Raw genomic sequence first — 72,089 nt, 5'->3', positions numbered from 1 at the left:
TGCAATAGTGGTAACTACATTGTACTACACACTACTAATGATAATGATAACGGCAGGAATATAGATAATTAAGGTGATGTTGTCTTCCAAATTTCTCATATGTTGAACGAGTGTCAGATGGGGAAGATGTATTACATGATCATATCCACAAATCACTGATTTTTACAACTGGACTGACTGGAAATTTAATTTGACCTGTTTAATGGGAGAAAAATCAAAAGCACGAACACACATCTTCTTACAATATCATTGGAGGGGGAAAAATGCAAGACATAGGGGTGAGAGGGGTATCAGAAAAATGGCAGGACACAGACAAGGACAGGCGCGCGTCTTAGATTATTTTATACCAAAGCAGATCACGTCTCCGAAGTCAAATAGATCTATCCGAAAGGGGAAAAAACACCTGTTTCAATACAGACAACTTTCAGGGAAGAGTGTGAAATAAATAACATAAATGAGTACATGAATCTGTGGTCAACGCTGGATTGAGAAGTACCAGTTTGACAGTTTACAAGTTCAAGTAAATATCAAGGGCTATAGCGGCTGTCATACTGTCCGATCAGTGAGTTGACCGTACCGTACTCGCGAGGAGCTGCGGAGGTACCGCTAAGCAACATGGCGGCGTGTGCACTGAGGCGTCGCATCCGGGGTGCGCGGTGGCGACACCGAGCTCAGCGGGTTGTGAATGGGTATGATTCTTCTATGTGTAAGAGTTCTGTGGGCACGGCTGTCAACTTGGTGAGTAGGGCATGCACTACGTAGCATCTTTTTGCCGGCTCTTTCACGATCGCTTGCAGGAATTATTTTCAAAAATCGCGTACGGAGACAATTTTTGATGTCCAAGCGTATAAATTGGTGAAAGTTTATATTTTTTACTCTTCTTTATTATCAGTACAGTGAAAATCTCAGGACTGCTTCCCTTTAAGGAACACTGAAGAAATTTGAAATTTGTGTGAAGTTGTATTAGGTTTTATTGGCCACACAGCCTACTCTTTCTGTATGATGTATTCACCTTATGAGACTCAAATAGAGCTTTTCAGAAAATGCTGAAAAACCTTTGTTGTGAGTAAACTTCAGTTTAAGACCAACCACAACGGCGCTAAAGGCCAGTTGTATAACACATTTAAGTAAACATTTTCATCAACCGTGCATTAAACATAACTTTAATAAAGTTTATGTCAACAAGTGGGATATGTAGCTTGGATTACTTCTTTTTCTCCTGCTTGATATCCTCTTTTAGATACAAATTCAATTCAACTCAATTCATTTATTTCATTCTCATTTTCTTTCCAACAAAACATAACGCGAGGTAAATCAGAAAATCCATCATAAGCATGTATACAGTACAAAGTGCGAAGGATTAACGATATACAACAAACTAATAGAGATGAATCATGTATACATACGGGAAAATACAAAGTTATATTTTGAGGAGAAAAAAAGAGAACTGAGAGGTCCACTAAAAAGCAGTGCTTGTAGATTGTGGACCACTCAAGAATTTCTTCCAAAAATACAGTACTTCACATACAATTGCAAATACATTACACACAACAACATGGCATAACTAAACTAAGGAGATACAATCGAACGGAATGGGACAAAAACAAAATTAGTGGAAGAAAGGGAAAGGAAGAAAGAGAGAGAGAGAGAGAGAAATGAGAGAGAAGGGGGGGGGAAGGGGGGAGAGGAAAGATAGAGAATGCCTACACGCTGAACAAGAGAAACGGAAGAGAGAATTGATGAGGTGCTTCGAACAGCTGGTGACTGCACGCAGCTGTGTAGAAATTATGCAAATAACATGCCGTATTTCATTGCCTAGTAATGCCGTTTTCACTGCGTAATAATGAATTAAATAACCGATGATGACCCTCATGTTTGCTGTAACCTGTATAGGTAATGAAAATAAATATCTCAGCTAGAATTTAACAAAAAAGATTTCAAATTACGCTTAAAAATGTATAACGATGAAGAATTTTTTATTTCAGGACCTAATGAATTCCAAAATTTAGGGCCGATGTATAAATGTGTTCTGAGCTAATAAGGTTCTCAAAAGGGGTAAGTGAAACTCATTAGACCTCCTAGTAGGATAATCATGAAAAGATTGATTTCGTGGAAACATTGAATTAAAAATATTGGGAAGAGCATTTGTGTTATAATTGAACATAAACTGGCCCAGTTGAAAAAGAAACAAATCTTTAATTCTTAAAATCTTATATTCAATGAACAATGAATCTGAATGAGAACGTGGCGAAACCCCACGAATAATACGAAGTACTTTCTTTTGTAATAATAATAGTTTATCTAATAAAATTTGATGGGCGCTACCCCATGCTAAAATTCCGTAATTAAGATAAGGTAATATCAAAGAAAAATACAACGTTATCAAAGACGACGATGGAATGTGAAACTTAAGTCTGTTGATAATACCAATATTTCGTGAAATTATTTTACTTATGTTAATAATATGAGGCCTCCACGAAAGTTTATCATCCACTGTAATACCAAGGAATTTTATGTGGGATAAACCTTATACACGTTCTAATTGAGTACCATCAAAAATAAGATCTGTGCTTAATGTTTCTATGGATTTACTAAAAAGCATATACTTAGTTTTCTGAAGATTAAGTGATAATTTATTAGCTCTTATCCATTGAGTCACTTTTTTCAATTCAGAGTTGACGGTGTCAATTAAAGTAACTGGGTCTTGATGAGAAAAGAAAACATTTGAGTCATCAGCAAAAAGTATAAATGAGAGTGTATCAGATGACCTGCAAAAATCATTGATGTAAACAATAAAAAGTAAAGGACCTAATATACTACCCTGAGGGACGCCACATTTAATAAATTTGAAACTTGAGTTATTCTCGTTCAGAGATACATATTGTTTTCGGTTTTGCAGGTAACTCCTGAACCACTCCAAGGCCTTCCCCCTTATGCCATAATGTGACAATTTATGAAATAAAATGTCATGATTAATTGTATCGAAGGCCTTGGAGAAGTCCAGGAAGATACCAACAACTTGATTATCTATTGTATGCGCGGCATTATCAATAAACTTCAATAGAGCGTGAATAGTGCTATGTTTCCGACGAAACCCAAACTGAGAGTTTACAAAAACATTATGAGAGTTAAGAAAATTGTTCTTTTAAATATTAATTTTTCTAAAATTTTAGATAAGGATGAAAGTAAAGAAATGGGTCTATAATCGCTTACATCAAGATCATCTCCTTTTTTAAATAAAGGGACAACCTTAGCAATTTTCATTTGATCAGGAAAAACACCATATAACATAGATTTATTGAAAATATGTACAAGTGGGTCCACAATTGAAGATATAATACCCTTTAAAATGAAATTACTTATGTCATCATATCCCATAACCCGCACTGCGTTTGTTATTCATTCTAGTAACAATATCCATTATTTCATGTTTCGTGGTTGGAACGAAATAAATAGAACTAGAATTAGATTCACCTAAAAAATGTGAAAAATGTGTATTAGACGGTGGTACTTCTTTAGCCAAATTCTCTCCAATCATTAAAAAATAAGAATTAAAAACATTTGCCATATCACCAGAATCTTCAAAAATTCTATCATCGAATCGAATTTTTGTAATACTTGATTTCTTTTTTGATACATTCATGGCCTGTTTCAATACCTTCCATGTATTCTTCATATTATGTTTATATTTTTCTAACTGAATCGCATAATATTTCCTCTTTTCAAATCGTATAACTTTAGTTAAAACATTTTTATGCGATGTATATTTCCTTTTTGACTCTTCAGTTTTTTTCATTTTATATCTGTAATATAACCTATTTTTCCTATTTACAGAACGCAAAAGGGATTTAGAAATCCATGGAAGCTTATATAGGGGATGTTTTATAATTAACTAACTTATCTTTTATTTTGGGAATATATTCATCTAAATTTCTATTAATTATCTCTAAAAAAATATCACATGATACATTAACATCATCATTGTCACAAACACCAGACCAGTCAACTCTTTCTAAGCTAGCACCAAGGCTAGCTAAATTTTCTGGTGTGGCTCTTCGTCTAGTTGGAGGAACATGAAACTTATTAACCGCATGCTTAAGATTAAACCAAGCCATAACTGGGAAATGATCAGTCATATCGGATAAAATTATAGAAGAATCTAAAAATTGTAATAAATTACCAAAAATATTATCAAGGAGGGTGGCGGAATGATTTGTAACACGTGTGGGTTTCGAGATTAAAGGCAAAAATGAGGCTGATAAAAGTATTTCCAGAAACTCTTGTGACATGATATCATTTTTTATCAAATCAATATTGAAATCACCCATTACAAAAATATTTTTATTAACAAAAAGGGGACTCTTTAACACATTTGTAATACAATTCAAAAAATCATTAGGATTAGAACTAAGGGGTCTGTAAACAATACCAATTATAATATTCTTACTTTGTGGAACAGATATTTCCACAAATAAAGATTCTATAATATCATTCATTGAATTTAACTCATCGCAAACGTTGTAATCAAATTCATGAGACAGATAAAACGCTACCCCACCACCCGTCCTATTCAATCTATTATTAACAATTAAATTATAACCATTTATTGCATACGGTAAATTAATATCAGATGATAACCATGTCTCAGTTAAACCTATAACTGAAATTTGTTGTTTATTTTGATTATCTAATAATATCTGTAATTCATCAAAATGCTTATTAATACTCCTGACGTTTAAATGTAACATAGAAAAAATATTTCCAGAAAATTTTTTCACAATACCTTTAAACTGATCAACTGTAACATACTTAGAAGAAATTTGGGCCGGATCATATTCAAAATCAAAATCATTATATAAATCTGGATGAAGACGAATTAACATTATTGGCAAAACAATTATCAATAAAAGCAGATGAATGGGAATTATTCCGACTTGATTCTGTAGGGGAGTGTCTAAACAAATCAAAGAGTTCATCATCATCAAGGGAATCAAATGCTATATAGGTTGGGTCTATTAGCCATAATGAAAAGCAGGATCTACATAACGGCATATCAATCGGTGAGGTTGCAAGAGAAAGACATATTCTGGCATAAGTGAAGCACAAATAATTCCGAGTTCATGGAGAGTATACAGCGAGTAGGCAAACACAAATAAACAAAGAATTCTGACGACATAAACAATGAACATAGAACACATAAACAGACTTGAATAAGTGTATGAAAAAACATTAATTTTCAGCACAAAGCATAATATGTCTGCGTTGCAGGTCTCATAAATTAATCTTCTTGTTTTTCTACATGGGACATTGGCTATCCTCTTGACAAAATATAGATGTAATCAAGGTGTCGATAAAAAATTGTTAATGGCAAACAGATATTGCAGAATGTTGGGTTTGTTTTTTTTTAAATAAAAAATCAAGATACACATGAAAATGAGCTATAGCTTATCATGCCAAGTGGATGAGAATTAAACAGATTAAACCTTTCACGCAATAAATCCATTTTGGGAGAAAAATATACAAAGAAAGTGTATATTATTTGTGTTGAACAAAAGGAGCGACAATGTGGAGGCCACAAAAAAAATATAAAATCACACATTATCAACTCAATATCAGAATAAGTTTACACATATTACACAGCACTGTTATTTCCAATAACAATTCAACAGTAAATCTATTCTGATCACTTAAAAAAAAAAAACTTGAACTGCTTGTGAATAATAATCAATATATGTTAAAAAAAAAAACAACATGCAATACCCTCAGAGTACATCGTTAACCGATAAAACCCGTACACCTGTTTTGCAGTCAATCACCTCACAAATGATTGTGCATACTACAGCCACCGTGCAAGTCATGGTGCATGACCGGACGGCCGCGCACAGAGTACAGTCGAAAAGGTATAAGTGTGCCAGCACGGACGGACAGCAGTACAGGTAAGTAGTGAGGTAAATAAGAATTCCTTTCATAATCTGTAAATACTTTTCATGCGTGTTACGTTTGTACTAACTATTATCCTATGCATCAACTTACTATAACCTATCAATCATTTAAAAAAAATACGTTTTAGATATAAATTCATCAATATTCAAACCTATCATATGAAGTGGATGACTGGTAACAACTACAGACAATGTCATTCTCATCGTATTAATATAAGCTACATATTGTATATGCTTAGAAAATACGAGGGAAAAAATGTACAAGTACAGACATCGAATAAAGAAAGCACCGATATAGGAGTCATGAACTCGATTCACGTCGAACTATCACACAGCTGACTCGATCATCATCGGGATATAGGCCAATATACATGTACCGATGGGTCTGTGTATTAAACAGTACCAGCCACCATTTGTAAAAATACCTATTCTTATCAATAAATTCCTAGATTACTTAATACTATCGTAGTCAAAGTAACACCACTCTGAGCCTATTCCCTATTACACAGACGAGCGTAAAAAAAGTACTCATATATACTGCATGCACAGTACATCACCTTTCGCCCGCGCGTAATCATTCTGAAAAATACATGTTGTGTAACAGCAGGGATGGACGGTAACACCACCCTTTAACATGCGCGCACACCCACATAAAGTTACATGAAATGATTACGACTAAAATCTATAAGAGTGCCAAATGAAACAACTGATTTCTTAAAATTCTTCTTGTTAATGTTTATCGGATTCATACATAAGATCCAGATGTAGGGCTATTACTATAAGCCTCGGGCCTTCCTCCCCATATCATGCTATTGCACTAATACTATGTGCAGTGTCGATACGTGAGTCACCGTCTTCATCTATGCATGTGCAAAAGAATTTTAAAATCTAGACAATTTGCGTTGGAAAAAAAAAGCAAATGGTTTTATAACTTGTGGTCTCAGTACAGATTGTTGTGATAAGAATGTAAACCATGATGAGAAAGACGAAGTCTATAAACTGCTCTGGATGTCAATTTCAATCTGCCCAAAAAAAAAAAAAAAAAAAAAAAAATATATATATATATATATATATATATATATATATGTATTCGGCTGTTTTCCTAACAAAAATGTTTATATATACCACAACCCGCGCACAATCGTCTTGCCTTTTACATGCGGATATCTAGACTTATTACTCAAACACAAAAACAAAGACTGAAACGTTCAGAAGAAAAAAAAAACACAAGGAGAATTATCTAACTGATCCATACTCACTCCCACCTCAGTTTGATAACTTTCCCCCAAATTGAGTGAGCTGCAATTACCGGAGAGGGGATTTAGATCATAAAAGTACACGTATTCTTCTTGGGCGACTTATATAATTCATGCTGACAATCTATTCATCTAGTGCTTTATACTTACTGAAAAAAAGTTACCTTAAAACTGAAAATTCGAATATCAAAGGTAAGTCATGGTGCTTGGCTGTATGGCCGCGCACAGACAGTCTGAAAAGGTGAGTATGCCAGCACGGACGGACAATAGCACAGGTAAGTATATATGAAATGAATAAAAATTTTTCTTATAATCTGTATGCCAGCATGGACGAACAATAGCACAGGTAAGTATATATGAAATGAATAAAATTTTATCTTATAATCTGTAAATATCTCTCATACGTGTTACTTTTGTAATAACTGTAATCCTATATACCAGCTTATTATACATCATTAATTAAAAAATATAATTTACGTTTCGGTTATGGATTCATCAATACTCAAAATAAATTGTCCTGTCATATCAGATGGATGACTGGTAGCGACTACAGTGAATGTCATTCCCGTCGTGTATATAAACATATTATTGTATATGCATATAGTAAATACAAAAGAATGTACCAATTCAGACATCGAACAGAGAAAACAGCGATGTAGGAGTCATGAATTCAATTCATGTCGAGCAATCACACAGCTGACGCGATCATCATCGGGACATAGGCCTTATACATGTACCGATGGGTCTGTGTATTAAACAGTACTAGCCACCATTAAATAATAATACCTATTCTTCTCAATATATTCCGAGATTACCTGATACTAACGTAGTCAAAGTAACACCACTCTGAGCCAATACACTAATACACAGTCGAGCGTAAAACAGTACTTGTGTGTACTCATGCTGCATGCACAGTATATACACCACCTTTCGCCCGCGCGTAATAATTCTGAAATTCTGAAAAATACACGTTGTGTACTGTAACAGCACGGACGGACGGTATAGCACCACCCTTTAACATGCGCGCACACCCACAAAGTTACATAAAATGATTACTACTAACAAGTCTCAATCCTAATATAAGATTCCTTTGAAAACCTCAAACTAATAACTTTTTGTGTTTTTGGCTGATTAAAACCACCCTTTGATGTATAAAATAGGCAAGGATTACAGCATCCATGCCAACATTTCCTTTATTTGACTCTAATAAATTCCAAATCAGAATAAACTGCATAACATAAGGAAGGAGCTTAATGGTTTTGGAAATGATATTCATCAATTTTCATACTCAGTAGTGCATGTCACCTCATAGTTTTGGGCAATAGATCTGCATATCTATAATACTAATGAACATGTAATTACGGTGTTCTACATGTATTTCTTCCTTGGAACCTCAAATAACAAGCTTCACAATAGAATGCTAACTTTCTGTAATGGAAATAAACAGGCCAAGAGCATTTACTTTGATCTAGTGTTCTCTTCATCTCTTCAGCGCTTTTATTTTTGGTCATCTTCTTATTTCTGGAGATATATTTTATTTATAATAGTTCCCAGCCCCACACAAATGGTGTCACATACTGCAAAGGCTGCCAATGACCGTGACCAGTACACACCAAGTTGAAAAATAATAGCTCTCTTTTTATATAGCATATAGGCTGAAAGTATTAACTTGGTCTTGTGGTCTCTTTATATCAGCAGTTTTGTCAACTCCTTATTTCTGGAGATACACTGTACTTCATCTTCAGTTCCCCAGCCCCACACAAACAAAACTCAACCTACGGTGTCACACACTGCAAAGAGCGCATCATAGTATATGATTGCCGTTAACCCGGGACATATACACACAACGTGAAACATAAAATTACCAGCTAAATGAAATGTTAGCTTAATTTCTTTTCTTTAACAATAGCATGTACGTTGAAAGCATTTACATGTTGTGTTCTCTTTTATATTAGAATTTTTGTCAACTCCTCATTGAGATACTTTGTCTACCCCCCCCCCCAAAAAAAAAAAAGATAATACTTCCAGGGTGTATACTTCCAGGGTGTCACATACCATATACAGTTACAATGCAGGTCCTAGTTCATATTTATGATTTAGTTGCTATTCAAAACCATGGCAATTACACATCAAACCATGCATCACACTCTATGGAAGACTAAAGCTTACATAAATTACGTATAATGTATATGGCCTACAAGCATTGCACATGTTTCAGTTGCAGTCTTATGATTCCTGAACTGACCAGTATTTGGCATGAATTGATTTCATATAATATAAAACATAATTTCACATTTTAGTCTATCATACAGTATAATGCATGATTTGAGAAACTGAAGTCTACTCACTACAAAGGGTTTATTTCAGCATTTTCCAAATATATATATATGTATATATATTTGTCTTATATGGTGGATACATAATAAAGGGTAAGCAGGTTGTGTGGCCAGTAAAACAGAATACAATTTCACACAAATTTCAAAATCTCTTCAGTGTTCCTGCTTGAAGGTTCACTGATAGTATCGATGTAAAACATTCAAAACTTATGAACATAATAATTATAGGTATGTGCAAGGTATCATGGCTGTATGGAGAAACCACTGGTCATGTTTTGTGTTACGGTATTCTTAGTATACATAGAGTCATGTGTGAATGTGTGTGTGTGTGTGTGTGTGTGTGTGGGTGTGGGTGTGTGTGGTCAATTTGTGCATGCAAACTACCCTGGGTCCCAGGGTATAACTGGTAGTTTGCAGGCACAAACCCTTGTTGGGCGTAAAGAAGTCTGCGCCAAGACTACTACATGCACTAACTGGCACTGTCCGTCAGCCTGTTGGGAGACGCTACAGTACAGGGCCTATGGGACAGTGTAGTCTTGGCGCAGACTCCTTGACCAAAATCAATGTTTTATGCCTGCAAACAAGCGGTCTGGCAACCCCTTTCCCGACCAGATATTTTGTCAGTTTTTATATTTTGATTATGTACACTCATAGGACATTCATATAGGCCAAGTTTGGTCCATGGGCTCTATGGGGCAAATTACACCCGCCGGAGGGCCTTTTCGGGGGGTCCCTGGGGGCCGAACCCGCCCTCAGGGACCAGGCTGACGGGCATTTTTTTAATGAGGAGGGTGGCCCCAGCAACTCTGAGGGGTCAAACCTTATGGGCTTGATGGGGTAAATTGACCAGCAGCCAGCTCTCAGACTATTAGGCGTTTTCACATCAGCCCGATGTTTCAAAATCGCCCGCTATTTTCTGACTTGGGAAATTAACCCGATCACGAAATAGCGCGCTATTTGATAATGTGAGCACAAAGTAGCGCGATATTGTATCGCTCTGGTCCAGAAAATTTCGCGAGTCCAACTCGGTAAATTTCTGAAATAGCGGGATAATTGGCAAACTATATGATATAGCGCGCTACAGGATAATGTGAGCGCGATGCATCCCATCATGCCTACTTTTCTCGGCGTGTGTGACCCGATCGATCGAGGCAAACTGCACACAAAGCATGAGTATATTTTGTGAAAGTGCACACATTACTGATGCTGTTTGCACATGCTCAGCTGCCGAATTAGCTCGAAAAAAAAAATCCGGCTAATTCTCTTCGGGCTGATGTGAATAAGAAATGAAATATCGCGAAAAATATCTCGAGCTTGGATTTTTATCGGGCTGATGTGAAAATTGTTGTTTCGGCGTCAGGTGATGGCGTCAGATCACAACCGCAAACAGAGCCTTCAAGGCTCTGACCGCAAGCTTCAGATGTACACTCTTTAGGTGGGTCTTCATCAGCTCGAGCTTGAAGAATAGCCCGCTATTTCTGATCCAAAGAATTAGCCCGATCAGAAAATAGCCCGCTAATTTTGCAATGAAGACCGAAATAGCGAGCTATTCCGATCGGAAAATAAGCCAAAGAAATCTTGGACTTATTTGCAGAATAGCCGGCAAATTTGCAAAATAGTGCGCTAATCTTAACGCGTCTTCATCAGCTCAAGCTTAAACATCGGCACTGCATTGCGTTGCGCACCAAGCAGGAATGTGGGCAGTCGGGTCGGAGTGTGTTCGTGCCAGCATCGAGCTTATAAACACGACCGTGCCATGCCTGAAGCTCGAGCTGGTGAAGACGCGATTGCACATTTCAGCTGACTTCAGGCTTGCTTCTCTGATCCCCCATAAGCTCGCTATTCTTCAAGCTCGAGCTGATGAAGACCCACCTTCTGATACATCAGTGATTAAATTTTGTGGTTATACGTGTGCATGTAGGGAGTGCATGTTGTTCGGGCATACATTGCTATAGCTCGACAAACGCCCCCCCCCCCCCCCCGTAAAAAAAAAGAAAAAATGCGGTAATAGTGTGTGCTTTTTGACAATAAAATACACGTTAATCGTACAGCATATACCTCCCGTGTGGGTAATGTCAATTTTAATCATTATTTTACTCCAATATAATGACCTAATTACAATTTAGACCAAACTGATATCTCGATCAGTGTGGTCGTTTCTTTTGTTTGTGTGTGTGTGTGTGTGTGTGTGTGTGTGTGTGTGTGTGAACTGTTCAGTAGGAATTATTGGAAGGTCCTTTAACATTTGGATGAGAAATTATAATTTTTTTAAAGTTTTTTTTATTGTAAGACATATCTTGGAAAAATCCTCTTCCTCTTTTTTTTTCTTCACTGTTTTGTTTTTCTCTCTCTATCTTTCTCTTTTATACTAGAGAGGTTGCTTGTGTTTGTTTGTCCGTCTGTTTGTTTGTTTGTATAGGTCTGTATGTGTTGTGCACCTTTTTTATGTCTAGCTAATTACTTTTTAATGTTATTTAGTCTTTTTGTCCACGAGGAGACAGCAAAATACAAGCTTAGCTTTTTAGCATGTCTCCTCCATTTCCTGCAACTTTAGTTTTAATTCAGTTTTCATTTGCTTTTGTAACGCGTATATTATTGTTAACGTCACGTATTTTTCTTTGTTACTACATTGTATTGATGTTGTGTTATTTTGTGTATGAAAATGTTGTTGGAAATGAAATAAATGAAATGAAATGAAAATGAACAATTACGATCAGACTGTGTATGCAGCAGGGGCGGGCCCCTCCCCCATTGTTTTTATTTCTTCTGTTTCGACAAAAAAATAAAAATAAAAGGGGAGGCGTGCGCCCGGTGCGCTCCCCTCTGTATTCACCACGGGTATTATGGTCACCATTTTCAAACTGTATAGGGGAGCAAAGAAGACGCGACAAGCCTTCTTGTAAGAATAATAAAAGACCACTTTTTTATGCCTATCCCTAACATCTCTCAGTTAGACTACAGGCGAAAAAGAGGGCGCATGATTAATGTGTATAAATTTGGCATGGTCATTATCACACTATCAGAGGCCTGATTATGTTTGGCATTATACCTGAGTCAACACTATCAGATGGGAGAACAGGCGTGTTCACTCAAAAAAAGCTTGGAAAAGGCGATAGGCCCTATACTATTGAGAATGTTTGCCATTGCATGTAGAATCGAGTGGTCGATATATAGTCTGGTATAGGAATGGGGTGCATAATAAATATGCACCCTCCGAACACATTTTGTTTAACCTTTGTAACTCATAGGTGTCTAGTAAATTATTATTTTTTTTTTGTTACCAAGTAAAACTCGTGTCCCATGGGGGTCACTGGCAACCATTTTGGACTTTGAACGAAAATCATTAATTTCCCCCACTTTTGAACTATACATCCAGGGACAAAGAAAACATTTCTTCAATGTAAATATAAATGGATACTGACATGATTAAAGCAATTTTGATACAAAAAAAAGTAAAAAAAATATGAAAAATTCAGCGTCGTTTACACCGGAAAGTATACTCAAATAGTTTAACTTCTGAACAATACACAATATGGACAGGGACAAATAAAATATTTTGTGGCACGAGGAATCGATTGAGATGCTTATTGACATACATGAATCAAGTTTAATGCAAGAAATGTCCAAAAATGATACAAAAAAAGTAAAAAAAATATAAAAAATTCAGCGTCGTTTACACCGGAAAGTATACTCAAATAGTTTAACTTCTGAACAATACACAATATGGACAGGGACAAATAAAATATTTTGTGGCACGAGGAATCGATTGAGATGCTTATTGACATACATGAATCAAGTTTAATGCAAGAAATGTCCAAAAATATGAAAAAATCAGTGTCGTTTACACTGTAAAGTACCCAAATAGTCTGTATACCTACATGACAAACTATATACACACCTCACAAAAGTGACTTTGTCTTTAGATTACAATATAGTCTGGTAAGTATGGGGGTCTATTTATAGCACATTGTCCTATTATATACAACATTATTTCCAAGCATTTTGACGCCTATAACTTGGTGAAATCGAATGAAGAATGTAAGCACATGGTAATTCATATAATACCTTAAAATAAAAGATCAAAAGAGGTCAAATATGATACTAATGTTGGTTACAACATGTGAAAGTGACTAATGGACAAAAATAGCATTTGAAATGAAATTGAACACTTTGTTATTCTATTTTGTGTCATTTTGTATTTAAAGATTTGAAGAGTTTGTTTGCAAAAACAGATAAGTCCATGATATTTGCCAAATGGAGAGATTTGCGATTAAAGGTCAAGAACAATAAAGAAAATAATAAAAATTCTGCTTCTTTTGACCATAACTTCAAAAATGTACCTTTATATGTTAGTGACCATTTAAAAGGTATCATAATTTTGTACTTCATGACAGAGACTGTACTTCAAAATCTTTAAAAATGGACTTATCGGTTTTTGCGAACAAATCTGGGGGTATTTTCATGAAAACAATCACTGTGTCAAAATATTCAGTCGATTTCAACAATAGGTGCCCAAAATGTTTTCATTAAAACTTAAGTGGTCCATTCAAGTGTATTTTTTAAACCCTTGTCGGAAAACAAAGAGATGAATTGCACTTGATTGTAGCCAGGAATCCACTCTGCGAATAAAGACTAGTATAATGTGGATTACTGCGACTTTTATTTAAGGATATTAGCATAATAGTTACGAATCGCTTTTGTGCTCACATTTCTGTATGGAATTTCAACAAAAGGAAGTTTAAATTATTGGAATTAAATTTTCTTTCAAATTTTGCTAAAAGTTGTTTGCTACAAGACATAGTCTATGAGCTATGATCAAATAACAAAGTGATTATTTACAAATTGTGTGAGGTGTGTTATTATGTTTTCCATGAAATATAGAATTAACGTATATTGAGAAAAAAAGTGCTCATCATGCTCAAAGTAACAAAGGTATTCTGAATTCCTATCCTGTCTAAATATACAAATATAAATTTGCTTTTCATTTCACACTTCTGTATATAGATAGTCATTATCAAAACGATCATCGTAATCAGTGTCTGGCTCCTCCTCTTCTTCATCCTTCTTCATCTCCTCAGTAATTTCCTGAAGCAAGTCAATGAGGGAAGTGGGAAAGATAGGGCCACTTGACCACACTCACACCTATAGCTGGCTCCATGATGACATATATTGTCCCCTGTCTTCTGCCTTGTCCAGGATCAAAGGGGTTAGGACACCAGAAGACTGGCTGGTCAACTCTCTCGAAGATGGCTAGGTTCACACATTGAAAGTGTGGGATAAGGCTGTTTCTGCAAGATGAGAACATGGAGAAATTCACCGTGGATTTGGTCGTCAGTTGCACGCCCTCTCCCACCATCTACCTCATCAGCGATACTCAAGGGCTCACACCCGTAAATACAATGGAATGTCCGAAACCCCTTCACAAATTCGTACCAAAGATACCAAAATAAATGAAGAAAAAAATTAATTAAAAATCAATGATGCAGTTTGGCAAAAAACTGAATAGCTGTAGATATTGAGTATGAATTCCTCTACAAATTGCATTTTGGTTAGAAGATGAAAGCTTTTCTGGTGGAATTTGAGGGGACTATATTTCATTGGGTACGTGCACGGAAAATGGGTGACTTTTTGAGTGACAAGAACTCGTAGTCTGGCTTTTCGTACCCCTGAACAGAATTTGAACTGAATTATCCACCCTGAGAATTTGATGGATGAAAGGGTACATCTAACTTATCCAGGTTAGTGAAGCTGAAACACCTCATTTCTCCCAGCTATTTTACAGAATTTTTTGAAATTTGATTTTTAACACACGTCCCTATGGGGAAATATTTATGGGTGTGAGCCCTATAGAGGATGCATGCAATGCACACAAGTCTATGGGAAGTATTCATCCCATACAAATTCTGCTGGTTTATGTTGTTGTATTGTGTCAGATCTCTTCCTCCCTCCCCCCTTCCCCTTCCTACCCCCCCCCCCTTCTCCTCTACCCCCCCCCCCCCCCCCCCCAACTCTGTTTGGCTATAATTTGTTTTCTTATTATGTTGTTGTGTTGTTGTGGTATAGATAGACCTTTGTACATAGCAGTCATCAGTATCACACAACTTTGAATGACTGTGTTATTTTAATGTATTTCTTTGTTTGGCTACCACTGGAAGAGGTCAAAATTCATAAAGTTAGTCTGTTTGACAGAACAAAGTCTTTTCAAGTATTTTGTAGGCAATAATGTGATGATGACACCCCCATAATCAAAGATTACTGCCTGCATCTAGGTATTCATCTTATGAAGAACTGATCAACACTACATTTTTATTTCTTTAAAAAACCTCAAAGGGTGTGAGTTTCAAAAGTGTCCCTTTGAGAAGCTTTATAACCCTAGAATGTGTAATTTCCCATAATATGATGTAGGTGCAAATATCATCAAAAACACATTTATGATGTTTAAAAGTCAAATGAGAAATATGACCTTCACTATAGGGCTCACACCCGTAAATACAATGGAATGTCCGAAACCCCTTCACAAATTCGTACCAAAGATACCAAAATAAATGAAGAAAAAAATTAATTAAAAATCAATGATGCAGTTTGGCAAAAAACTGAATAGCTGTAGATATTGAGTATGAATTCCTCTACAAATTGCATTTTGGTTAGAAGATGAAAGCTTTTCTGGTGGAATTTGAGGGGACTATATTTCATTGGGTACGTGCACGGAAAATGGGTGACTTTTTGAGTGACAAGAACTCGTAGTCTGGCTTTTCGTACCCCTGAACAGAATTTGAACTGAATTATCCACCCTGAGAATTTGATGGATGAAAGGGTACATCTAACTTATCCAGGTTAGTGAAGCTGAAACACCTCATTTCTCCCAGCTATTTTACAGAATTTTTTGAAATTTGATTTTTAACACACGTCCCTATGGGGAAATATTTATGGGTGTGAGCCCTCAACATGGAGGTGCTTTGGGTATTAGTGGTGGGGGGGGGGGGGGCATTTCATGAAGCATTTTGGTCGGATATTTTTCTTACAAACTGCTCTGATTGGCTGAGAGCCATTTTGTCCGACAACTTGTCAGACAAAAATGCTTTATGAAATGCCCCCATTATGATTCTTGTTCTGTTGTGGCCGGGGTTTCGCTGTAGCCGTGTTTGTTGTAACAGGAGTGCACTGTAGAGTTAGATAATATAAATTTGTGCAATCAAACAATTAATATTTCAGCAATTATGAAACTTTGGAATAATTTGTTATTCGTAACCCATTTGCATTTGATACCTGATTTTGATTTGATATGTGTTTTGTGCAGTTGGGCAATCAAGCGTTTCAGCAGTTATAATCTTTTGACATTTTTGAAATCACATCACTCAATATATTTGAACAGATAAAGCCTCATTGAGCTCAATACATTTTGTAATCTGATATACTGGTATTTTACCAAGAAATAAATCTCTTCACGTGTACGAGTATACGAGTGTGTGGAGTATATGAGATTGTCTTCACCCTGAAATGGTAATAGGCAGGGGTGGGAAGGAAATCATCCGGGTGAAGTTTTCTTTTCTTTTCTTTCCTTTTTTTTTTTCTTTTGGCAGTTCGGAGTAAAGTTTCAGTATTATGCTTAGGAAGGGTAGGCCTATACTTAGGTCAGCTAAGGAGAATTGTTTTGAGGGTTTGTTTTATTTTGAATCTAGTATACCCCCATTTTTTTCCTTCGGTTTGCTGTACAGTTGTCATTTCTATTTGTTGTATTGAAATGTGAAAATGATTGATCAGTTATTTTTAAAATAATTATTCTCTCTTATTTGAATAATTGAATAGATGTGTTTTTCTATTTGTTATATTGAAATATGAAAAGGTTTAATCAGTTATTCAGGTAATTTTGAAAGAATAATTCTCTTATGTTGAACAGTAATAACAAAGTGAATAGAATTGATGTTTTTCTATCATTGAAATATGAAAATGTTTAATCAGTTATTCAGTTATTTTTTTAAAAAAGATTAATTCTCTAATGTTTACAGCAATACCACTTATACCAGAGTGAAAAGAATTGATTTTTTTTTTCAATCATTCGATTGGAAGTGTATATATTACTCAAAAAACAAAAAAGTCTCGATCACTGATTTCAATATTAATTTTATAGATATCAGTGGTGTCGACAAGCTTTCGGATTCCCCCATAAAAATGTACTCAATAAAACGAGCGGATCACCTCAAAATACAGTCTGTCTCACCTACACAACGTATTGGCGGCGCCCTTCCCCATGTACAAAATTCCATTGATAGCTATCTAGCCAGCTTGCCAGCGCCAGCTAGCTCTAGCTGCACTACTAGCACTGAGTATCCTGCACGCAGCTAGCTCGCAGGTCGTGCGCTTGGCTTTATGGCTGTGCATGTACTTTACTATGTATGTGGGCTTGAGAGATCATACATGTCTCTATGACTGTATACGATACGCATCGCGATGGGTATCGATATCGCATCGACGTACAGTGCATCATGCAGCAGTGAGGAGATCCACCGTTTTTGGTTCGTGGGAGTGAGGTGATCCACCGTTTTTGTTTAGTACAGTAATTTACTTCGATCTTACATTGGAGACTCTCAACATAACAAGAGGTTAGTATGTTTGCATGTGAACCAAATTATATGTGCCAAGTTTATGTCCCCCTGGCCCCTCACACTTCACTTCAGAGGGAAGCTGACACTGATGATGTGGACGTGGACAGGGCTGAGGAGTGGATAGGTGGATGGGTGATTGTAAGCCCATTGGCAGCCGGAGCGCCGGGCCGAGCTTTGTACGATAAAACCGTGGCGGTGTGTAATTGACCGAAAGATCGGTCTGTAAGACTGTATCTGGTCGTCGGGGAATGTTCCGCGGAGACCACGGATCCCGCAGAGGTACGGAGCCCCTAAGGGGACATGAAATTATTATTTTTTTTTTATTTATCTCGGGGCCCCGACTTATTATCACGGGGCCCCGACTTATTATCACGGGGCCCCGTGTTATTATCACGGGGCCCCGACTTATTATCTCGGGGCCCCGACTTATTATCACGGGGCCCCGACTTATTATCACGGGGCCCCGACTTATTATGACGGGGCCCCGACTTATTATCTCGGGGCCCCGACTTATTATCACGGGGCCCCGACTTATTATCACGGGGCCCCGACTTATTATCACGGGGCCCCGACTTATTATCTCGGGGCCCCGACTTATTATCACGGGGCCCCGACTTATTATCACGGGGTCCCGACTTATTATCACGGGGCCCCGACTTATTATCTCGGGGCCCCGTGTTATTATCACGGGGCCCCGACTTATTATCTCGGGGCCCCAACTTATTATCACGGGGCCCCGACTTATTATCACGGGGCCCCGTGTTAATTATCTCTATACGATACCGTATATGCCACGCGTACAACCATACAGCTACACATGTTGCCTATACTATGCTACAAGTACAAGTTTTAGGCCGCGTTCATGCGAATTTCGTAGCCAGAATCACAAACATGAATCATGATTCAAAACGGCGTTTCAAATCACGGTCTCAGCGGAAGAGCGTTCATGCGGGCTTTCGCAACGCTGATTCTGGCTCTGCTCATCCTTTGCCACTGCGCAGCGCACTGCGCAGTTTGACCATGTCTCCGCAACTCGAGCCAGTAGACCTCCTTATGCCAACTGATCAGTCAGTTTATCAACTTCAAGAACTGCAAAATAATTGAGCTGTATTCATTTTCAATTTTATCTCTGTAAAGCTGGAATAGCTTTAATGTTTGCTAACATAAAAAGTGTTATAAACCTTTGAAACCTTCCTGAGGCATGAGATAACGATATGAACAAAACTCTGAGAAAATAACTAATTAATTTTGTAAACGCGCCCCCTCTTTACGGAATTCCTGGATCCGCCCCTGTATTGGGCAACACTAGAAAAGTGAACACCAGCAAATAACACTGTAACCAAGTAAATGTATAGTTTTTTTAAAACACCGCGATATATTTAACACCAAGGATAATCCCTACATCTTCTTTCTTGCATTTAAAGGACAAGTTCACCTTCATAAACATAAGGATTGAGAGAATGTAACAATATTAGTAGAACACATCAGTGAAAGTTTGAGGAAAATCAGACAATCCGTTCAAAAGTTATGGATTTTTGAAGTTTTTGTGCAGTAACCGCTGGATGAAAAGACTACTGCAGTGTGTGAAAAACTTAGATGTCACATGCGTACAACAATATAAGGAAAATATAAAGAGAATTTCACAAAATTTCATCTTATGAAAAAAGTACACATTCCCCCGACTCGTTACCAACAAATGTTATGGGTAATATTATTGCCCCTGCATTTAGAAAGAGGCAAGTCAAGTGCTCTTTTATTATGCGAAAAAAGTGAAAATATGTTGAATTTTCTTTATATTTTCTTTATACTGTTGTACGCATATGACTCACAAGCTGTAGTAGTCTCCTCATCCAGCGGTTCCAAAACAAAAATTTCAAAAATTCATAACTTTTGCATCGATTGTCCAATTTTCCTCAAACTTTCACTGATGTATTCTACTAATATTGTTGCATTCTCTCAATCGTTATGTTTATGAAGGTGAACTTGTCCTTTAATGTGATGTGCCAAACATTTTTCAAACATCCATCGGTAACCATGTAGACGACCCGAACCCTCGACCTGTCTTTGGACAATTCAACAACCTCACCAATGTGACTGTAGTTTTTTCTTCGAGACAGACCAAGCTGTTTGAGGAGCCGTTTTAAATGACGGGTAGAAATGATAATTCCGCACTCTGTTGCAAGAACAGTCACTATATGTCTTTATACAAAAGTCCCATTTCGAAACAAACCTTAATCATAGCATTTCGTACTTCTTCTTGTCCGTCCATTTTTTTTTTTTTACTGTAAGCTATGGTGACTATAACTTGTACTTGCAGCATAGTATAGGCAACATGTGTAGCTGTCTATGGTTGTACGCGTGGCATATACGGTATCGTATGTTGTTCAGCATTCTTTATTATATCAATAAACAATGTCACATGAAAGGCCTAGGTTGTCTCCTGGATTGAACAGGAGGCACAAGGCAAAGACAAAGGACAATACATAAAAATATGTAAATACATCATACATTGTAAAAAAAACACACTCAGTTACAGTTGCGTATACTCACAAACAAATTTACCAAAGATACATTTATACACACACGAATTAAAATATGCAATACATATATTTCATTTCAAAACATACCTTATTATCCAAATAATACAACTTCATCTCATTCTATTATTTTCATTTCTTTACGTTCTACATAAATCGTTCTCATAAAACCTTCTCTCTCTCCCTCCCTCTCTCTCTCTCTTCTCTCTCTCTCTGCCTTCCCCCTGCTTTTCTTATACCTTTCTTTTACTCCATTACCATTAATTCACTTTACACCTTCGTAACTTCTTCTCCAAAAACTCTACTTTAACTTTCTCAATAAGAATAACAACAATTAACAATACCAAATCCTATAACATCACATCTAACATATCATATATACTAACAATGAACTAAATCTCAAATTCTTTTTGCCTTATATAAACCTAAACATGAAATCATAACACTAAAAAAACAACTTTACTAATAATATAAATGAATATACAATCATCCTATCTAAAATCATCAACCGCCATACACGTTTTATACTTATAATAAATCGAACGCCAATACTTGTTTTCAACTTCACAGTGTAAGTAAAGCTTTAACATTCCACGTGACTTCTTTATGTGCATAATAGATGGCATAAGAGGAAACAATAGATATTTTGGACAGGGCCTGGATGTAGGGTTTCATTTTTGCTTGTTCGTCTGCGAATCTTAATATGGAACAGATTTTCTTTTTGTTTTCTTTCGTAACTAGTCCTCGGGAGCCAATACATTGCGAAGCAAATGAGATCACACTTGTAACCATGGGATTCAATGTCTGCTTGAAGGGGCGCATATTTTTCTTCTTTTCTTTTATTTGCATCTGTGATATTGGGCTCAAATGGAACTGTCAACTCTGCAATTACAACTTGCTTATCTCTCTTGTTCACTATCCCAATATCGGGGCGTTCTGCTGTAACCACAACATCAGGGGGTATGGCGCCACCATTCACGCGATGACCATCTAAATCTGCATAAAAATACAGATTTCCAGTACAAGTAATGTTATCGCTGATAACATTCTTCACATAATTCAAAATGCTGTCATGTCTGTAATTATGTCGCTCATGTTCCAACGCTTTTTTACAATTGTTCAATATGTGGAAAAGAGATAATTAAGTCGGGGCCCCGTGATAATAAGTCGGGGCCCCGAGATAATAAGTCGGGGCCCCGTGATAATAACACGGGGCCCCGAGATAATAAGTCGGGGCCCCGTGATAATAACACGGGGCCCCGTGATAATAAGTCGGGGCCCTGTGATAATAAGTCGGGGCCCCGAGATAATAAGTCGGGGCCCCGTGATAATAAGTCGGGGCCCCGAGATAATAAGTCGGGGCCCCGAGATAAATTGGAAAAAAAAAATAATAGTTTCATGTCCCCTTAGGGGCTCCGTACAGAGGAGAGTGATAACGTTAAAAATATAAAAGACTCCTCCGGACAGACGGATCTTTCTGTCTAGAGTCTAGTTGGTATGTGTTATGTTAGTAAATCGTGTAGATTTCTAGTAGTAGATAGAGTGCCAGGGGCGGGCCGGGCAGGGGATGTTTCACCAAGAATTTGGGTCAAGAATGAGATAGAAAGATCCATCTGTCCGGAGCGGAGGAGTCTTATTTTTTTGACGTTATCACTCTCCTCTGAGTAAAAAATACTGTAAGGTCAATAACAGTTCGGGAAACCCACTCACAAGGGGGGCCCCTCCTTATAAGTAACCCTTCCCCCTTATAAGTAACCCCCGGGGCACCCCTTATAAGGAGTCTCCACGCTTTTTTGCAATGCAGCGCGAAAATGAAAGGACTGCGGCAATTCGCTTGATTATGTCCATAAAGCTTCACAAGTTTCCTAGTTACTCACGAAATTTGAGCAAAATCGGTTTGAGGCATCATATCTAAAATCATGGATTTAAAATGCGATGTCAAACGACCCATGCGAATGCTGAAATGCGAGCGATTACTGGCGTGAGTGTCGCCAGGCGCGGCGGCGCGGCAATGCTTGAGTGCAGACGTGGCGACTGACCTGTCGCCACGTCTGCACTCAAGCATTGCCGCGCCGCCGCGCCTGGCGACACTCACGCCAGTAATCGCTCGCATTTCAGCATTCGCATGGGTCGTTTGACATCGCATTTTAAATCCATGATTTTAGATATGATGCCTCAAACCGATTTTGCTCAAATTTCGTGAGTAACTAGGAAACTTGTGAAGCTTTATGGACATAATCAAGCGAATTGCCGCAGTCCTTTCATTTTCGCGTTGCATTGCAAAAAAGCGTGGAGACTCCTTATAAGGGGTGCCCCGGGGGTTACTTATAAGGGGGACGGGGTTACTTATAAGGGGGACGGGTTACTTATAAGGAGGGGCCCCCCTTGTGAGTGGGTTTCCCGAACTGATAAGGAGGGGATCCGTGAAGCCAGACAGACGCAGTCTCCGTGGAACATACAGACCGATCTGTCGGTCAAGGTCAAGAACTACTAGTCTAGTACTTGCACAAGTTGCAGGTTGTTGTGTTATTTTCTAGTTACAGTCGTATCAATGTTTTCAGGAATTTACTGCTAACGTTAGACCTAGCAATGTTCTCAAAATTTTGTGCGACTGATTTTTCGCGCTCGGCGGGATTAGAATAGTTTTGGCTTTGCGTGTTTTTAAATTCCACAGAATCAAGTCATCAACTGCTGGAACGGGTCTAGGGCAATTACCCCCTGGGCAATTACCCCGCACCCTTTCCCTGGCCCTAATCCTAATCCTAATCCTGAACCTAACCCTAACCCTATTCCAAGCTCCTAACCATAAACCTAACCCTAACCCTAATCTTTACTCTAACCTTACCACTAACCAGTATTTGGCCGGGGGGTAATTGCCCTCTGGGGGTAATTGCCCGGATACGGCTGGAACATACCCGGTACAATGTAAGTAAAAGAATGGCGAACTTTAGCCCGACCAGACGCTGTGCACTGAGCGACTGGGCTGTGTAATAGGCGGACTTGGAACTCACTGCCCCCTGACATCATTTAAGAATATTACATAATCAGCCCCATCAGTGTAAGCCTTCCGGCTTAAACTCAAAGCTGATGACAAGCTATGCAGTGTAGACTGACACTGCTAATCAATTTTTACTTGAACCCAGAGATATTAGATCTAATATACACACAAGCACAGCATGCACATCATGAATCATGCCTGTTATTATTTTTAGCTGTAGTTAGGCCTAATAATAACAAGTTGAAGAATGTTGTAAAAAAATTGCCACACGACTAGCATTGCTGAGACGCCTGTGGAAGTACTTAAATAGCCGAAAGTAGCGCTAAAATCCTGGCGAACGCATTAATCCTACCGTATTTTGATTATTGTTCTTGTGCATGGTCAAACTGCTCACATTAAACAACACAAGAAAATGGCCAGAGTGGTAAGGAGAGTGGATCACACAGTGCCAACCAACCAGATGCTTGGAAGGTTACGTTGGATGACGCTTGAAGAGAGGTGGCATTTGAACACTTGTAAAGCAGTCTTTAGACACTTCATGGCAACATGCCCGAATATGTGCAAGAACTCATCACACCCCTTGGTAACATACACTCATATCGTACGCGAAACACATGTTATAATGGTCTCATAATTCCACAAGTTAAAACTCAAGCAGGAAAAAAATCGTTTTCACACTATGCATCATGTATTTGGAATCAGCTCCCCGCTGAAGTCCGAAACGCCACCTCTCTTCAAGCGTTCGTAAGAGCATACATATCTCACTTGGGGTAGAATTCGGGTATTTTTGATATTCCTGTTTAATGTTAAGGTATTATTTTTGCCCGGGATTTTTTTTCCTCAAATAATATGAGTTTGTGTATTATTATCGTCAAGGATTAATTTTGCATTTCTTTATTTATATAGAGTATTGATGTTGTGTTGATGTTATGATGTAAAAAGGAATGTCCTTGATTTGTTATTTTGTGTTTGTTGAACTGTTATATTTTGTCATTCTGTTGCAGGGCCCCCTAGGATAACAGTGTTTAAACCACTGATGGGGCTACCCTGGGTAAAGAAAACTGAATAAATGAATAAATAAATACATTGATGTAAATAATCTTCAAGTATGTAGGATGCAGGACTAGGCCCTACCTGAAGAAGAAGAAGAAGGAACAAAAATATTCACGTGCCTTTATTTTCGCGCTATTTTTGGGTTGTGCGAAATGCGTGAAAATTTCAACACCGTGAAAATTTTCACTTAAATTACAGTAGCGTGACAACGATGTTGCACCAACTCCAGTAGCCGGTAACAACATCAAACAGTGGACACTCAACAGCTTCAAATACCCTTTGCAAGAACCCTACTCTACCAGAAATCATTCTTTCCTGACTCCATAAAGCTTTGGAACTCTCTGCCAGAATTGTCTAGAAGCCCTCATCAAATGTACCTCTGCTGACAGTTAAAGGCACGAGCTACAGAAACTAGTGTACAGCTCCTACTATAGAAGGGGAATGCTGTGTTTTAGCTTCACTTAGTTATCATGTAGATCAGAGTAGATGTACGTAGTACTAGTTATTTTAAGTTTATTTACATGGCACTTTAGTCTTTACATACACCACACCAGACCTGCCAACAGTGCGAAAATACACCAGATGGTTGACTGCACTTGCTTGGATTGGAAGAAGCAAGAAGAGGAAAAAGTGTATGAAAAGTGTTAAAACCATGAATATTCCATAATTTCTATTGGACTTTGGTCTCACGCAGATTTTTATTCGTGCCTCGCCCTGTTGGATATTTAAAGTGAGCTTGTGCATGTTTGGAGATCAATTCACGAAGGGGTGCGAAAATACACTGGAACTAAAAGTTAGAATGTTATTGAAGTCACACACATCCTCCCATGATTTCAAGTTAATCTCAAAATGTAATAACTTAAATTCTGGTGAAACGTGCAATTCACTACATGTAGAGTCTAAACGTAACTGCGTTGGAGTTGGTCGCAGTTCAGGTTGCTTCCTCACTGGACTGTACTGTGTAACCTCTCCCAACATTAGGAGAGGTTACAGTGCCAGTGATGACCATCTCAGGGCTGCCAACCTTGAGTGAGAGTTTGGCGTGAGACACTGCACGAGCGAGGGAGCGGACAACAGCGTAGCCAGGATTTCATGTTAGGGGGGGGGCGGTTAGTCTGCGAGGGAGCGAAGCGACCGAGCCCGAGCGAGCGGAGCGAGCGAGGGGGGGGGGGGGAGGGTATGGGAGGGGGGTGTCGCCCCTCCCACGGTAAGAACTTTTTGCATTTGGATGTTGTAAATGGTGCAATTTGATGCATGTTTTTGCGCGTTTTATCGACGTGAAACAGTCCCACTTGTTTATGGTAGCAGTTTATTTTGATGTAGATTATTATTGAACAATTTGCCTATAAAATGGCATAATTTAGATACACTTCTTGTATTGATTCTTTTCACTGAATATCATGAACGCGACTGAACCCGAGCGAGCGGAGCGAGCGAGGAGGTAGGGGAGGGTGTGGGGGGGGGTGTCCCCCCTCCCACGGTAAGAACTTTTTGCATTTTGATGTTGTAAATGGTGCGATTTGATGCATGTTTTTGCGCGTTTTATCGACGTGAAACAGTCCCACTTGTTTATGGTAGCAGTTATTTTGATGTAGATTATTATTGAACAATTGCCTATAAAATGGTATGATTTAGATACACTTCTTGTATTAATTCTTTTCACTGAATATAATGAACGCGACTGAACCCGAGCGAGCGGAGCGAGCGAGGGGGTAGGGGAGGGTGTGGGAGGGGGGTGTCCCCCTCCCACAGTAAGAACTTTTTGCATTTTGATGTTGCAAATGGTGCAATTTGATGCATGTTTTTGCGCGTTTTATCGACGTGAAACAGTCCCACTTGTTTAAAGGGAAGGTAAACCCAAAAAGCAATGTGGATTGAGTGAAAAAAAGCAACATTAGTAGAACACATCAGTGAAAGTTTGAGGAAAATAGGACAATCGATGCAAAAGTTATGAATTTTTAAAGTTTTGGTGTTGGAACCGCTGGATGAGGAGACTACCAGAGGATATGACGTATGAGTGGACAACAATACAAAGAAAATATAACAGAAATTCAACAAAAATTCACTTTTCTAGAATTATGAAAGAGCAATGGACCAACCTCTTTCAGAAAGCAGGGGGAATAATTGCTACCCTTAACATATGTCAATATCAAGCTGATGGAATTTGTAATTTTCATGAAAAATGGATTTTTGTAGAATTTTCTTTATATTTTCTTGGTATTGTTGTCCACTCATACGTCATAACCTCTAGTAGTCTCCTCGTCCAGCAGTTCCAACACCAAAACTTTAAAAATTCATAACTTTTGCATCGATTGTCCGATTTTCTTCAAACTTTCACTAATGTGTTCTACTAATGTTGCTGCTTTCACTCAATCCACATTGCTCTTAGGGTTTATCTTCCCTTTAAGGTAGCAGTATATTTTAGTGTAGATTATTATTGAACAATTTGCCTATAAAATGGTATTATTCAAATACACTTCTTGTATTAATTCTTTTCACTGAATATTATGAACGCGACTGAACCCGAGCGAGCGGATGCGAGCGAGGGGGAGGGTAGGGTGTGGGAGGGGGTGTTTTGCTTTTGCTTTTGCGTTTTTAGAATTGAAATAAAGCGATCTGGGTATAGCCACAGTCTACTTCTTTGCATGGCCGGGGGGGGGGGGGGGGGGGGGGGGCGAGTGTTATCTCCACCCTTCCCTTCCGATGGAGCTTTTATCTTTTTAAGGTTGAAATTGAGATATCTCGTATACGCATATTTGATGGAATCAACATTTGAGAAATCACCAAAAAAAAAAAAAAAAACCTGATTTTTTTTTTTGGGGGGGGGGGCTGAGGGAGGAAAGGGTCGATTAAAAGGGGAAATTCCCCTGAAGATACATGAGGGAACCTTCAGTTTTCGGAATATAAGTGATAAGTCTTGTGCACTCAGAATTATTCAGAATTTTTTGTGAATCCAAAAAGTGTACTTGGCTAGGGAAAGAGGCACAGAGGGGGAGGGTTTGGGAGGGGGATACCCCCTCCCAAGCACGAGAGATTTTGCATATTTTGAATTGAAATTCAACGATCTGGTGCACACTTTGAGTGAAATATTAAAAAAAAATATCTTATTTGATGAAAGGTTGCAAAGGAGACCCGCTTCATGTGCATGCATACAGTATACACGCATTTTTTTTCCGCCTCCCAAATCCCCGGTCCAAATCTTAGGGGGGGGGGGGGCGACCGCCCCCGTCGCCCCCCCCACCCCCCCCCCCCCCCCCCTGGCTACGCCAGTGGGAGCGGAGCGACCTCCTGGCTAGCGCATGGCTGCCTGCTGTGCGGCCGTACGAACGTACGTACTACTAGTATGTACACAGTACGTCAAGCGATGTAAAGCACACGTCATTGCTATACATACTGTAATTTGCCATAAGTACAAGCTACGCTCACGCGGTATGGTAGAAACCAATCGTAATCCAATAGCTCGTCTTTGCGCGCGAACCGAAAACGATTATTATTGGTTAAGCTTTACACCCGCGCGGGAAAATCTCGAAACTTTGGGCTTGGGCATATCGATATTCGGAATATCAGAGAATTTAGAGATATATTTATTTTTTTTACATTCCATTTTGGGGGTTTAGCGTGAGATTTCGTTTATCAGAGTGAGACAGTCAAAATTGGTTGAATTGCGTGAGTCTCACGCTGATTGCGTGAGAGTTGGCAGCCCTGCCATCTTGGTGCAAACTCTTTTACGACCAGCAAGGGTTTGTGCCTGCAAAATGGGGAAGTTGATACAGCCTGTTACTTGAGAGTGGAGGGGGAGGGGAGATGGGGGGGGGGGCTATTGATGTGGGGTTTTGCAGGAAAATGGCCGCCTGTCTCATTGTCTAATGGCAAGGATACTTCACCACCAGTCTTTAGAAAGGTGTTTTACATCTGACAACGAATTCTTTAGCTGCTTGTTGGTGCATAGCAAGTGAATAGTATACAAGTTTGATTGACATGGAACAAAGCTTAACCCTAAAAAGACGGGGGGGGGGGGGGGGGCTAAAAGGCCCCCCCTCGACATTTCGCGCGATTACTCTGCAACACGCAATGCTCTCGCCGCGATGCTCTATGACTTTTTTCTTTCAAGTTTCCCGCACATTTTGACACCAAATTTGTGACGCCAGGGGGTACGGTTCTGAAGTTACATAACTTTTTGTACATGCACGTGAGGCCGAAAATGGCTCAAAAATGTGATTTTGTGTACAAAGTCAATGCAAATTGAGTTTTTTTCACATGGTTCATATAAATATGCTTATTTTTACTCTCAATGGCTAAAATTAATTTGTTTTAGGAGTATTATGCTTCAAAAAGTGTCTGCCACAAATTTTGTTAAAAAAACAAAAACAAAAAGTCGAAAAAACAAAGAAATGCATAAGAAATTCATAATACAATAAAATAAATAAGAAATTAATTTTGATACCAAATTTTTTTTTCAAGTACATTTGCTAAGAATGCCACAAAGAAAAATTAGACGAAAAATGAGCACTTTTGGAGCTTTATTTACTGATATAGATCAAAGAGTCTGATTTCTTGCATAAATTAGCATAATTAATCAAAATAAAGTAAAGAAGACAATTTTGTAAAATTTAAATATACGATCTTGTAGATTACATCGCACACTACCATTGTGCAAATTTCCGCGGCGATCGCGCGATCCACGGCCGAGATCTTAGGGGGGGCCCTTTAGCCCCCCCCCCCCCCCCCCCCAGTCTTTCAAGCTACCAAAATAGCCCAGTCTTTTTAGGGTTAAAGAATAAGGCTTCGCGTGCTTGCTAGAACTCCCATGCAAATCACAGTTTCCAGGGTACCATGTCTATGGACCGCTCATTGTGATCATTAATATTAAATTACAATCAATTCATTGTTCTAATCATCATTCTAACCTACAGTATTTCTTTCATAATGTAAACCACTCTGTTTCCTCGAAAACTTGTATACAAATATCGACTGCTGCAGAGGGAGATGGTAAAACTATTTGCACCGAGGTGATGTCTCAACAGTGCTATGTCCCGAGACGAAGTCGAGGGACATGGCACTGTTGAGACATCACCGAGGTCAAATAGTTTTACCATGGCCCGAAAGAAAGCAGTCGATATTTGTTTTATATCCCTCTCGAGCATTTTACTAGAGTAATGACGGTTCCCTTTTGGAAAAGTGTGCAGGTTTTGTGAACGATAAATCTAACGTTAGGCCGTAGCAGTGCAGCAGCAGTGCGTGCAGCGCGTAGCGAACGACACCGCTGCGCTGTTGTTGATTCCTACACAGAGCTACACTACAGCGTGCAAAACTCCGAAAGATCGAGGAGGTCCAGGACTACGTTAGAAGTAGGCCTAAAGCGGCTTCGTTACCCAGATCATCTTCAAAATCGGTTTTAGTTTATTCCTAATTCATACCTGATATGGTGTCCTCCTGCGATCATTCTTCCGTTACTTGAAGCAGTCATTGATCACACGTCCACTAACGTTACACACCCACGCCATTGCGCCATCGCACCACAGATTTCTGTAATGCTGTCGCACACCGAGCGCTCCGCGCTCTCTCTTAGCGTTCGCATGCTTACGAGCTAGCTAGCTACAAGCCACAGGACTGTCGCTCAAAAGTATCGCTACTACGCGCACTGCGTACATTCTTAAGTGAGAAATGTAGATATCGATCACACGATCACGATTGGGTGCAAATCATGGATTCCCAAAAGTACTATATCCCTCTGGCTAGTAACCAATTGCACCGCATCCAGCTGCTCGTAGCTAGCTAGTAAAACTACACCATGTTCGTGCTCTGTACAATCATATGGCAAGAAGCTTCACATGAGGGATATAATATCTTATACCCCTTTCATATTTGCCAAAAACACAGCACGTCCTCCGGAGGACGTGCCGTGTTCATCCCAGACCACTGTCAATATGAAAGCTCGACTCAGCCTTAAAACAGCACGAACAGTGGATGAACACAGCGTGAAGTTCGTGCTAGACTGTCTAGCACAAACACGGCACGTCCTCCGGAGGACGTGCCGTGTTTGTGCTAGACGCTGCCCGGACACGGCATACAACCGGAACTGGAAATCTCAGATAAACACAACTGCGAGCGCGCTAGTATGTGAACAGTACACGTGTGTGCTTTGTCAACATACAATGATCGTTTATTTATCGTATATTATATGCCATGGCAAATTGTTTGCCAACTAGCAGAGGTATCAAATTTGTAAGAACAACAAATTATCACATAATACAAAAAATAAAATATGTGTCGACTACAAAATAATTAGTTTATGCTTTATTAATATCTAAACAATTTCTACGCTCATTTCACATGTAAAATTGCAAGGCAATTAGGTGTGCCTGCTTAGAATTAGGTCAGTCTGCGCTAGTAATTAACATGATTACTGACGACTGCCATCAGTGGCTATGCATACACTGTACTGATTGCTCTCAGTTGTAAAATGTATTGCTGTAATGCATTTCGAAAAATTTGTGGATTCGGCATTTTGGTGGACTGCCAGACTGTCGCTTTCATGACAAAAAGCGCGGGAAGCTGGCTGCAAGTTATCACGGAACCGTATCCCAAGCGGGTTGCTATGGGAACGTGTGCCGAGTTCGTGCCGTGTTCGAGATCAATATGAAAGGGTACCGCGGGCTGTACCTCGTGTTTACAAGGATTTGGGAGGGCAGTCACGCCGTGTTCATCCCAGACTCGAGTCTGGCATGACATCCGAGGATGCCAGATATGAAAGGGGTATACAACGTAGGTATAAAACCATGTTCATTTTGATAATTTGCTATAAATTTGAAAGGTCTGCTTTCAGCTTGTCATTATTTTTGTAAATAAAGACAGGTGCGTTTGATAATGTTTTAGGGCAATGTCCAGTGAGGAACTGGATTTCAGACACCATCTTGTTCTGTACCCACAAACAAAGCAGATTAGCCTGCGGGGTCCTGTACAGTGTACATCATGTACATGTACTATTTTTTTGGTGTTAGATGATAATAAAGAAGCTCACAGGCTGCTTCTTTAATACGATTTTACACTAAGTAGATTTGAAGCTGAGATCCGAGGGAAACTGGCAGATGTTCAAACAAGTTATTAAAGTACAAACTTTGTACCAGTGTTGCAATGATGAATTGTTCTTGATCAAACTGAAACTTGTAGTTTACATCATACAGTAGATACTATGTGCCAATGGTATATTGGGTTTGATACATGTGTATACATGTCTCTTTAAATACAATGTTGTAGTACAGCTGTACATTTATTTTTTGTATTTTGTAGGCCATACAGTGTATGAGATCAAACTATGTGCAATTGTATTGTGTATCTACTTGAATGGTCAATTTGGCTTTTGATCACTGCAAGAATGAAATTTGCAATATGATGATCAGGCCATTATTAGTCTTTAATAATTTGCAGGAGTGCCAGCTGATTCAAGGTGCAATGTACAATGTATTTTGATCTGGACAATGAGGTTATTATTATTTTTTTTTTTTCAATGAATGCCAATTCTGTATTAAAGAGGTGAAGTCGTGTAATACTTTGCCATCTATGAAGAAAACCTTAAATCAATGTACATCTGTCTGCAAAGACAAATGTATTCAAGTGTAGGAAATACAATATGGTGCATAATACACAATTCATTTTGATGAAATGGGCTCAGTTCACAGATTCTGTAATGTATTGAATTTATGGATATTTAGTTTACTACAGCCTCGTACAGAGCATTTGATGAATTCTATTCACCAGCTCCCTCCCATGGGAAGGAATTCACTGTTAGTTGTTGCTTGGTACAACAATTACTATAGGACAAGCTTTGTGGTTGGCAAGGACAGCTTTTTAAAACAAATCATGCATACCGGTATAATCTGAATATCATTACAAAACCAGTCTGTTTGTAATAGTTTGATATCCATGCACTGTAACATACTAAAAGAACATTTCCATAAGACCTCACTTTATACATACTTACAATGTGTACACTGTATGTACAGTATGATCAGTGACTTTGAAAGCTGTGCATGTGTAGCTGTAGTTCGTAGGAGCCTTACCTTATAGTTGTTTTTTTTTTCTGGAAAGAACCAAGAGAGAGAGAAAAATACTCATACAGTACACATCAAAAACATGTTTACAATGTTTATCTTCAGGGTGATAGATTTTTTTTTTAACCACTTGCCTGGTTGGGCAAGCAGATTTTCATTTGTTGCAAAACACTTGCCTGAACATGAATTCTACTGGCCCCCAAAAGTCCAAAATGATCAGAAAGTAGTTGATTGTAAGTTGAAGCCTTAATTAATAAAACATGATTATTTGAATAGGCAAGACATTTAACTGTTGTTGTGCAGGTTTTTTTTTTTTTAACGTTGGAATAAAAGACTTGGCATGATTGAATGTTGGTGTTGCCTTGCATTGGGTTTATCCACATAAATTTTTGAAAGTTGCTGAAATGAAATACATGCATTGCATGAGTCTAAAAAGTGGTTTTCACAAGGCTCTTGTATGATTGATTTCCTCGGGTTGTATGAGGGAACTGTAAAAAAAAAATAATGATAAATGAAGAAATGGCTTCAAAACTCTTTACTTGCCCAATTCTGGCATTTTTTTTTTGTCACAATGTTTCACAACACTTGCCCCCTTTAATTTTTACTTGCCCTGGGCAATCAGGCAAGGACTTACTGTATATTGCACCTTGATCTTGAAAAGAAAACTCGTCTACTTATGTACATTAAGTCCAGGAATGTACCAGTGAATTAGTAGACCTATAATGTCCGTGAGATGTAATATGTTTTCCTTACTGTCAGACACTATTCTCATTTTAGATCACCATGGCGACAGAGAGTGGAGGCCATCACCTGCAAGTTGCTGTGATAAATGTGGATGGGATGACCTGCAATTCTTGCATCAGGGCCATAGAAGACAAAGTAGGAGACTGCAATGGTGTTCATCTTGTTAAGGTAAGGCCGCCCTTATCAATTTATGCATCAACAATGACGAGAACGGCTGTTACGATAGGGTCTTGGCCCTGACATTGTAAGAGATGCAAGTTCTTTACTTCCTTGAGGACGAGTCCCGAGTATACTCGGGCAACTGTCTATGGGAAATGCGTGTTGTAACAAAATCAAACCGTCCTCAACGGATTAATACTCTACAATTCTACAGTGTAGGTACAGTTGTGCATCAGTTTTCCTCTTTCTTTTCTGAACCTGAACAGAAATGAGGCGTACACTTTGCAATTGTATGATTATTGACATGTACAATGTACATGTACTGCATAATATTCTTCTTTTAGATTAAATGAACTTGCAGACCAAAATAAAAAAAAAGAAGAAAATGATATCGTGTATCAGATTCAGAGAACTGTTAAAAAGTCTGCAAATCATATTCATCATGAATTTTCCTGTGCATGACCCACAATCAAATTCGCATCAACCATGTAAATGCACTACAGTCTGCACAGTGTGTTTATGTCCGTGCACACACTCTACTGGTGTACGCATCAAGAGATGTACACATTGAATGATGTGACATACAAAATTTTATGGGTTAAGTGTTGTCCTTGAAAATATTTTTGTACTCTTCCCCACACATCAATAATGATCAATGCCAAGTTTTATGGAGCGGCTGCTTAGGGAAAGAGAAACAAAAGGCGGGGGGGGGGGGGGGGGGGGGGGACTGTGTACTGTAAAGGCAAACATACAGTACATGCAAAATAACAGAGAGAGAGAGAGAATGTGTACAATGTATTGTAAGGCTAGCATACGATATGTTTAATAGGCAGCTTTTTCAGCCATAAATCAAAATTGATTTGTTAAAGGCTAGAGGGATGCTTTTATCTAGCTGGGATCTAAAAAGTGGATAGATCAAGATAGGGTCATATAAAATACTTGTATGTCTTGAAGGATACCAATGTTTATATGGTTGGATTTACAGATTAATTACAAGTACTGTAAAACATGACATATTCGCGGCATGAATTTTTCGCGAATTGGAGCCGACGGCCTTTTTTGCGGCATGAAATTTTCGCGAACTGCCACTGGCATTCAATGCATATAGCGTAGACAAGAACTTTTGTGTGCATTTTAATTTCGCGAATCTTGGCGCTCGCGAAATTCGCGAAATTAAAATGCACGCGAAAATTTCTTGTTTTACAGTAGCTGTCCATGGAAGTTCATGTACACGTAAGTTGTAGATCTATACACGCATCATGTCGCTACATTGACCTTGCATCACAAAACCAACAAAAAGTCACCAGACATGAATTAGTTATGGGCAAATTCTGAATGAGCAGACTTTTAGCTTTAAAATGATACTGGTGACGTGACTCAATTCAAATGGACTCACTTAACCTACTTAATGTACAAGTACATGTCTAAATATTGGTAAATAGAAATATTGGCAAAAATAAAAATATTGGTAAAAAGATATTGCTTGAAAAAAATATATTGATAAACAGGCACACACCAAAAAAAAGTGTGTTTAGTGAGAAAAGAGACTGAAACTTCGGGTTTATAGCACTTGATATTACCAAGCCGTGCTAGCTGTGCAATGAATAGGACAAAAAACAAACAAACCCAACAATAACAACAACAACAACAAAAGATGAAAAACACTCTACAGTGTAAAAAATTGTACATTGTTGTAGCATCAGCAATGAATGGATACATTGTGCTGTAATGATATGTTCAGTCCATGACTAATACCAACTGTCAGGGCAGTATCCGTTTTAAGTGTACATAAATCCAGAGGGGGGCTGTGAAAGTGAAGAGTGCGTGTGTTGAAAAAGAGTGTAACGTACAAGTATAAGGGGATTTTTAAGAAATGAAAAGGGGCACCTACATGTAAGACATATATTAAAACTAATTACCACTATTAAATTACACTATTATACCAACAGGTGTTCTCTGAGACAAAGTGAAAATTACAGCTCTCCATCTGTTTCATCATCCCAAACTTTGAAATAATGCTGACGAAGAATTGCTCATAATTTCAGTAAATATGAAAGACTCAGGATTGACTACAAGTTGGTTTACTCATTTCACCCATTTTATGTCTCACATGATATTAGGGTGTGCCACTTTTTGTTGGTTTTGTGATGCATGGTGATGAATATTACCAATGACTGGAGATGAGCAAAAAAGTGGAGGATGAAGGAAAACCAATAATTTGAGAAAGAGCTGAAAGGGACTGTACAGTACTGGTTGAGGTGGGGATTCAGGTTTCAACATTCCTAAGTGAGATAATGAGAAACCTTATGAAAGAGCATGAAGAAGGATTCAATGTTATTTGATGAAAATTGGTTTTCAAATGACCAAGAATACATGTATATCAAACAAAAATTGATGATAATAAAAGGTGACAGGCCACACCTTTTATCAGGATCTCTTTTTTTCACTTTGTTTTTGGATATCTCAGCCATTTAAAAAAAAAAAGATTTTCATCAAGTAAACTTTTGATTCCCCTTTTAGAATTGCATGCTCTTTGATACAGTGTACCTCATCAGAGTGGTTTCTGAATATCTCACAAAATGTTAAAAGATAAATCCTCACCTCAACCAGAATATTACTGGGAATACACAAAGTGATCAATCATGTTCCACATTGTCCGCAATCCCTCAGGTACTGTGCTTCTCTGATGTAAGCTTGTTTTAATGCCCTGACAGAAGATAACAAACGTGCATGTCACTTTCAAATGTCAAAGGTTGCAGTACCAGCGATGTGGTCTATGATCTTTAAATGGTGCAGACACTGTCTTGGGGTAAAAAGAAGAAGAAGATACAGTGTAATATTCAGTTATCAGCAGTAGCACAGAGCTACATACAGTGTACCAAGTCTCACGCATTCTGAGTGAGACTCAAGCATTTAGGGGTCGTCTCACAATCTCACGCATGGCACCCATTTCTCTTACGCATCGGGCAACGTCTGCAATTTGGGCCCATAATAAGGAGCATAGCTCGAAGGATTAAAGTGATAGTTACAATTGAAGGTATATTTTCCTTTTGTCTTTCAAAATAAGTAAAAAAATCGCACCATTAAGAGCTAAAAATTGAAAAAGCTCGTACCGTGGGAGGCAAGGGGGGGGGGAACCCTCCCACACCCTCGCTTGTGCGCACATTCCCTCGCCGAGATGAAGAGTCATGACAATCTCACTCATAAGAATTTTTTGAACTTGACATCCCTGGTAGCATCTAGCCTGGGTATACAGTTGTATGGTATTTCACGGTGAGTGACATCATACACTTTACACATCAACTGAATCCACACAAAACCTAATATGTGTGATTGTACCAAGGAGGTCTCTCCCCATCTCCTTGATGGTACTACAGTAAAAGCTGTTTAGTGCTGCATACAATGTACATCAGGCTAGGCAGTGTTTCTGTTTGTACAGATACTCCTCTTTCTCCCATTTATCTGATGCATAGTTTTGTCAGTAGCCAAGTAAACACCTGAATGAAGTCAGAAATCGAGATTGTCTGATAATGTTTTGCTTTCCCAATGTGCAGTGGAAAAAGCCATGAGGAAAGAAACATCTTTTATGCATATGTATTTGTTTTGATTTAAGAGGCAATGCTTTGACCAAATAAATACAAGTCTCAATTAATATCATGAAGCAAGTTGTGATCTAGGTTACAGTGTATGCTCTAAACTGAACATGGAATGCAAAGCAATTGTTGCATGCATACATTGGTGTGCACATTTTATGGCATTTGATTGGGGATTCCAATGTGATTTTTTTTTTAATAATATATTGAAAGAGCATTATTTTTAATACCAGAACGAGACACTAGTACTATTGAATGTAATTTCTCAGTATTTGAAAGGATATTTTGAACCAGTACCTCCCAAACTACAGTGTATGATGCCTGCCTTGCTGTGTATGTAATTGTGTATTTGATTTGAGAATATCCAGTGAAATCAGTCAATTGATACTCTATAACCAGGGAGGTGAGACCCCACCTCTCTGCTATAACATGTGGCATCACTTCTAAAAATATAAACAAAATAGAGCCCGACAAATGTTAAACGTAATGACACCAATCGTGACCACAAGGAAATGTTAAGGTACATGAAGGAATCCTGTTTTTATCAAGAAGTTTTGAGGGGTAAAGTCCACTTTGCATTCTAGTGTCCACCCATCGTGCTACAATGTGTTTTGTATAAAATGTTAGTGTGACAAGCGTAAAGTCTAGTCAGGCTGTGATAAGGTGTAATTAACTGCAGACATTCTGTACAAGATTGATAGCTAAACACACAGCCGCAATAGGGGTAATTTCATCAGTGTTTTTTCTTGTCATTTTCTCTATTGGTCTTTGTGCCATTTTCAGGTATCCTTAACGGATAAACAAGCACTCGTATCCTTTGAACCCCACCATATCGATCCTGCATCGCTGCGAGAGGTTATCTACGACATGGGTTTTGAGGCCAGCCTAGATAATACCGATCACCAGCATCTTTGTGGCATTCTATCAATCACAGGGATGACATGCGGATCATGTGTACAGTCAATAGAAGGCAAGATTGGGGAACTTGAAGGAGTGCGGAAGATAAGCGTGTCACTCGCCCAAAGTCAGGCTGTTGTTCTGTTCAATGCCAGAGTCATCACTCTGGAGAGGATTACCAAGGAGGTGAATGGTATGGGGTTCCAAGCAGCTGTTCTTTTGAGTGATGAAACCATGCCTGGATTGAACAGGAAGACATCTAGTGAACAGGATGCGGACATCGTTGCTATTCGTATTGAAGGAATGACATGCAATTCTTGTGTAAAGTCCATAGAAGGCCATGTGGGTACACTTCCTGGTGTGAGAACAATACAAGTGTCTCTGGACCGCCAAGAAGGGGTGATTATGTACGGCTCATCCCTGACCAACCCAAAAACATTGAGGGAAGCCATTTACGATATGGGCTTCGAGGCAACACTTCCTGCTACCAGCCAGTCAGTCAATAGCCCAGTGCTCGCAATGGTCATCATCGGTATCGAGGGGATGACATGCAATTCTTGCGTGCGGTCAATCGAAGACAAAATAGGATCCCTAGCAGGAGTTCGGAGCATCAAGGTCTCACTGCAGGACAAAATCGCTGATGTGAAGTATGACACATCAAGAGTGAAGGCAGAGGAGATTCGCCTGGCAATATATGATATGGGCTTTGATGCCACGCTACCGCACAGCGATGACGATGACGAAAAGGATGACGACATCCAGACAGCAGTTCTGCGTGTGGAGGGCATGACATGCAACTCGTGTGTAAAGACAATAGAGGGAAAGATGGCCGACCATCCTGGACTTACCTCCATCAAGGTGTCGCTGGAAGGGAAAACTGCAGAGGTGACCTTTGACCCCAAGGTCACCACCGTTCTTGCCATGCGAGATTCAATCTACGATATGGGATTTGACTGCTTCATGCCTGAGCCGTCACAAGAAGACATCTGTAAGACAGTGGTTCTCAGTGTAAAGGGCATGACATGCAACTCTTGTGTGAAAAGTATTGAAGGAACTCTGTCCGACAACCCTGATATCAAGTCAGTGAAAGTGAGCCTTGCTGATGAAAATGCTGTCGTGACCTTTGATCCTGTTCACATTACTCCACAACAGCTGCGAGACATGGTGTGTGATATGGGCTTTGATGTCACAATTCAAGGTAACACTAACAGTCCTAAAAAGTTCTTGTTCTCAATTACATTATAGATGCAATTATTTGTCTGCACTATAGACATTGATAAATTATGGTACTGTACATTGTATACATGTACATACGGTACTATACATTGTATGTGTTTCACCATGAATCACTGGAGAAAAACTGTGATCATTTTCCTATTGTAATTTAGATTCAATTCTGTCCATTGAATGTAACATTTTGCAAGATTTTTTTGTTTGTTTTCACGACTCAAATTTGAAATTGTGATGAATTTATTTCAGTCATTGGGGTGGAGTGCAATTTAATGTACAGCTGGAAATTCTTAATGGGAATTTTTGATTACATACAATTCACATACTGGTACTTTGCAAATTGCAAGTGACATTCAATGCATAGTATACAAAAGCAACAATTCCCATCTATAATCTAGACAGGATTTATTGTTGCTTGCATTTTGATTTTGGGAAATGAAATTTATGCACATGAACATTCCTCATGTTACAGTATATGGTGCAGCAGAAATGTGTTGTCAACCCCAAAGGCAAGGACAGTTCACATTTTAAGCTTTGAGATCTCCTGGGACCCATTTCATAAAAGATGTTAGGATGGCAACTCTTGCTGAAATGACAACTTCCAATAGCAACAGCCAATCAGTAAGCTAGATTCTTGTCGTTACTATGACAATTGTCATTCCAGCAAGAGTTGCTATCATATCAATTTTTTAAATGAAATGGGGCCCAGATCCTACAGTTTGTACTTACCCGTTAACTTCACCCTCCCAGAAAGTCTGGACATTGTATCACACTTTTTATACTTTTTTCTTTAACCCTTGCAGCATTGATTATTTATCACAATATGTGTACATTGTCTACCCTGTATATCAACAGCTCTGTATTTGTTTTGATGACAGAGAGGAGTTAATTAAAATTAAAGTCTGTTTTATGTACATGTATACAGACTTTCATTTTAAATAACTCCTCTCTGTCACCAAAACAAATACAGAGCTGTTGATATACAGGGTAGACAATGTACCCGTACACATCTACAGACTACAGTACTGCAGTACATTTGATTAATTGCTACAATACACTAACTTCCATCACAATCTGGTACACAAGCTCTGTAGTGCTCCATTTTGGGCATGCATGGTGGTATTAACTCAAGAGAGGGGGATAAAGTATACTGTCAGACTATACATAAAATTTGCGGTACTACAGCTTGTAGATCACAAAGCTGTCAAAAACATGTGCAGTAGTGCATAGATCTTTTGAATAATTTGAGAGAAATACTGTGAAGGTACAGAAAAAAATTACAAACACTGTTGCATCCATAGATACTGTGTGTGCTCTAGTACTCAAACTTAGAATGTTCATTTTGTAGTGTATTAAAGGACAAGTTCACCTTCATAGACATGTGAATGCAGCAATATTAGTAGAGCACAGTAGTGAGAGTTTGAGGAAAATGGGACGATTTGTGTAATAATTAGGAATATTTGAAGTTTCTGCTCACTCACTGCTGGATGAGAAGATGGATGAGAAGACTAAACTAGAGCTTTTGATGTCGCATGTATAGAACGATGTAAGAAATTTTTATAAAGGAAATTCAACATATTTTCACTTTTCTCGCATAATAAAATAACACTTGATTCTCCTCTTTCAGAAGGCAGGGGGAGTAATATCCACGTACTGTACATCAGTCACAAGTCGAGGAAATGTGCACTTTCTTCAAAAAGAAAATGCAAAATTCTCTTTATATTTTCCTTTACAGTTGTCTTGTATCATTCTACATTGTATGTACATGTATGTGACATCACACACTCCCATCTGTAGTCCTTTCATCCAGCAGTGACTCTGCAGATGATACAATGTACTGGTACTTTAAAAATTCATAACTTCTGAAGGGACTGTCCCCCACACTTTCACTGAGGTGTTCTACTGATATTGCTGCATTCACTCAATCCACATTTATATGGAGGTGGACTTGTCCTTTAAGCCTTTCATGAATTTCACACTTGACTATATTCATAGGAAAAAAAATAGTGTAAAAAGGGCTGCTGAAAACTGCTTAAATCCAATAGTGGTGAGCCAATGGAGTAAAATGGAGTCAAAAGGGGCCTGAGCTCTTGATCCTAGCAGAATCTTCATCAGAGGCAAAATTGCAAACAGGCAGGGAAAGCAATCACATATCAAGGACTTCACACAACAAGAACAGTCAGGGACAGGCTGGGTACTGTACACAGAACATAGAAAACAAAAGGAGAAGGTTGTAGGTCATGGGCAAGGAGCCCAACTGGTAAAGGGAGGGGGATTAGAGCAGGAGGGTGGACAGACAAAAGGCAGAGGAGAGAGGACAGACAAAAGGCAGAGGAGGGTCAGTAATAATCCTGAGGACCATGGGGGCAACCATTGAAGGAAAAGGATGAATAAGGAGGCAACATCAAACAAGATAAGGAACAATCAGAGGGATAGATAAAGAAAAAGAGTGTTATAGCAACAGCAAGGGGAAGTTGGGGGGGGGGGGCTGAGCAAACAGTAAGCCCTCGTAAGGTGTAGAAGAGACAACAAAAAGAGAGTGAGAGTCAACCAACAAATGCAAATAATCAAATATACAGTACTGTACATGTATACATAGTTTAGTAGTAATGATGATAATAATGATAATGATATTATCAATAGTAATCTTGTTGTGTGAATTCCTATTATATATGTGATTGCTTTCCCTGCCTGTTTGTCATTTTGCCTCTGACGAAGATTCCGCTGGGGTTGAAAGCTCAGGCCCCTTTTGACTCCTTAAAAAAATAGAACACACACACACACACACACACACACACACACACACACACACACAGCTTTGTGTACATAAGATCAGATTTGGTACAAGAGAAGACTGTGATCCGGATGAAAGTGCATATTTCACTTTAAATTGGCCTTGCAACCAAAAAGCTTCATGATGCTATTAAAATAAAAGTTTTCACTTTATAATGGTGTACACTGTATCTAGTATTCTTCATTGTGTTAGGGGGCATTTTGCTTGGTATCATAATGATGAGTGTTGTCAAATTTAATTTTTATATATAATTCTCCTTGTGGAAAAAGACATATTTAATATTGACAGGCATGTGCAGTAAACTGTGATGCAGTGTAACATGACTCATCTCCGTGAACCATGGTAATGGAGTTTGCATTTCAAGGCTTGACAGTACCGGTAACTTTTTCTCTTGGTGGCCTGACAATGAAATATGTATCAGTATGCATGGTGACCCGAAACAAAACACACACTGTATCTTTCCCTAAAAAGTGGTGGCCCATCATCTATTTCTGGTGGCCCCTGGCTGCTATAAATGTCAAGCCTTGCATTTCAAGTATGTACAATTATATGATACATTCTACACTGTAGGGCCTTCAGTATGTTGAAGGTTGAAAGTGAATGTGTGTTTGTTAATATTTTTTATCTCTGCCTGTTATCTTTGTTATTATTTCTACTCTGCACAGATGCTTGCCAAGTTTTGTCTTCACCCCTTAACAGTCCTCCCGTCACACACAGTCCGCCAACACACACCCTGAGCTCAAAGCAGGGACAAAGTGAAGCGCCGTCGTCCAGTGACGATGCCTCCCGTGGGGCTTTCATGAGGGAAATGTCCCAGGAGCCGACCCCTGCTGAGGAGGGCACAGAGAAGTGCTTCCTGCAGGTCACAGGAATGACCTGCAGCTCCTGTGTGGCTTTAATTGAAGGCAGGATGGCCAAGCAGAAAGGTATCAAGTCACATCATTGAGGGTTTTAATTACTTTGTGATAATGAACAATGACACATTATAAGAGAACAGGCAACCAGTAATAAGAATCTCTTGTGTTGCTATGTTTGTTTAGTATTAAAATGTTTTAGTAGGGATTTGGTTGTGTGATTGTGTAATCAGTTGTCATGTGTTCCTGCAAAATGTTTTTTTGACGTTGAAACAAGCATGCTTTGAATGAGCCAGTGAGAGGGCAGTTTCATGTACAAATGTACATTTAGTACTGGCTTCTGTTCCTTGCGGGCAGTAAGGGAAATATCATCACTTGGGTATCTGAAGATCAATTATCCTGTAATATTGTACCTACCCGCTGCTGAATTGGGAGGCTTCTGAGGAATAAAAACTTTTATACTGTACAATGATGTCTGTCTTTATTGAATAGCCTGAGGACCATTTGCTCACCTGTAAAAAAAAAAAATATGACTTCAAATTTGTGAACTAACTCAGTCTAAATTGCAGAGGTCAAGAGTATTCTAAAGTTGGAAACCTTGATGGAGTCCATGCAGCTAAGAGATAAACTACTATTCATATTATGGTGTTTTGAATATACCTCTCATTATATTTACAACACAGGGTAAATTCTAAATTCCAAACTGATAGTCTCAAAAGTGTGCACATTTTGTTGCCAACTCTCCTGTTGAAGATGAACCATGTGCTGTGTTTGTTTTAATCCTCAAGGTATAAGAACCATTTGTGTGTCCCTCATGGCACAGAAGGCTGAGGTCACCTTCAATCCAAACATACTGTCTCCTTCCAAGATTGCAGACCAGATACAGGACCTAGGCTTCAATACTGCCGTCCTACATGATGAGGAGCAGAAACACAAGGAAGGCATGGTGGAGCTACAGGTTAGTCTCTCTTCAAGGCAGTTGAGCTTCTAGGTCTGTCCATTGCAGTCTTACATAGGTGTTCTGGAATTCGTTCAGTTTCATGTAGATACAGTGTAAAAATGAAGTATGTTAGGATTTACTTACTAGAACACCAGGAGTCTGTTGCATAAAATGTTTAACCTGAGAAATACTCCGGTATCCAGAACTGAAAACTCAAGTTAGTATGATGCTGCCGTTGACTCTAACACAAGAAAAATTATGTGATAAGTCAACCTAAGTTTTCCTCAGGCCTAAAGAATTTAAGCAACAGACCCCAGGGGAACAGAGGAGAATTGGAATCTGTACAGTCCAACCTGCTGTTCTAGCCACAAGTCTATTCACCAAGGCACAACTTCACAAGACAATATCATGCGTCACAGAATTGCGGGGGGGGGGGGGGGGGGGGTAACGTGGCTGCCAGCCACTGTGAAAAAAATCATCTATCAAGAGAGAATTAGCAGTGGTGTGAAATGATGGATTGATCACATCCCTTGATAGAAATCAGGGTCTACAATATGTGTGATGATGTACTATTTGCTTCAGGAAAAGGTATCTGTATTGTGTAGTGAGATTCACATTCAGTATTACACCAGCAATGCATCTGAAATGTGGGCAGTGCAAAGTGCAGTGCCCCATGGTGTACACTGACAGATGAATGGAGTTCAGCAAACCCCTTTTATTAGAAAATAAAACAAATCAAGCAACTATGCTGTTCAATGTAACCAGTCAGGACAGCAACCCCATTATTGATGTGGGTTTTGTTTTGTTTTGTTTTGTTTTTGTTTTTGTTTTTTTCATTGTTTCTTTTGGGGATGGATTTTTATTTTTATGCCTCCGCCACGAAGTGGTGCCGGAGGCATTATGTTTTCGGGTTGTCCGTCCGTCCGTCCGTCCGTCCGTCCTTCCGTCCGTCCGTCCGTCCGTCCTTCCGTCCGTCCTTCCGTCCGTCCGTAATGAATTTTGTGGACAAGGTAACTATCGAAACCTGTTGAGGTATCCTAATGAAACTTGGCATGTATGTGTATTAGGGGGTGAAGTTGTGCCTATCAACTTTTGGGTGCACATGCTCAAGGTCAAAGGTCAAAAGGTCAAGGTCAAATACATAAAATTTCACTATTTCCACCATATCATTGAATGCCTGAAGATATTTTCTTGAAACTTAGTGTATACATGTTTTACCCAATTAAGATTCTCTGGTGAAAGTTTGGGTCATGAGGTCAAAGGTCAAAGGTCAAAAGGTCAGGGTCAAATACATAAAATTTCACTATTTCCACCATATCTATTGAATGCCTGAAGAGATTTTCTTGAAACTTAGTGTATACATGTATTACCCAATTAAGATTCTCTGGTGAAAGTTTGGGTCATGAGGTCAAAGGTCAAAGGTCAAAAGGTCAAGTAAAAATATCAAAACTTCTTTTTTTTTCTCCGTACCTTGGAAAATTGTTCAAGGTATCTTCATGGAACATAGTATACAAGTATACACGTACTGACTGGAAGTGATTATCTAGAGAATGTAGGGTTCATGGGGTCAAAGGTCAAGTGCAAGACTTCAAAATTTTACTATTACCCTCATATTTATGCAATGCCAGCAGGGTTGTTTTTTTACACTTGGTGTATGCGTGTGTAACCTACATGTAATAGAAATTCTCTGGAAAGTTTTTTTTTTTCTCTTTTTGCCTCAAAGGTCAAAAGGTCAAAGATCAAGTGAAAGTGCTGAACTAACTTTTTCCTCCATATCTCGGAAGTGGCTCAAGTTACCTTGAAACTTAGTACATATTATGCATGTTCTACCTGAAAGTAATTATCTTATGAATTTTAGGGTCAAGGCCAGATGAAAATGGTAACAATTTACTATTCAATTCAGAAATTGCACTTTTTCTCCACACCTGTACCTTGAAAATTACTCAATGCCTAAATGTATGAATGGGTCAAAGTCAAGTTAAAGTCCTTAAATCCCTAGATACATGCTCTCCTATTCATCCAATTAAACCTACGTCAAGGAAGGTGAACATTCAACACATTTGTGATGAACTTGTCATTCAAATATTTTGCCAATTTTGTGAAAATGTAATCACGCAGTGTCCACATGTACTATCTAGACCTATTGGGAAAATCATGCATTATGGCGGAGGCATACCAGTCGCCAAAGCGACATTTCTAGTTTAGTATTTATCTGTGTTTGTTTTTGTTTGTTTTTTTTCAGGGGGAGGGGGAGCAGCATTCCCTATTTAGTGAGAACATGGTGCAAACTGGAGCAGTCACATGAGTGTTCCAATGTTCCTATCGCTTTGTATATTGCATACCCTGTGAGAAGTTGGTGTTCGTAACTATTGTTATACATGTATATTACACAACATACTTGTACATGTAGTGTACCTCCTCCAAGGGGGGAGGTTATGTTTTCGTTACAGTTGGTTTGTTTGTTAGTTAGTTAGTTTGTTCGTTTGTCCGTGTGCAAAGTAACTAAAAAAATGGTTAACGGATTGGGTTAAAAATTGCAGGAAAGGTTGAGAATGACAAAAGTAACAAACAATTAACTTTTGGTGTGAACCAAGCATTTTGGGGGAATTTATGAAGGATTTTTGATATTTTGGCATGTAGGGTCAATGAACTTGGGAGTTCAGGCTGCGCGTATTCAAGATCAGTGCGGGTGGAAATGGGCTGCATGCTTGGCGGAGATCTGCGCTCTCAGAGTGCTTCTCTAGTTTCCAAAGTGATATGTGAAAATCTCTTTTCCATCTGAACTTTACTCCATACTTCCAGATATCTGGCATGACGTGTTCATCCTGTGTGCATCTAATCGAGTCAACCCTCGTGAAGCAGCCAGGTGTAAAGTCAGCAGCGGTTGCCCTAGCAACCAGTAGGGGTCACTTTGAGTTTGACCCAAGTGTGACAGGACCTAGAGACATCATAAGAGCTATCAAGGTTTGTCATTTCATCACAGGGTTTTTATTGCCTGTTTCTCTTTATTGCTTAATGGCCACTCAGATGTTGCAAATATTGCACATGGTACTGCCGTCCCGCTTATTTTTTAAGAAAAAAAAAAGAAATCTTGCAGTAGTTTCTTGGGGACAGTTACTTTTTGTCTTTCCTATATCATTGTCAAACTTGTGTGTAATGTTTGCAAGGATTGTGGTTTGTGATTAATGGTTACTGTCTTTCATCATGAAAGAAAAAGAACAAAAGATATAGACTCAATAATGTTTGAAGGTTGATTGTTAGCAGGCTCAACTTTGAGCTAGGCTATAGATCTAAATCCTAACATATCAATGCATGTAGAGTTTGTGCCTAAAAATAGCTACAGATTTTTGCACATATAATTGCAATACATAATTAATTGAGCATTAAGTTTGTTTTCTGAATCATTTACAAAGGTATATGAATTCGAGTTTTCAATTTTACAAATATGTGTAGGGTGTGTGTGTGTGTATTTTTGTGTATGTTTACAGGGAATACAACTTGAATTTGATTAGAAATTTTTGCTGATGAATAATATTTCAAATGGAATCGTGTACATTACAATGGAAGAAAACTGCTACACAAAAGATAGTTTGTGTAGCAGTGGTATAAAAAAAAATGCCTAGCAAATTGGGATGCGATACCAGGAAATATATTTCCTGATTTGGCATATATACAATGTTTGGTTTGCATCCTGTTGGGGTCAAGGAAATGTTTGTACTTCTTTCTTATTTGAGATTTTCATGGATTTGGTTTACCAATGCTAATGTTGCTGAATATATTTATTACTATTTAGTTTTCAACGCAAAGTAGTGGATTTCAGACTTCTTTGTAAGCATTCTGAAAATAAAAAAATAAAATGTTGAAATTCTTACCAGCATTGCTACAAATTTGTTTAAGATTTGTAATGGATTTTGTTTACCATTGCTGAAGTCACCAAAGACGTTTATTATCATTTCGTAGTTTCACTCAAGTTGAAGTTTCAGAATTCTCCAGATTGTAAATATTTTGAAGATAATGAAATGGCTGTGTGGATTCTTGGTTGTATTGCTACAAAACTGAAGATGTTGTTATTGCCATCATATTGTGCGCTTTCAAATCATCTGGAAAGAAAACATCACTCATGAGCCCATTGGCAAAGCTCCAACATAACCCTGAGAAATGGTATGGATAGATATGGAGGCAAGGGAAAGTGATGATAGACATTAGAATGATATGAGAGGAAAATAATGAAACAGTTTCATTTTTAGGCACAAAATGAACCAATGTTGATGTATTTAGTTTGATAGGAAATTTGATTCATTCTCTCCTATCAATAACCAAGTAGGCAACTGCAAATCAATGTCAATTGGAAGTATAGATGAATTTTTATGGAGGGTAGCAGTCAGGCATTAAATTTTGACTTTTGGAAGTGATTGACTATCGTTTTCTTCTTCTTCTTCTTCTTTCTTTTTATGCCTCCGCCACGAAGTGGTGCCGGAGGCATTATGTTTTCGGGTTGTCCGTCCGTCCGTACGTCCGTACGTCTCTACGTCCGTACGTCCGTCCGTCCGCTTTCGTTTACGCGATAACTTGAGTAATATTTACTGGAATTTTACCAAACTTGGTCCAAGTATGAAGTATGATGGGGCAATAATTTGATTAGATTTTGGGTGAAATCGACTAAAGGTCAAAGGTCAAAGGTCAAGGTCAAATCATGAAATTGTATCCGTTTACGCGACAACTCAAGACTGGATGGAGTAAATTTCACCAAACTTTGTTGGAGGATGATGTATGATGGGACAATTACTTGATTAGTTTTTCAGTGAAATCGGACAGAGGTCAAAGGTCAAAGATCAAGGTCAAATCCTAAAATTTATCTGTTTACGTGATAACTCAAAACTGGATGAAGCAGCTTTCACCAAACTTGGTCCAAGGATGATGTATGATGGGACAATTAGTTGATATGATTTTAGTGACATTGGCAAGAGGTCGAAGGTCAAAAGGTCAAGGTCAAATGCTACAAATGTTGCAATTTCCCCCATATCTACATTGTATGCAATGCCCAAAGGTATTTTCTTGAAACTTGGTGTGGACATGTACTACTGTGTAAAGATTCTCCAGAGAGAGTTTCATGTCATAAGGTCAAAGGTCAAAAGGTCAAAGGTTAGGTGAAAATGTTGCAATATCACTTTTCTCGCAAATGGTTCAATGTATCTTCGTGGAACTTGGTACTTACGCATGTACTGACTGGCAGGGATTATCTAGGGAATTTAGGGGTCATGGGTCAATAGTCAGGGGTCAAAGGTCAAGGTCAACTCCTCAAAATTTTACTATTTCCCTCATATGCTAGTATATGCAATGCTTGCATTATTAGTTTCAAAACTTATGACATGCATTACCTAAAAGAGATTCTCTTGGAAATTTCCAGCCAGAAGGTCAAAGGTTAAATGTCAAAGGCCAGGTTTCAAAGCCCTCCCCCCCCCCCCCAAAAAAAAAAAAAAAAATCCATTTTGTACCGTCATTACACTCTTTCTTCATACCTTGGAAATTACTCAATGCATAAACTTATAAAAAGGTCTGTCAGAATTCAAGTAAAAATTCTCAATTCCCCAAATATGTGTACCTGCACTCTTAGAAAATTAAAGCAAACCCAGTTCAAGACATTTCTGACAAACCTGTCATTTCAATATTTTGCCAGTTATGTGAAACTGTCATGGATCACACATTGTGAAGACATTGTACTATACGCCTATTGGGAGAATCATGCATTATGGCGGAGGCATCAGTCGCCATAGCGACATTTCTAGTTTTTTGTTGTTGTTGTTTAGGATGCTGGCTTTGAGGCCTCGATGATACCAAAAGATTCAAATGTTCACTCCAGCGTGGATCACTCCCAAACTATTAACCAGTAAGTGGAGTAGTGTTGTGTTTATTTCTCGTTGCTCATTCTTGTTTTCCGTATACTTTTTCACATGTGGTTAACGCTTGATGGATAAGTTCAACGCATTATTCAAAACCAATAAAAACTTAATGTTAGCTAGCATTTAAATTGTTTTTTTGTAAGTCATTTACATTCAGCCCTTGCTGTTCAGCCCTTACATTGGAAAACAATGAAATATGCAGTGCTTTGAAGTCATCTGTTTTCGTTTTTTTCAGTGCACATGTTATGTTTGACTGTTTTCCACAATTCTAGGTGGAGACGGTCTTTCTTCATCTCACTCCTTTTTGGTCTGCCAGTGATTGGTATCCTCCTCTATGACATCATCGCTCATCCTCTTCCTGTCTGCATCTTCCCGGGCGTGTCCGTGATGAACCTCCTCCTCTTTCTCCTCTGTACACCAGTGCAGGTAATAAACTCATCAAGGATTCCATAAGATAGGGGATGCTGTGGCATAATGGATAAGACTCCCGACTCCCAAAAGTTGCACATCCTGACTTTATGTACATGAGGACTCAAAATAGGTGAAGCGGGTCAATCATGTCAATTTGTAGTTTCTGTATTTTCTTCTATTTTGGGATCATGTAAAGAATATTAGCTGTGGGGTTTTTTTTGCAGCTTTTCTGGGATACTTTTTTTTCATAGAAGAGTGTGATTAGGTATGACTAGAGGTCCCTTTTCATTTCTTAAAAGCCCTTTCAATACAAATTCTTCACTTTGAACTCTAATAGCTTTTGAAAGAAAAGAGCTACTGCTTTGAGAGATGTGATCAGTCATGCATAACGTGCTAATGGAGGATGCACAATTGCAGGGTAATCTGATAATCCCTTCACTGCCATTGCCTCACAGTTATACATCCTGTTTTTTGTTCCACTCATTACAAACAGCACAGCACTTCTCTTTTTCTCAGCTAGCACTTTGCAAGAATGCATACCTGTACCTTCTTACCATTATTTACACTATGTAGGTACACTTGGTTAGGAATGTCTGTTTGGAGTTACATGTATTTTTGTTCCTTATTCTAAAGCTTAGAGTCTGCTTTTTTCAATGTCTGCCCTGTCAACGTTTTTGTTGGTTTTGTAATGCAAGGTCACATAATTGTTTCGGTTTGATTATGATATATTTGATTTTTTTTTTAAAGAAAACATATGCATTTTAGAGCAGATCACACTCCCAATCTTTGCTGATAAATACTGGGTCAAGATTATGTGAGAAAGTGGTATCTTAAAAGTTTGCAAATATTTCCAAATGCTTACACAGTCCATGTGACTGCATTTGAAACTTGATCTTCGGCCTTGATAGACTACAGCTGTTGGCTGTTTGCAAATATGCAAAAAGTACAAAACAAACATTGCAGAGCACACTGTTTAAACTTGACAGTGAAAACAGAGGTTGCTCACTCTGTAAGATCATGTCACAAGACTGTATTACAGTTTTGTCTTTCCATAGATTTTCACTACATGCTTTATGGAGGACATCATCTATTGATTACGAGGAATGGGTGCACAGAGACATGCTAGAAAAATGTATTTACAGAACTTATGTTTGTGTATGACAAATGAAGCATGACTGTAGATGACAGACTTGATCAAACATAATGACGACATTGAAACATATTGCAGAATGGAAGAAGGAAGTGTATTGAGCATCCACATTTGTGCAAATGATTTAGAAAATATGTGTACATCTTTCAGAGTTCAAGTTTGGTAGACCCTATAACTACTGGTTTGGTAGAACTATTTTCTTGGTGTGTTGTACTTTCCATTTATGCACAGTATACTGTAATAGGAGCATTTTCCAAAATTACTTCAAGGTACCTTGTTTATCAAAGCAGATAGTGTACATCATGGATTTTCTTAATGAGGTTGTATATACAGGTGTATCAATGATGATATTTACAGGGTTGTGGTTACATATTTTTGTGGTTTGTGATTTTGAAGAGTTCTTTCATGGCTTTACTCTTATTTTCACCGTATCTGTCTTTTTTAATGTCAGTTCATTGCAGGGCGATATTTCTATGTCCAGGCCTACAAGTCTCTCAAGCATGGTGCAGCCAATATGGATGTGCTCATTGTTCTGGCGACAAGCATTGCATACTCCTACTCAGTCATTGTGCTTCTCATTGCCATGTGTCGTAACGAGAAACTCAGCCCAAAGACTTTCTTTGATGAACCCCCTATGCTCTACATCTTTGTCACCTTGGGCAGGTGGCTGGAACACTACACCAAGGTTTGTTTTGCACTGGAGGATGGTTCAGGTGTATGGCTGGTATGTGAGGTGTAGGAAGCAGTGAAGCGAATGGTTCCCCCAAGTGAATCGTGTCAGCGTGTTGTCTAAATTGGTTAATTTCATATTATTTGTTGAAGTAGACAAGGTTTTATGGACAAGGTGTATGAGTAATATGATGTTGCAAAGTGTTGTGTTTGTGTGGGAAGTGACATTATGTTATTTATTGTAGTGCTGTAAGTAAGTTAGGGTAGCGTAGTGTCGAGAGGTGTAGTGTCGAGAGGTGTAGTGTAGTGTAGTGTGGTGCAGTGCTGTGTAGGGCAGTGTAGTGTTGTGTAGTGTGGTGTAGTGTACTGTATTGTAGTGTACTGTATTGTAGTGTACTGTATTGTAGTGTAGTGTAGTGTAGCGTAGCATAGTGCACTGTACTGTACCGTACTGCACTATACCGTAGTGAAGAGTAGTGTGTGTACCAGTGGTGATTTTAGTGCAGGATTATACAATGACCTGTGTTGTAATGTACTACTTTGAAATGTAGTGGCTGATGTGTCTCCCCTGTTTAATGAAGCTCTGTGTAATTTGTGTCACATATTGTGTATTTTCTGCTTGTACGTATCAACAGTATGATCAATTCAAATTTTCAGGGTTCAAATTTCACTAGTTATGTTTTCTGAGGTCATTTCCTTAGTTTTTAATTAAAGACAAAATAATGTCTTTTTCACAGGGTAAGACCTCGGCTGCCCTAGCCAAGCTCATCTCTCTTCAGGCCACCGATGCCACTCTGGTAGAGACCGACGACAAGGGTCAAAGGTTAGAGAAGCAGACCAGCGTGGATCTGCTCCAGCGAGGGGATCTGGTGAAGGTGCGGCCTGGGGAGAAGATACCGGTAGACGGGGTGGTGGAGGAGGGCATGTCCATGGTGGATGAGGCCCTCATCACAGGAGAGTCTATGCCTGTCACAAAGAAAATAGGTGGGTTAGCTTCACCAGGGCCCTGTTTCATATTAAAGCAAGTGATAAGTTGTGATAGTTGTTACAAGCTACTGAAATCCTTGCATGGGATTGGCCTAGGGCAAGTTTGTCTTAGAAATGTGGCAGTTTCCACTGAAAACAAGATTTATGAAATGGGGCCCAGGTTAATCACTTCATGTGCTTTATGTCTCTGTCGCACCCCCACCCCCTTACCATTGTTAGTCTTTTTCTGTAGTATGAAGTGTTTCACAGGTATCCAGGTCTGCTAAATTATCATGTCAACGGACCATGTATTGTAATGAAAATGCATAATGTGCGTAGTATTAGTACAACCAACTGTTATGGATATATGGAGTGTGGTACAAAGTGAGTGTTCAGATATTCACAGTGCTGCTATACTCTGTAATGTGATGAACTCCAGTTGAAAGATTTCAGTAATGGCTGACAATAGCAGCAGAAAGGAAGCAACATTACAAGATCATCCCTGAGGAGACAAGACCATGTAAATGTATCTCAATTGGCATGATGTATGAAAAAGCCTAACTTAGTTTTGAATATCAAGAACTCGTAATTGAGTTATAAAACAAAACAATTATTTATATGTCATCAACTTTGTTTCAAAGTGTGTGTGCAGTGATTTTGTATATGAACAGATACTGAAAAGTCGTCAAGAGATAAAGAAAGGAACAGGGTAATATCATATATTCATGTAATTTTTGCTCTCATATATCCCAGGGAGTAATGTAATAGGAGGCACCATCAACCAGAACGGCGTGCTCTTTGTAAAAGCAACTCATGTTGGTGCTGAGACAACCCTTTCGAACATCGTCAAACTTGTTGAAGAGGCCCAGACTTCAAAGGTAAGATACGAGGAATTTTATAGTCTCTTTGTTTCTGACTGTCAGTTTTGATACTGAAAGGATATTTTGCTGCTATAAACTGGAACAATATGAGGTCGATTGAATCTAAGATTGCTGAGATAGTGGTCTTTGTCAGACTTGAGTCTTGTAGTGTGGTAGATGTGTAGATTTGCTCTCAACTGATGATGGATTTTTTGGAACAAATATATAAACAAGCGTTCAATTGACAAATTTGTCATACGTAACATTTAATCACAGCCCATGAAGTTCCCGATTGAAGGAAGCTTTGCTGTCTGATAATCAAAATGTTGTGCACCAAAGTTTTATCTTTGATTGCTATGCATCAGTTGTTGAGCATATTGGCAAAAGTTTGTCCTCATAACACTGTGGTTTATTCATTTGTTATGTTTTGGGTTTTTTTTTTTCAATGTCTTTTGTGTTTTCACACCCCCACAGGCCCCTATCCAGAAGCTGGCTGACAGAATTGCGGCTTACTTTGTGCCGGGTATCGTCGCAATCTCGGTCATCACACTTATCTGCCACGTTGCCATGGGAATGTCAGGGGCAGGAATGGTCCACCCAATGGCTACGCCTGAAGTGAGTAGGATGTAGAGTCAACCGCATCACACATCTATGCATTCTTATGGCAAAGTTTTGTGTTTGTGAATGTTTTCTATGAAATGCACCTGCTGTCGGTCATATCCACACTCATATCAGTGCCGAATCCAGTGGGGGGCGCACCAGGCGCACGCCCCCTCTTTATTTTTTGTTAAAACAAATGAAATAAAAAGAAAAAAATGGGGGCGCGTGCGCCCCAATTTAATTTTGTAAAGGCGCCTCCCCTTTACGGAATTCGTGAATCCGCCTCTGCACACTGGTGTTTACATTTGCTTGAACTTGCTATATGTGGTATTAAAGTGATATGTGACAAGTTTAAAAATAACAGAATGATGCCATTGCAACAGCTGTGATGCTTTTAGATGCAAGTTTCATGTGAGAATCAAATGTGAATTAAGTTCAAATTCATGTGATGCTTTTGTGGTAGATACTAGTATTGGGTGGAAAGGTCATTTCAATGCATTTCATGGGCGAAAGAAATCATAATGATTTTGCGTTTGTTACTTACACCAGTCTTTACACATGATGTGTTGTATACTTTTACTGGCACATATGTCAGATATGGTCCATGCTTAGGATGGATCCTTACACAGTAAATTTAGCCATCCAAAATTTGTTGTTAAGTTGTTTCTTTGTATATACATGTACATGTACAGTCAGCCAAACTGCAGGTAAAAAGTACCTTGATTATCTTGTGCATATCAGAATTTAAATTTGGTTCTATTCAAAAGAGCAATTGATATATTGCATGCAGATTGATAGTGATAGAAAAGATATTTGTGTGATATAATACACTCTCCTTTGATTGTAGTTGCAGAAGCTCCTTCAGATGAAATCGTATCTCTTTTTTATGCTCATCTATTGTTATCTCCTCACTCAGGATGCGAAAGGCAGTAAGTCCATGATGGTGTGGCAGTATTCATTCCAATGTGCCATTGCTGTACTGTGCATTGCCTGCCCCTGTGCACTGGGACTTGCCACCCCTACAGCAGTAATGGTGGGAACCGGAGTGGGAGCTACCAATGGTATCCTAATCAAGGGGGGTGAGCCACTGGAGTTGGCTCACAAGGTGAGGGAGAAAAATAAAACCAAAAAACCCAGAGCATAGGATAAACCCATTGAGGATGAGTCCCGGATATACTCAGGCAGGTGTCTATGGGAAGTATGTGTTGTAGCAAAATTAGTCCGTCCTCAAAGGGTTAAAAGAACTCCCACATATGTGTATTTGTGATAAAGTTACTCAAACAAAAATAGCATGATTCCCTCATGCCAAAATGATGTGATCCTTTGATGTGCAGTTCTAAATGTACCTGCAGTTTTACTCTCTCCATTGAAATTGTGTTTTTATGTCTTTCAAGTTAGCATTTTCTTTGCATGTTTGTCAGATTATTTTACATTTTCCATTGTGTTAAATTCCAAAGATCTACGGGATATACAGTTTATGTAGGATTTGCCATTCATATTTTTTTCAGTACCATATGGAGTAATTTGATGTGTATTTGACAGTGTTATCAGAGTATGCGGTGTAGTGTGAATCTTGGAGTTTTGTTGTGCAGTTGTTAACAATGCTCACCAAATTGAAGTCGTTCACATTTTTTGTCTGTCCTGCTCTGAAGTTTAGAAAGGAAAGAGTACAACTGTAGCTGTTTTAAAGTATTGCTTTAAAGGGACTGTACAGTACTGGTTGAGGTGAGGATTCAGATTTATAATATTTTATGAAATATGAAAGGGCATGTAATTTCAAGAAGGATTCAATGTTTATTTGGTGAAAATTGGTCTTGAAATGGCTGAGATATCCAAAACAGCGATCCTAATAAAATCGACAGGCCGTGACTTTTATTAGGATCTCTTTGTTTTACCTTATCTCAGTCATTTCAAAACTGATTTTCATCAAATAAACTTTTGATTTCCCTTAGAATTGTATGCTCTTTAACATTTCATAGAGTGGTTTCTATGAAATATCTTGCAAAAGGTTACAAGCTGAATCCTCACCTCAACCAGTACTGTACAGTCCCTTTAACTATTGATCAGATAGGAGATTTTAATCTTTTAGAAATGTCAAGTGTCATCTGTACATATTATGATCATGGGGACCAAGGAAAATTATTGCAGTTGCAATGAAGGGATGAAATTAAACCATTTGGTTTATGAATCAGTTTACCTGTTGGTACACTGTACTCTAAAGCAAGATGTTTTCGCGAATTGGAACTGACAGCCTTTTTTGCAGCATGGAATTTTGACGAATTACCACTGACGTTCAATGCATACAGTGTAGACAAGAACATTCGCTTGCAGTTTAATTTCTCGAACCTTAGCTCACATGAAATTCATGAAATTGAAATGCACGCAAACATTTTGGCCCGAATTCACGAAGGGGGGACAATCTTGTCCATGGTTTAAACCATGGACAAAGACCATAGTTTTTTAATGGGGCGCCAAGGTCCATAGTTGTTATGGGGTGCCATTGTCCGTGGTTTAAACCATGGACAAGATTGTACCACCTTTGTGAATTCGGGCCTAAGGGTTTTACACTATTTTTTGTTCACTCCTTCATCATTTCCTCCAGGTTAAGACCGTTGTGTTTGACAAGACTGGAACCATCACCCAGGGTGCACCAAGTGTCACTGATGTCTCAGCCTTCCAAGCAAAATCACAGACCTACTCCACAGACAGACTGCTGGCCCTGGCCGGGTCTGCAGAGATGGGAAGCGAGCATCCGGTAGGAGTTGCCATAGCAGCAAAGGCTAAAGAGGTACGTCATGTTGATCATGTATCTGTGTATGTTTATGAGAGGTTTTAGAAATGTTTTATCCCAAATCTCAAGGGAAATCAGAACCCCTTGCATTCATTGTTGATTTGTTTGTTTATTTATAGGAAAAGTATCTCAAAAACCGTTGTTGTATTTTCCCATTTTCCAATTATTTAGGCAGATGAAGTAGAATAAAACCAACTGTGAAAAAAGAAATGGCTTGACAAGTGACAATAAGTCTTTAGGACTACTAGGATGAATTGACCAATTATCTGAGAAGATTGTCAAAGTTCCTATCTTTTGTGTGTTTTTCTCTCTCTCTAAACCATCCCTTCTCTCCAGGTCCTGTGCACTGAGAGCCTGGCAAAATGCAGTGAGTTCCAAGGAGTGCCGGGCTGTGGGATCAAGTGTCTGGTGGATGGAGTCTCTCTGGAGCTTCTCCTCCAGAACCGGCCCAAGGAGGGGGTCCCCACAGACGCAGACGTGCTGCGGGTGGAGATTGAGCGTACCACCGTGGATGTCTTCTCTAGGGGGCCAAAGAATGGCACCTCAGCAGTCATCACTCCAGAATCAGCCGGTGCATGAAATACAAATTTTGCATTACATTTTCTTCCAAATTATAGATGCCTTTACTTCAACAGTGCAGAAATTGTTTTGTTTTTGTGTTGTTTTTGTTTTGTCGTTTTTTTGTTTGTTGAACAGATAGCATTTCTTACAAATTCTGGGTTGCGTGTTTCCTAATCTGAAGATTTTTGGCTTATTTTATGTGACTGTGCATCACAAAACGAACAAAAAGTCGCACACACTGATTTTGTGTGAGGACTGAAAATAAGTGAAATGGGTCAACCTATCCAATCTCGACTTCTTCATATTTCCTGAAAGAACAAGTCTTCTTTTACATTATGCTAAAATTTGGGATCATGAAACGGGCGGGAAAATGTGTTTCTTAGCAGTTTATCTCGAACATTTTTGGTAAAATAGTGTGATGAGGTGTGTCTTTAGAGTCCCTTTTTCATTTCTGAAAAACCTTGAACACACTCTTCACTTTCAACTCTAATAACTTTTGAAAGGATAGTGCTACTGCTTTGAAAATTGGCATTGATTATGAACAGAATGTGTTAATGAGGCATGCTTAATTTCAGTTTAATTTGATAATCCCTTCATTGTTGTTATTCCGGTGGTTTACATCCTGTTTTTTGTCCCATTCATGGCACAGCTAGTGTGGCGTGGAAAAGATTAAGTGCCTGAAAAGACTCTTTACTTCAGAGCCTCTTTTCTCAGTTCACACTTTTCCAGAGTGTGTGCTTTCTTTCCAACATTTAGATAGGTTAGGAGAGTCCGTTTGAATTGAGTTATACATCATTTCAAAGCTTAGAGTCTGCTCTTTCAGAATCTGCCCTTAATGAAAAATCCATATCTTGCGACTTTTTGTTTGTTTTGTGGTGCAGGGTCACATATGTTCACATGGTTTCAAACTGATGCTAAGAATCTGGTACTTCAAAACACCGGTATTTATATTATGATGAAGTATATAAATGAAGACTGGTCACGTGTGCTTGGATTCTTCTCTATAAGATATCAAGACATCCAGATTGAGAAATTCAGCGGGCCACCTGTACACTGTACTTGTAGAATCTTGTACATGGATGTCAGTTCCACTGTTTGTTCTATAGGTTATATTCGTAGCAGCACATATATGCCAGTAACCCATGTATAGTTATGGATTAATAATAATGATAATGATAATAGCAGTACATTGTATTTTTTATGTAACACAGTATTTTTTGCAGATTATTAAAGAAGAAAAATCCAATTGCCGGTTTGTGTGATATTGTGAAATTTGATCGTGGCAAAAGAATTCTGGTGCAGAGTTTTTTGCACAACATTTCCAGATTGTATCTGAATTTTTATGCATCCCGGCAAAATGGCCCTAAACTTGAGATATTGTAAACATAATAAAAGATGAGCTCTATGGTGAATTCACGCAATGCCTAGCCCAACCAATGTTTTATGTAGAGCCGGCCCTGAGTTGTATCATCATACTAGTAATGATAATTAAATTGATAGCGATATATTAGTAGTCTTCTTTATACGGGGTATGCTATACGGGGTACCCTCTTCAGTGTTGCCACTGCTCTACCAGAGTTCCCCGCTATTGTTATTAGTGTTACCATGTACCCATCAATACCTCTTGGTTGAGAGGGACATGGTGGGCAAAAATATCTTGTCCAAGGATGTAGGCACTTGACTGGATTTGAACTTGGGACCTCTAATTCAAAGCCAAGAGTCTTATCCACTATAGCACTGTGCCACCAGACATATGATATAATTATATATAGTGTAATGTACAATATTTTATGTGATATAAAACTATTTCCACTGTTGATTTTTATGAACTTTTTCACAGCATTGTACAATGTACTTTCTTTTTTTGTGGATGTAGGGAATATCCGCAACACCCGGGGCAATCAAAGTGACCAGTACCAGGTTGCCATTGGCAACCGAGAGTGGATGCATCGCAACTTTGTGACAGTGACGGAGATGGCAGATGGGGCATTGAGAGCCAGGGAAGAACTGGGGCAAACCGCAGTTCTCGTAGCTGTGAATGGTGAGAAGAGATGGGATGATTATATTATATTGGATGGCTATGAATGGGATACCAGGGAATATTGCACGAGTTAGGGCCAATATTGCACGAATTGAAGATGATCACTGCAATATTGGCCATAGCGAGTGCAATATATCCTGGTATACCATGAATTAATGCCATCCAATATAATTATTATCTACAATCGAGTGGAGCAAGCATAAACTGCACAAAAATACCGGGCTTCTACTCGTCCTTGAAGTTGACTCGGCAGTCACATCCCAGCGCTGAAAAGGGGAGGCCCCTAAAACTGCGTATAAGCAACTAGCAAGATATTTGCGCACTTGTATACAAATGATGCACAGGATAGAGTGCGTTAGTGTAGGCGTATAGTGCACTCGAGGGTATTTACAATTGTGAAACATGCACGAGGCGAAGCCGAGTGCATGTTGCACTACATTGTAAATACCCGAGAGTGAGCTACGCCTCCACTAACGCCACGAAATAATCCTGTCCATCATTGTTTTATAAAATGGGTCGAAAATTCGAAAACTAACAGCATTTTTCAGCGTTTTTCACGTACCTTTGTGGGTCAAGACGTCCGAAGATGTTCGTCCCAAACATTTACGCACGTCGCACTCGGAAATCCCGCACATACAGTATAACTAATGGGGGGTTGGGTTTCCAGACACTTAAGTTCCCGCATGAAAACTTACTTATTTTACATAGAATATGCCCCCTTTACCTTAGAGACTTCATGTAGACTCCTCATATAGGCCTACTAGACAACATACTCTGAAAACAGCGTGAGAATTAACTTGCTAAATCGTTGGATTTGCCTTTCAAAGTGACTCCATGTACGCGTCCGGTCCCACAACGCTTGGTCTACTGTACTGTACAAAGTGTACGTATAGTAGAGTATACGTACGCCACACAATACATGTTATGCATAAGGGAAGAAAGGCCGGCAGGCCGGCAGCCCGAACTAGAAGTTGTTTACAGGATTGACGGCGCGTATGCGTGCAATTCAAAGGAGCCGCCGCGCGCACAGACGATCGGCAATAGGATTTAACATGCAGTGCAATGGGACTAGAATAAAGGAAGCACACGGGACTCATTTCAGCGCTTCCTATTGGCTACATTCTTGAACCCATTTTATAATGAATTGTAACAAAATGCCGCGCAGTAGTAGCAAGCATTTGCGCACTCAACAAGCGCTTGCGCAACAAATGAGACGGCCAGTAACAACGGTAGCCTATGGGGAATTAATATGTTGGCCTATGTGTTTCGTTCAATATGCTCTGATATTGAACGGTAAAAATTGAGCGGACAACAATACGCATTTTTAATCCGCCGCTTAAACGTCCTATATAGATGATAATCTGCAATGATGTAATATTAGGGAGCTCTATATTTGCGATGCGGATGTTTGACACGACAATTACGTTGGCTGTTCTCCTCTCTCCCTGCGTTGTGCTGAAAAGTAGCCTTAGATTACGTGAAAACATAACCTATAAAAAATAAAATGGCACCCCCATATGATCAGTGCATCAATTAGCTCTCAGCGTCATGAATTGGGCGGACTTAAGAATAACCCAGAATGCATAATGAAAAATCAGACGATGCAAGCTTTAAATCGATCACTTGATAAACGATTTTGCGCATGCTCAGAACAGGTTTTCTTCCTTTGAATGTCCCCATCGCAAAAATCTAAAGCTCCCTATTCAGTGGTTCAGGAGGACAGAATGTGTCCTTATAACCTATCTCTGATGATGTCAATCATATGACATGTTGAATGATATTTTCCACCTCCAGGTCATGGAAAGAGATGGATAAACTGAGTTGGAAGTATTTATATACCTCATATATAGAATCCTCTCATCTGATTAGTTAAAAGCGGAGTCATGAAAATAGCTGTGCCCCATTTTTGATTGACTGTGCTCGGCACCGGGGCGCAGTAAATCAACTGTGCCCTGTAAATAGGTTGGAGACAGTCACGACCCTGTACACATAGATCGCTCATATGTACGCACCAATGATACGACCACCGCGCATTTGATCAGCGTGCTGTAAAAGAGACTAGCGGTCACTGTGCCCTGTAAATAGGCTTGGAGACAGCCTAAAGTCGCAACCCCGTACATATACACTGTACACATAGATGATCACTCATATGTACGCACGCACCAATGATACGACCACAGCGCTGTCGATCAGCATTGATTACGAGTGCTGTAAAAGAGACTAGAATCTATATTTTCGGTATCTATATTTCGGAATCTATATTTTCAGTATATAAAACAAATAATGACTGCTTGATATTTGGGGCACAGTTAAAATTATGTAGGCCCTCGGTGATGTGAAAACCATAACCATGCCCTCAGCTTTGCTTCGGGCATAGTTACGGTTTTCACATCACCTTGGGCCCATAATTTTAACTGTGCCCCTCATAGCAGTCATTATTTGAATATTAACTCATTACATATATGAAAATTGATGTGTCACGTATTAGCTCTAATGGGAGTAACCATACAATGAAGGTAACAAGTAAAGCTTCCAATATTGCACAACTTCCATTCAGATCTCCAGGGGAGGTAAAATTTGAATGTGAAAGTGAAGCACTTTAAAGCCAGAAACATTCATGGAATGAATCTGTCAAGAATTGGAGCCAACGCTGCATATGAGTGGCCTCTAATTATATGTAAGTTTGTGATATGCACTGTACCTGTTTACAGCAAATCAATTCTTAATAAGATGAGTAGTTGTGGGTGACACATGAGAAGTGTGTAGTATGTTGGTAGGGACTAAGGTCGTGAGGCGTCTGTCTCATGATCCAAAGGATCCCGGTTTGATTCCCGGGTTCCACCTAGGAATGGTATGTGTAATCATACCGCTCCCTCTAGTAAGAGGCAAAACACTCTGTCCCTCAGATATGACATAAAATGGATGTCTTGTGTGTGAGAGAGTCACAACTCATACACGCAACAGGTCCTGGGTCATTTGTTCATCGCAGAGAGTAGGGTATTTATCCCGGTGAAGTGGTCCCGCCTTACATCTAGCTGGACCCCATGGAGTACCAGCTATTGCAGCTGAATATGGGCTTTCTTCTCAGATGGAAATGAAACAAACTAGCACAATATATGTCTGTCTCGATATTATCCTGATTCCAGGGGAGCTTGTAGGGATGATCAGTGTAGCAGACATGGTGAAGCCAGAAGCAGCGGCGGCTGTCTGTGCTCTGAAGAAGATGGGTCTGGATGTCATGCTGCTCACGGGAGACAACCAAAAAACAGCTCAGGCCATTGCTGGACAGGTGTGTGGTGGGACACAGAGGCAGTGTCTGACTCCTTCAATGTGGAGCACATTTTAAGAAATACTATCTGGGGAATGTTTCACTGGTATGACAACTATATTGAGCCAAACAATGAACCTAACGTTGGGACAGATTCAGATCAGATCTGATTGGGAAGGATGCATACTAGATATTCAAGATGTATTCTAGAACGTAGCTAAGTGGGGCAAGACATTGTTCCCAAATGGCTTAGGAAAATATTTCCTACAACTGGTGTAACTTTTGAGGACTGATTGATCTCAAAACTGTTCCCAATATCAGTTGAATTAAATTTAGGATTGACTTTAGAGCTTACTGAAACAGGCCCAAGACTGATCAAATTGATGTCATTACTGTCTTCATCAAACATTTACATGGCTGGATAATTGAGTGGAGGAATGTAGACAAAGTGGAAGAATGGATACAATCTTTTCTTTTTTACTGTCAAATTTTTCCATTAGAATTAGTTTTTCATTGGTGTATGGGAATTGAACTGGCAGATCTAAAGGGCAAAAGAAATGCATTGATGGTATTGCTGGTATTTCGTGTCTGACCAGGTTGGTATCGGGCACATCTTTGCTGAGGTGCTTCCCCAGCACAAAGTGGACAAGGTGCGCGAGCTGCAGAAGAAAGGTCATCTGGTTGCCATGGTAGGCGATGGGATCAACGACTCGCCCGCCCTTGCGCAGGCGGAGATCGGCATGGCGATCGGCACAGGAACAGATGTAGCGGTGGAGGCAGCAAATGTGGTGCTCATCAGAGTAAGGAAACCTTTGGTGCATGATGAATTAGGGGAATGTGGATTGTACACTGCAAAGCAATTTGCATTTGAGCAATACGCATCATGAAAATGGTAGAAAGGGTTCCAAGTTTTCTTTCTCTGCCATTGACATGCAGTGGTAGAAAAGTTGGCTCTGATGTAGTCTGCATTCATCATCATCACTTTAAAAAAAAAAGATCTCCTACCACTACATTTTTTTTTTCAAACACTCAGTTTCACTCACATTGCCCTCCTAATAAAAATTATAGGTAATCCCACACCTTGTACAGTTGTATGTGAAGCCCAAAATGAAAGAATAATCCCCAACATACATTTTCTAAACTGCTACACTCAGCTGCACACGTTCCAGATCTGAATTTTTAGAGTAAGAATTGCACATGAATCATTGTGCAAAGATAAACTTATCTGGAGGGTCATGAGGTCAAATTTTATTTTCAAAACTTTTGATGATACAGAGTTTTACCCAGAAAATTCGGAAGCATTCAATGAATGTCCAGTCAGACAGTAATGTGATGTAGACATTGATTCCTCAGTATACTTCTTGGATGAACTGGGTGAATGTCAAAGGGTTAGAATGACAGGACTTCACACCATGTCCTCCTTTGCCCACTCACAGGATGATCTGAAAGATGTTGTGGCAGCAATCGACCTCTCCCACAAGACCGTCAGACGGATCCACATCAACTTCATGTTCGCCCTCATCTACAACTTGGTTGCGATCCCGATTGCAGGAGGTTGGTATTGATGGATGTCTCTGTGTTATGCCTGTACATAGACTGATGAGATCCCTGAGATCTCTGTGTTAGTTCTGTCCATTGACATTGTCAGTATTGCATTGTTATATGACTGTTTTGCCATTAAGATATGAACCACCAAGTTATCATCTCCACCAAGAAAGATATGTTTTTGCTCTGGTGTTGATTGTCTGTCTTTTTGCATAATAACTAAAAAATGTTATGAATAGAGTTGGATGAAACTTTGAGGAAATATGCTTATAACACAACAAAGAAATTACTAGATTTTCACCGTCTGAATAGTGATCACCTGATCACCGTCTGAATCATTTTCATCTTCTTCTTGGAACCCCACGACCGATTTTGTGGCAGGTAGCATTTTTTTTTTCAAATGGGCACCATGGCCCACCTGGGGGGCCCCATTCTTTATCATTGAGAGAATAGGGCTATTTTCAGCATATATGTATATAGCTCCACTATAAATAGCCAGATTACAGTAAAAGTAGAAATTTCGCGGTGTTGATAGGATCTTCACTTTGTTGAAATTTTCGCGCATGGCCCACCTCGCGCAATCAGAAACCAGCGCGAAAATAAAAGCACACGAATATTTTTGCTAGCCATGATATTCCTGTGCGTGATGTCTTGATTCTGCAGTTTCAAGTTTATTCATGGGATTGGTGGAAGCAGAATTAAAAACATGCAAACTCTTCTCACATCCAGGCCAAGCACGAAAAATTAGACACGCGAAAATATCCACGCGAGACCCAGTTTTACAGTACTTGGCATAGCCAACACTCCTTTGTGTGCTACATCATGATGATGACCATTAAAGGACAAGTCCACCATCATTATACATGTGTATTGAGTGAATGCAGCAATATTTGTAGAACACATCAGTGAAAGTTTGGGGAAAATCGGACAATCCGTTCAAAAGTTATGAATTTTTAAGTATATGCACAGTCACTGCTGGATGAAAAGACTACCAGAGTGTATGATGTCACATGCGTAAAATGGTATCTGGAAAGCATAAAGAGAAAATTCACAAAATTTTACTTTTTGAAAAAAGTGCACATTTCCTCGACTGATGTATTGTAACGGTAATATCATTCCCCCTTGCCTTCTAAAAGAGGGAAGTCAAGTGTTCTTTCATTATGCGAGAAAAGTGAAAATATATTGAATTTTCCTTGTACTTTCTTTATATCGTTGTACACATGTGACATCACAGGCTGTAGTGGTCTTTTCATCTAGCAGTAATAAGCAGAAACTTCAAAAATTCATTACTTTTATACGGATTGTCCGATTTTCCTCATACTCTTGCTGATGCGTTCTATTAATATTGCTGCATTCACTCAATCCACTTGTCTGTTAAGGCGAACTTGTCGTTTAATAAATTTTCATTACACAGTGGGAGTGTAGGACTGTCATAAAGAGTGAAGATCATGATATGGGTGGAAATGAACTGCTTGGCAGAAGTCTGCACTCTCCAAGTGCTTTTCTAGGTGAAATTTCACAGAATGAATTAAGATGAAAAGATATAATACAACTGGTGGAGTCACATGAAAGGTCAAATTGCTGTACTTCTCAAGGGCATGCAAGACATTAACCTGTTGAGGACGAGTCCTGAGTATACTCGTTCAGGTGTCTATGGGAAATACGTGTTGGAGCAAAATCAGTCCGTCCTCAACGAGTTAAGATAGTCTTGGTCAGTGCCTAATTTTTTTTTTTTTTTTTTTTTTGGGGGGGGGGGTTGGATTGCGTCATTGTACAGAAATCAAGAAGAAAAACAGTATTTTCATGTAAACATGTGTTACTGTGTACAGACATGGTAAGTCCTACAAGGCTTATGATTAATTGTTTTGTAGAGTTTAGTGGAGGCGTTTGTTTTTCAGTAACAGTCCTTCAGAATCCATCCATGATTTGGATCACAGACTGACCCCATTGATAAATGGTCTGTTTGGCCTCGACTTGATTTTGTCTTTCCCTCCTCTGCTTCCTGTTAGGTGCCCTGATGCCCTGGGGCATTGCTCTCCAACCTTGGATGGCCGCTGGGGCCATGGCCATGTCCAGTGTGTCCGTGGTCACTTCCTCGCTGCTCCTTAAAATGTAAGTTTTCAGAGAGACAGCCCCCCACTCCCCCACACATGCAATGTGGACTATCTACATTCTGCGTACTGTGAACTGACTTCACTGCAACCATTTCCTTCCATTGTGTACTGCATTAAAGGGGACGGCTCATTTAAGAGTACATTATAAATCTGTTGTTTTGTGAAAATTATTTGCTTCAGAATGGTCTCATATTCAAGTAATGTGCAGTTCAATGTTTCCAGGTTAGCATGCCTGTACAGTGTTTGGGCGATCGTTAACGGCCCATCACGATCGCCTGCTCTCATTCCGTTAATATAGCCTGCGCTTATCTCATTCCAAAAAAGTTATATCTTAAAAGCGATATTATCCTAAGATTACAAAACTTATGTACACATGGCAATGAGGGGTATAAGCTGCTTGAGACCAAGGACCTAATCTGCAATGTAATTACTCATAGACAATTGTAACATCCTTCATACAGTGTGAAGATAATGTACAATGTACATTGTATGTGTGTGTGTGTTTATGTACTACATCTGTATTGGATGTATTCGTGTTCACAGTGGGGTCTATTCAATTAGATGATACGATATGAATTAGTACACATTGTGTGTAGGAACAAGAATCCCCTGGTATTTAAACCTTGTTCCCACGCCATGTATAGTGTATTCTTCAGGCCATCTATCAAGTCAGTTAAAATTTCATTTTGCCACAATCAGTTGCAAATTACCTGTTCTTGATCAGACTTTCACCTACTGGATCTGTAGGCTTCAACCAGGTGATATTCCAATCAGATGAATCTTTACAATGACATGTATCATGTTGTTCTCCTGTCTATGTTGCTGCAGGTACAAGAAACCAGACATAGAGCAGGTTTCTGGCCACCAGCTGTGGATGTCAAGGTGGCTTTTCTCCACCCAGGACCGACACCAGAGGCTGTCGGCCGACGATGCGGAGGTGGGCGTCAGACAACCCACCAGAGGTGCGTCGTGGTTGAAGAGGGCCGTTGGGCAGGGGAGCAGAGCTGGGCACGGCTACAGCATCAAGCTACTACAAGAGGAAGATGACGGGACATTATGATGTGCAAAAAATCTTCACCATATTTCCAGTAGAATCTTTGTCCAAATGTGGATAAAACTTGGAACCGGGGTTCAGAAAACTCTTGAATTGCAAGTCAGTCTTATCCCTGCGATAGTTGTTCACATTAAATCCTGCCTATGTGGGTGGTAAGAAGCACCATTCTAGAGATTTGCCCAACATTAAACAAGTTCTTGGGAAGAAGCTGTTGTTTGCTGCCATGTGAAAACAAACAAACAAACAAGTGGAAAGATAACAATGTGGCAAAGCTGATGTTGCTGTTGTGTACCCAGTTTGTGAGCCACACAACAGCTGAGAGTCCCTTTGGAAGGGCCAGAGAGGGTTGTAGATGCAGGTTGTAGAAGCTGAAAGTTTTTGACACCCATTCCAAACTGCCCATCCATGGAGAACTTGTCAACCATCCCTCCTTTTTGTGTTCTCTAGTATCACATGGGTGCTTCACTCTGAGCACATTGTACAAGAGAATAGCTCCATTGTTCATCCTTGAGACAAAATAATGGCAGATTAATAAACTGGCTTCATATGTTTGTCTGGCAGCCTGACACAGAACAGCACAAACCAGCTTGCATCCTGAATTAGAAAATCAAATTTCCTGAACAAAGGAAAAAAAGAAAAAGAAAGTAAAGAAATGACAGCACCGCCATCAGCAAAGTAGGATATGGCATGTTATTCCATAGCATTCTGTAGAACCTCCTAGAAGACTAGTGACCAAGTTAGAATAGTACTTTACATTCCGACATATAGCATTCATAACACATAGGCTGTTTTTAAACAAAGTTTATTTTGTGTTAGTGCCCAGAGAAGGTTATTATTTTGTATTTGTAGTGCCTCAGAAATTCCTGCCTCATTTTGAACAAAAAGACAAACTAAGAACTTCTATATTCTCAATCTGTGAATGTTAGGAAAAAATGATACATGGTCTGGCAGGATGTGGATTTCATATCATTTGAATCCTTGTAATTGTAATTGATTTTCATGAGAGTAATGTGTGGTTTTTGTAGCAAGTGGTTTACGTCCATGTGGGACAATTTGTCTATCAGTTGCAATAGAAACAAACAACTGGACGCAAGAATTTTTCAATTTGAATAATCATGTAATTTTGTATTGCACCGTGCTTCAGTCAATCCTACAGGCGTTGTGTGCAGGAAAGAGAGGCTTGTAAGTTGTGACAAAGGTCACACAATGGGGTCAACTCATAGAGGTCATCTGTGATGGGGTCAGTCGCCTAGGTTACCTTTTTTATGGGGTGCATGTACTTGACAAAAAATGGCCACCTGGTTATCTGAGTGTTAGGTTGGTAGATGTATGCATAGTGGTGTGTTTCAGATGGCAGAGGATGTCTGGTATGATACAGTCATAGCAGCAAGGAGTTGATACACTGAACTCCTGTTTCTCAGCATAAATTATCAAAATTGGCTACATTAGAGTTTTCAACACAATAATAATAATAATAATAATAATAATAATAATTATAACAATAATAATAATGATGATAATGAAAAAATAACTTTGATGATGATGATGATGATGATGATATGATAATGATGATGATGATGATATGATAATGATGATGATAATAATAAGAAGAGTGATAATGATATCGGTACTTGTCATACACCAGAGTCCATTATGAATAGATCTTCATGACACAGAGATAGGCAGATAGGAAATATCCATGAAGAGAAATATGAAAAAAAGGAATAAAGCAAATATTTACAAAAATGCTCATTTTTGATGATCATGATTTGAATGAAATCTTGAAGTTACTAAGAAGACAGATTATGAATATCTTATGGGAATTTATTCCATACGAATGGATGAAATATTTTTTTTTTTAAACTTTCATTGCAAGAATTAGTTTGCGAAATCAGGTTTCTTGATAACTAGAGTCCTTTGCACATTTGACTGCAACAAAAGTTAATGTTTGCTTTCATGGGTGTGACAGATGCACCAAGTAGAATGTTATGTTTATGACGTTGATCTAGTCCAGCAAATACAGTACTCGATGTAGTATCTACAGTTGATGCTTTATGATGCAATTATGTACTTAATCACTGCTTTCATCTGCCGATAATGTTCTTGCAGTACTCAAACTCTGACGGCGTATAGATACAGATGTGATTATCAAAATGTGTCCAAATTTTGTGGTATCGATGCACCTGTGGTATGATGTCAGTGCAGTAATATGAATGCAAGTGCAATTAGAGATGTTTAATCAGAGAGAATATTTCAGATCATATGTGCTCAGATGAAAGGTGACCTCATCTATATAATTCCTGCATGTTGAATTGTGCTCTCATGTTTTGTTTTTATCTTATCTAGCTTTTCTCTTGTTTGTCCAACTTGTAGTGGGTCTGGAGGAATTGTGTTGAATTACCCTGCCAGAAATGTTTATATGAGATCAAATCTTTATATTGTATTAGTATGATGTGTTATGAAACTCCGCAAAATGGAGTGAAGATGAAGAAGAAGAAGAAAAATATATAAATATATGCACATTTGAATATGGGTATATAATCATGACGGTCGATTGAGAGCGAGAATGGCATTAATGCAAGACTCCATTAGTTTTTATGTCCTTTCACTTCTTACCTGCCAAGATGTTGGTGATTCCTTCCCTCTGTACAAATTGTACATACTCAGGTTCTAAAAATGTGTACAACACAGTTCTATTCCCAGAGAGAGAGACAGTCGTGACATGTTAAATATTCCAATGACATCAAAATTCAATCCTTTCCAAGTCCAAAATTATAATAAAGTTAATGTTTGTGTTTATAATGAAATGTTCCCATTCTTGTGCATATAGTATTATTGTCTCATGCAAAATGATCCCTGCCATGTATAAGAATTGTAATGCACCAAAGATGTTGTATCTTCAGCATTTTGATAATTTCTGAACAACATTTCCCACTAGAAGGTATCATTATTTTTCTTTGCCCATAAGACAGGGTAAACATAAATGCACGTAAACCCTCCTTGATATACCGATAAAATGTAAATTATTAAATTGTCTATTACTTCTTTCAAATGCCTCAGTATGATTTTGTACAGCTGGAAATGCTGGTTGTGCTCTATTGTTATTTGTAATCATTTTGTAGCAAACCTATTTTATATTATAACTGGATTATACATGATTATAAAGTGTGTAGCTTTTTGCATATTATAGTCTTTCAGTGAAAAAAACAAAACAAAACGAAAAACAGGAAAATAAGCGAATGCTGTCATGCCGTGTTCAATGTTGTAAAGATAGCGCTTGGAAAGCAAATTACCATGCCCTTAGTGTGTGTTATTTATCTTCTTTGTTCAAATTATTATTATCATTAACCCATTGAGGACGAGTTTGGAGTTTACTCAGGCAAGCATCCATGGGAAATGCTTGTTGTAGTAAAATCAAACCATCCTCAAGGGGTTAACAGATTATGTCTTGTTCACATAAAGGAACAGTGTCGTATATTATATGGATCATTGCATATTTAGGAGTTATAGAGTTTATTTTTTCATATACATTGTACTCGTAACCAAATTGCTGCTGAAAGCTTTCCCAATAGAGTGTATGCGAAAGTAACTGATTTCTTGTCAACAATGTTTTATTCATTATTACAAATAATAATTAGTTTTGTTTTTATTTGTTGTCAGTATCATGAAGATATATGTTGATTTTGCTTTAATACATATTATGTACAATCATATATTTTGTATGCTTACATGCTGTCATGGCAACATATTTTAGTCAACTGCATACTAAGTGATGCATGTCTCTCAGCTTTGAGTAATCCTGTACCATCACAGTTGTAACTTTGAAGATATGAGGGAATCTCTCACCTCAATGCACCCTTCAAAACAAACAAACAAACAAACAAACAAATTAACAAACAAACAAACAGGAAGAAGAAAAGTAATAGAAATTATTTCAAATGTTTATATATTATTTAGTTTATTAAAAGGAGCTTGTTTCATTTGAGGAATAATGAAAACAAGTCTACAGTGACCTGTAGATGACTTTAGGATTATCAATATTCATGGTTTATAAATCATGACTTGTAGCAATGAAGTTGGTGAATTGCCCACAATTGTACATGAAAGACATGGCTACATATAAATATAATTAAACTGTCAGTTATTTTTACTGCAAATACTGATTCATTGTA

The 72,089-nt window shown here is 38.8% G+C and overlaps 1 protein-coding gene across 1 annotated transcript; it reads left to right on the top strand.

The window, feature by feature from the left end:
• Positions 1 to 18,014: 18,014 nt before the first annotated feature.
• On the top strand, positions 18,015 to 71,431 carry LOC139719951 (copper-transporting ATPase 1-like). Its single transcript, XM_071631330.1, has 21 exons — positions 18,015 to 18,134; positions 33,554 to 33,688; positions 38,056 to 39,367; positions 42,859 to 43,119; positions 43,836 to 44,005; positions 46,790 to 46,951; positions 49,795 to 49,874; positions 50,160 to 50,313; positions 51,900 to 52,133; positions 52,855 to 53,101; positions 53,837 to 53,961; positions 54,418 to 54,558; positions 55,460 to 55,648; positions 57,146 to 57,331; positions 57,671 to 57,905; positions 59,772 to 59,936; positions 63,083 to 63,225; positions 63,801 to 64,004; positions 64,641 to 64,758; positions 66,759 to 66,861; positions 67,692 to 71,431. Exons 2-21 carry the CDS (start codon positions 33,560 to 33,562, stop codon positions 67,921 to 67,923), a joined length of 4,590 nt encoding a protein of 1,529 aa, XP_071487431.1. The 5' UTR covers positions 18,015 to 18,134; positions 33,554 to 33,559; the 3' UTR covers positions 67,924 to 71,431.
• Positions 71,432 to 72,089: the final 658 nt, after the last annotated feature.

This window comes from Diadema antillarum, unplaced genomic scaffold (genome assembly GCF_040938485.1).
Source record: "Diadema antillarum isolate AM-2024a unplaced genomic scaffold, OU_Dant_1.0 scf00000117, whole genome shotgun sequence".
NCBI classification, from domain to species: Eukaryota; Metazoa; Echinodermata; class Echinoidea; order Diadematoida; family Diadematidae; genus Diadema; species Diadema antillarum.
The sequence above is the reverse complement of the archived record's forward strand: the minus strand, read 5'-3'. Positions and strand labels throughout refer to the sequence as shown.

What these genes read in the sequence shown, in the direction of transcription:
- LOC139719951 (XM_071631330.1), top strand. Translation starts at nt 33,560, where the DNA reads ATGGCGACAGAGAGTGGAGGCCATCACCTGCAAGTTGCTGTGATAAAT. An exon ending in CAGGATGGCCAAGCAGAAAG is followed by an intron (nt 43,120 to 43,835) that starts GTATCAAGTCAC and finishes TTAATCCTCAAG; the next exon opens with GTATAAGAACCATTTGTGTG. An exon ending in CTCAGGCCATTGCTGGACAG is followed by an intron (nt 63,226 to 63,800) that starts GTGTGTGGTGGG and finishes GTGTCTGACCAG; the next exon opens with GTTGGTATCGGGCACATCTT.